This window comes from Tubulanus polymorphus, chromosome 1, assembly GCF_964204645.1.
Source record: "Tubulanus polymorphus chromosome 1, tnTubPoly1.2, whole genome shotgun sequence".
Lineage (NCBI taxonomy): Eukaryota > Metazoa > Nemertea > Palaeonemertea > Tubulaniformes > Tubulanidae > Tubulanus > Tubulanus polymorphus.
This window is the reverse complement of record NC_134025.1, coordinates 20787729-20848676: the sequence shown is the minus strand read 5'-3', so window position 1 is coordinate 20848676 and position 60948 is coordinate 20787729. Positions and strand designations below refer to the sequence as shown.

The following is a 60948-nucleotide window of genomic DNA, read 5'->3' as shown; positions in this document are numbered from 1 at the left end:
GCGAGTCTGCGATTTGTTCGGATCGGGAACCGTTTCGACATGAGTTTAATAACGAACGCGATGGATTGATCGCAGACCGATCGTAAGCCGAATCGCAAGGATGGAACGGCTTCTATTTTCTACGACCCGATCAAATCGCGGTAGCCAATCAGCGACGAGGTTTTTTTATCACATGACTTTTAGACTCGGCGTTGATCGAATCCGGTAGTCGACCTGAGGTATTTTAATATTGTCTGTGTTTCACATTTGTCTGAAGTATCAGAAATGTTTTTTTATAGGCTATAGTATGTGTTTTATGGATTTTGACGGTACCGTTTTTATATCTACCCGTATTCGGACTATTCAGTCAATTTCAACCGCTCTATCGTTTGAATCCGATGCCGCTCAGTCTGGGCAATGCGTACTATACGTTTGGTGGCGCCACCTGGTGTCTGGGTTTGAGTTGGCTAACGATCGCCTGTGAAACTGGTTACGGGGGTCAGTATACATTTTACAATTCATTGCCATATTCAAGTATGAATATTAGGCATTATAGGCCTACCGTTTTAATTGTCACTATCTCAAATATCCGTTAACTAAGACAAATTTTGAGTAACTGCATCCCCTGGCCCTGATTGACTCCCATCGATAATAACATATAGTTACATTTTTTGAAGGTATGATCCAGTCGTTTTTGAGTTGGCGCGGGTTCCATGTTTTCAGTAAACTGACGTATAGTGCTTATCTACTGCACCCTATTATCATTTTGATAAACTACAATTCCCAACGCGCACCTGTTTATGCCTCGCATACATATATCGTAAGTATAGTTAAAAATCAGTAAAATCAATGTATGGATAGACTAGGGAGGCAATTGAATTCACCCCTGGGCCCAGTTTTATATGGTTATCAAACCAGCAAATTTACCCTTCGGAATATGCCCTCGATCCTTCCCTCGGATAAGTAGTAACCACCATTATCAAATATAAATCATGGTAGCCTAACCGTTAACCATGGACACTAAAACGATAAGGGATGTGAAACGTGGCGTATCAATGGGTTCAGATGTCTTGATGCGATTTCGTACGCAGCTACAGAACGTTTTAGTCTTAGTGGCCTAAACTGACGAATTCGTAATTCCCGGGATCTTTCTATATGAAACTGGAGCCCTGTTGACGCTTTGTTGGGGTAACTTACCTGATTCAATTTCGTTTGTTTTTTTTAATGTTTTTCCTCCAGGCGATTGCGTTTATGGGTCACTTGTTGATCGCGTATCTGTTATCAGTGCTGTTCTCTTTGACGTTCGAATCACCGTCACAAGGTCTCGAGTCTGGTCTTAGGCGTCTTTTAGGAACTCGTTGTACTTGTCAACGAAACACTCCAGATATACAAGCCGAACATAAGGAAAAAGGCACCATTATTATATCAGAATAATCCGCTCGGAAATGATTGATCGAAGGTTGAAGCAAATGTTCAAATCACAAAATGTAAATCTATAAAGTTTTAAGTTTTGATTATTTTCCAGAAAATAAAAACAATCATCTTTGTGAGACCTAGGCCTATCGATCACTATCATTTTCTGTCAAATTTTGTCGAAAATAAATTATTTTATTTGGTCAAGTTGAAATTTTGTTACATTTCAATTTCTATCGTTTTTTACATTAATCATTCGTCGATTGGGACTCCTGTAAATAATCTTTCAAAGAAATCTAATTTTAATCACTTAGAAATTTTCTCGCCAATATCAGCAATAATATATTCATGTACACAGTAACGATTGATGATGATTGCTGTGATGATTGATTCCACACAAACACAGCAAAAAGTAAGCACGTAAACCGAAGAGAATGACGGAAACTCTTTTCCGAGAACGTTTACTACGGTAGGCCTAGATCATGCACAAGTCGAACATTTTGGGACCGACACAATTTTGCCGACTTAAAAATTTCGAGCTATAGAAAGTCGAATTTTTACTATTTCCCGCCAAAAGTCCGACATAGAGATTTATCCTTCCATTTTAGATCTACAATACCTTTATAAAACAATAAACTATAAGTGCTGCAAGAGACAGAAAGATCCCGTGATGACGGAAGTTCGTCTGCAAACGGGAGACGATGGTCAAAATTGATGCATGCGAAAATGCTAGCAAATTTAAGTTTTCATTGAAAAATATACACATTACAATGTGTATCTCTTCTCGCAGATGTTCGGCCCAAAGAGATTCAAAGAGGTCAATGTTTTTCTGCTTTAAAACCGCGCGGATCTGTTTTTCAATGCCAGCCATTGCCGGACAATCCCGGTACTGACAGAAGGCATTTCATTTCGTGGATAATACAAATGGACAAAATCAAAAGCCAACTCAGAAACATGGCTTTCCTTTAATTTGGGAATTAGACCGGGGCACTCAGGCTACACACTGACCGGGCGCTAGGGCTTCGGTTTAAAAAATTCGACTCACAGAAATTACCGGTAATTAGTACAATTAATAGAAAAAACCGCACATCATAATTCTGACCGACTTTCGCATTTTTCGACATTCACATGTCCGACTTACCTTAGAAGTTTAAACTTCAGTGACACTTGTGCATGGGTCGGGCCTGTCAGTCGGTCCGGTTTTACAGCCGTTACAGTGAACCCACTTTTAGCTATCAAACCGTCAGCTGCTGCCACCTATTATACAACGAATTGACAGCACGCGCGTGCGCACTAATGACCAGGAAGTAGAGATTAATCGAAATTTGCCGAGAATTTTTTAGTTAAAATGTTAAATTCGTAATTTTTTCGTCAGAAGGCCCCCCGATAAAACAGTTGCAGGTTAAGATGGGGACACGATAGACGTCGTCTACCAGACAGGGAACGGACTATAGAATATATTCTCATAACAACAGGAGTCGATGCGTGTCAATTGAGAGAGCCGACAACTTCTTCAAAAATCAACGAACGTCAGTCAACGAAATTCGATTTTTGATTCTTTCTTCTGCTGAAATTGACGAGGAAGATTAAGAATATGTGAATTTTCTTAGAATTCTTTCGCGCAGTGCGGTGATATTTCGTCCTTGCTGTCTTCCATTTTGTTATCCGGCCGTTCCAATTCAACGCTGTCAGTCAGTGTCACCGTCGCTGAATTTGTAGATTAAACGACGCATCAATTTTACGTCAGTTGTCAACAACGATAGAATAATCATTATAGGATAATTACTCGCCTATACTATTACGAACACCCGCTATTAGTAAAAAGTAAATTAATGTTCGAGCGAGGAGTGTCGAAAAGAAACCTATAATTAATAAGAATTGTCGCTTAAAGACGAGTCGAATGTATCATCCATGAAAGATTCACCGGTATACACTCCCGTTTTGACTGAATCACCGACTAAAATCACCGCTGCCGACGACGACCAAGAGGACGATTTCGACAAAATGGCGAAAGCGATGAAAAAATGGCAGGTTTTCCCCGGGCGCAATAAGTTCTGTTGCGACGGACGCGTTATGATGGCACGCCAGACCGGCATATTTTATCTAACGTGCGTGCTGATTGTCGTTACCTCCGGATTGTTCTTTGGATTTGAGTAAGGATCTATTATCTTTATTATTATTAATAATATCAAGGTCTCTCGGCTTCTGTGAGACCCTCATTTTGTCTTTCGGCTACTTAGCTTTGTTAATAGTGGGTCGATCGCGATGAAGCTTTGGTACAATGTTAGTGTAGGGGTCTCATTATTATACGGTGTAGATTTGGCCCTGTGCGCCACGGCCCACCTCGTTGCGGAACTTGGCACGAGAATTGCTTTTCAGCGACATGACCTTAAAGGTGACCTCAACTGGGGAACTGGGTCGAAAATCAAGTAGACTGAATTTCTAGGATATCATTTAATAAGCAGAAAGTTTTTGGCAACTGGATTCCTTATCCGTGAAAAGCCTAAAAAGTTGTCTTGACAAAATTTAGCTATTGGCCCAAGATACAACATATCCAAATGCAATGTGAGCTATTGCATGGGAATTTTGGAATACAGATTAGAGCCTGGGCCCGAAGACCATTGTCACTTCTGGCTTGTTATTATTATTTTGGAATGGATATTTTGTCAAATAGGGAAAGATTAACATTGTTTTGCCCATAGGCCCTAGCTTATTCTGATTGGTTACTGGCATTGCACATTATGCATGTGAAAAAATCAGGGGTTGACCCCAAAACCTTGGCTTGAATTGTGTGGCTTTCTCATGTTCTAATCATTTCTGCCTGCTGGAACTCGAATCGACACTTTCTAGGCCTAACCCTAATTATTGAATTAATTCTTTTGGTTTCATGTTTTGGAAATGAAACATTTACTGAAGCAAAGCCGTGATATATATATATATATATATATATATATATATATATATATATATATATATATATATATATATTTTCTAATCTCATACAGTTTTGCACGATTGGGCAAAGACTTGATTGTATCGAAGGCTCAATTACCTAATGTTCAGTTGCTTTTAAAACACAGATCAGGACTCAAGTTTTATGGTCTTGTACATCAAGCACGCTTAATCCATTGTAATCATTATGATCAGGATTTTTATATAATCAAGAGATATTATTTACAATCCACCTGTACTTATAACATTTAATTAGAGGCAGGATTGGGTCTTTTATTTTCAGTATAAATTTTTTTGATTCTTTTACTTTGAAATTGCATTGATAGCGCGTCTAATCTTGATGTAATTGAAGACACGTGTAATCTCTGATATGACGGGAACAATGGTTTTTTTTTTGTGGAATAAGTGAAAAATCCGAGTGAAGTGTCGCTTTATTCATCGCCACTGGGATATTGCTATTAAAAGGAATTTGGCGTGCCTGGAAAATCCTGAAAGATCAATAACAAACTGATAGTAGAAAATTTGACCTAAAACTAGGCCTATTAGCAGCTGGAAATGTCTGTCAAATCAAATCATCCATACTTGAAATTATTGAATACAACTTAATCTCAAACGAATGACTGGATGACTGATGGACATTCGAACCACGTTATTAACAACAACTTATCCAAAAATCCAACTTATTTAACTTGACTAAAATGTAAATGTTTATTGGCTTTATTAAATGAAATAACTGGTCGAAATCAGACAGCAGGCTTGACCCTTTCAGTGCTGAGCAGACTATTAATACCCTTAAGTGCGGGAGCTAATTTGAAAATGTTTGAAAAATTCCAGCCCAGTGCATAAAATAACAGGCAGCAGCTGTAATGTGTAGTATACACGGCGGTGCTGTGTATCATTCGTTACTTATATCTAACTGGGTTTGACGTGTGCTGCCCTCTTTCATTAGAGATAAAAACATTTACGAATTACGTCAATACAAATTGCGAATGACATCTTTGCCTATACACCGCAGTGCAGTGTACTAGCAAAGTCCCATCGCCGATTTATACAAGTCATGAAAAATCTTGATTGCAGATTAAAGATTTCTCTTCAATTTCAGTTGTCCGTATTTGGCAGTTGAGTTAACTCCGGCGATTCCAGTCATCGCCGGGTTGTTGTTTATATTTGTGATGTCGACACTGCTTAGAACAAGTTTCAGCGATCCGGGAGTGATTCCCCGTGCCACGCCTGACGAGGCAGCTGACATTGAGCGTCAAATAGGTAATTCAATAGAGTCCATCGATAACTTACATTAGGGTTCGATACGACGAGCATTGGCTTCTCCACAGGGGCTCGTATTTGACGTTTTTGGGGGTGAACTATAGCTGCTTAGATCATCCAGTATCTCTGATTGAAAGTACCAGAGATACTGGATGATCCAAGCTACAATTCACCCCCAAACTTCAAATACAAGCCCCTGTGGCTTCTTCAAGGCTGAATGGTCGTGGTGGGTTTCGAATAAATGGTTCCATTCAAAAGGGACCCTCTGGAATGTTTTTAACCAGATTTCAGCTAGCATTTGTTCAAGGTTTTCTCTGGACGAGATCCCCTAAACCTCTCCCTGTCAAGTAATGTTAGCGGTATCTGGACCAATTGGTAGTGAATTACTACACCTTTTTAGAATTCACACAAGAGGCTAATATGGACTCCTCGATTCCTTGAAACTCCTTTACTTTGAACAAAATGCCCAAAACTCCAACCTACAATATTCTCATAAAACCGTTGAATTAATGGTTTACCGAGATAAACAGTACCGATTTAGGAGGAGTCTGCAGTAGCCTAATTTGGACATGAAAGTGATGCAGACACTCCTTGAAAACTCCTTATATCCAGGAATGACTGTTGACCCTGAATATGCATGTATAGTGATTTTCTGAGTTTTCCCGATGTTTCGGGTTGTGCGTTAAAAACTCAGGCACGATTCAATGACGTTGGTTGTCTTATCTTCATTTCAGAGGTTCCAACTGCCGGAACGCCGGGAACGTATCGCCCGCCTCCGCGAACAAAAGAAGTTGTTATCAACGGTCAAGTTGTTAAGTTAAAATACTGCTTTACGTGCAAAATATTTCGGCCGCCTCGAGCATCTCATTGTAGTATCTGTGATAATTGTGTAGGTAAGCGATTAATGGGCGTGAATTACAAGGGTTGATGTAAGTGATACATGATATACGTGTACAGGTGTTTAGGTTACTCCTGTTGATACCCACGGGAACACCTGCCACAATGATATAAGGTTCAACCTTCATTTATTCTGCTTGTCAAAATGCAGGTTAGGCTGAAAAACGAGCAAATGTGAAATGGAAATGATATTTTTTATTTGACATGATAATTGTAACACTAAACTGCACTTACAACTATTACCGCATGGTACCGAAAGCATAGGGCCTTTTTGCATGGTGGTAAAGTGTCGTACAATGATAGGCCGTCATAACCCTTCTCATGGTTTGTAGCAAGTCTACTTTACTGAGCACATCTTTTTTTAAAAGATTTACGATTTCATCTGAAAATGTTTTCTCACAGCATTCAAATAATCAAAAGCTAAGTAAACTGTACACCACTGGGAAATTAACATCATAGTGCATGAATGACATGAGTGATTTGTCTATAGGTTATTGTTATGGTTTGACAAATTATGATGAGCATTGACAATGTCTACCATGGGTGCAATTCGAATGTAGGTAGAAATCCCCCCAGTTAAAAATTTCCCCAATTTCAGTTTTCTATCAAATTTAAGTAAAAACCTTAATGAGAACAGATAATACTTTTTACAATAATACTTATTACTTAGATAGGTACACAGATATTTTGCTATTACTTTAAAACTAGATTTCTTCATAGAAATTTTCAGAAATAGGATAATATCATTTTTATGCATGTTACTAGCTAAAAGTCACAGAATAATGTCATTTTTATGCACATAGCTTGGTCAAAGTCATTTATTATCCAAGGTGAATATTGTGAAAAACATCGTGGAAAATCTGAAATTTTTGAAAACTATGTTAAGTTTTTCAACATAAGAATATTGAAGTATTTTGTTGAATATTGCTGTGAAATCAAATTTGGGGGGATTTTTACCTGTTACCGTGTAATTCACCAGGCTACTTTTTCCGTACAAAAGTGCTGAAAAATTCTTTGGTTCAGTCTTACTGCTACAAACAGTGCCTCAATCTGCGAGGAAACACTGCTGGGATAGTATTACTAGGAATGATCGATGAAGCATACCGATAGAGATATTCCATCTTCACTGATCAAATTGAAAAAATGTCTTGTTGACACTAGGATTTCTAATGGAAAGAATCGGTGCAGAACGATTTTGGCGGTATAGAGAGTATGGCGGTATATCCGGGGTGTTTTACTATTTATTTGAATAGGGATGTATGTTGAGAAAACCTGGCGGTAGGCGGGGGTGGCGGTATATGGGAGGGCAGTATTTCGGGGGTTCACTGTATATGTTCAACTTATAATCAGCATGAATTGTTGTTCTCTTGAATATTTCAGATCGTTTTGACCATCACTGTCCATGGGTTGGTAACTGCGTTGGAAAGAGGAACTACAGATACTTCTATCTGTTTATATTATCATTATCGTTATTATGTGTTTTCATATTTGCCTGTGTCATCACTCATCTTATACTCAGTAAGTATTGGCGTACTATATTCATAACTGACACTAGCTGCATTCACACATTCCCTATTACAAAGTGTAGGGAGTACAATAGCCAATTCTTTCAATATTAAGATAGAAGGTTGCAGGGCCAATTAGTGATTTTGATCAATATTTGTATACTTTTTGCACAAGCTTAGACCAGCCGTTAAAGTGTAAGATTGGTTATTCAGTGATTGTGTTCTGCGTCCAATGAACCCTTATTTATGGTGGCTGATAAGGGCCATGCGTAAAAAAAACACGAATATGCAAATGAGGGCAACATTACGACAAAACGATAAAACTTGAATAGCGCGACAAAACAATAATTTTGGTTTTGTCGCCCGCGACAATTCAATATTTTGGTTTTGTCGCATGCCGCAAAATGATTAATTAATTAATTAATTTGACAATTTATGATTTCAATTTTACGAAGTGCTATATTCGGGACAGCATTTTCTCTTGTACAAGTTTCACAAGGGAACAATTCGAATCAAATTTTCTTTTCCTTTTCAGGAGCCCAAAAAAATAATTTTCTTTCTGCAATGCGCGAATCACCTGCCAGATATCCTTTTATGAAAACAAGTTTTTTTTTATGTCGTACGGTCTGACGAAAGGTTGTTAAGTAGAGCGTGATTCGTTAGTTTTCTCCTCTACTCGACGTGGATTGCTTGACGCCACTTTTCACTTTCTCCCTCTGTATTTCAAAACACTTCAACGACCACACTCCTGTTAGCTTACGACACCGATATATATCTTTGTTTCGTTCATTCTTATTAACGACGTGCAAGATAAACAACGGCGACTCCTCTTAACTCGAAATCATTTCAAAATCGAATTATCGCTTGAAACTCTTTCATTGCCGGTTACAGAAGTTTCCCATCCTGAATATTATTACTAACTATATTCAGAAATTGTTGAGTATTTCATCTTGATCTTCCATCTACCACACCGTGTGGGGTATTTCACAATCTTTGACGGAGATTTGATTAGCGAATTAACAATTACCATGTATGGAAACACTGCACCGACGGGTTAAATGCCGTATGGGGTTGCTCACTTGCATAGCCGGATAGATGCAGTGAAAGGGTGGATTAACTAAGGGTGGATGAACTACTGCAAAAAATGTCTACTGAATTATCACGTACGTTACTTGAAACTATCGCTAATGCCACACGTGATTCAAGTTAGGACAAGTCTACCCGAGATATTTTGCATGTGTCGGTGAATGATAGCTTTTGTGGCTATTTTTATAAGTGTCTTTCTTCTTAAAACTGTTCCTCGAAGAGTAGCTGAGAATGTGGAGTTACTGAATGATGGAGAAATGAAAAAGTACCCGGTATACTAATAGCCTAATATGAAATGTGCTGTGCTGCAATAGTCACTGGTTCACTAACTAAATGTGTGAATTCGTCATCATTACTTAACTGACACCTTGCGAATGAATTTCGTTAACCTTTTTCAAACTAGAAAACAAAAATGCTTCGTCGCGTATTTCCACGGTTGTTTGCAGAAGATAATGACTTTCGCTAAGCCTCAGTTTACTTATCCTTACTCGGTAGCATACTTGCACCATACACCAAAGTTGAGAATTGAGTTTTGAAATTGTAAACGTTGTGACAAGATCATCTTCAAGTTCACTTCAGTACCGAGTAAGGAGACGTTGACTATTTCCAACTTATCTGACTCGGGACGGCGCGCATATGGGAACATTCATGAATTACGTACCATGTCATATATGCTGTCAATTTAAACCGTTTCTCCACTATGGCAATTTTATGCTGTCCTGCGTTTTAGTGAAATTTCGCTCAGAACGGCGATTTCGAATCCCGATAGTTGTGTATGTACTTGGTGAATGGTCCACATGCCTGTTATTAGGGATAACGGCTTAACTATAGCTTACTACGTCCTTAATTCCGTTTCACTATACTCGAAGCGATAGTCTGCTTCTTTTCTGTTTGGTCAATAATCGGCCTGGCCGGTTTCCATACATACTTGACAACGTCTAATCAGACAACTAATGAAGATGTGAGTAATTCTGTATCTACCCGGTATTCGGTGTTCGTCTGTGATGTACATCTCTTTTTTCTCTGTCTCTCTCTCTCTATTACTCTCTCTTTCTCTCTCTCTCTCTTTCTCTCTCCTCTCTCTCTCTCTCTCTCTCTCTCTCTCTCTCTCTCTCTCTCTCTCTCTCTCTCTCGCTCTGGTGGCTTCTTCGCGATCCGAGGTGGAAGAAGATGATGCGCTATACGGTAGAATCTGCTTGCTTCGGATTTTGCGGGATCAATATATTGTTTCCCGAGGTATCGTACGCGAAATCGAAGAAGGGATTGGTGGTTGTCGCGATGAATTGGGAACTTAGAAAATGTATAATATATCGTCCATATGCAATAATCCGAGGCAGTGGGATACAGTTTACTGTATAATGAAGTTGATAACATTTACAGATAAGAGTACAGTTTACTACCGGCCTAGATGAACCACTGCAAAAAAAAACTTTTTTAAAATCTTGAAACACTTCTGGAGACTATTGCACAGTCACGGCTTAGACCGAAGATCGGTCTAGGCCAATTTTAGTTTTCAAGTCAATGCAGATTAATACTGTTTTTTTTTACTAATCACAACTTGACAACTCGACCCTAATTATCACATGCTTTTGAACTACATGTATTGTGAAATCTTCTTCCCCTCGGTTTGTGTGCGTTTATGCAGACTACACTGGTGTTGCTGGTTTCATTATATTGCTTTGCATGGGCATGGTAGCGTTTATTGTTCTGATAAATGTGTTTCATCTTATTTATATATATATATGTATATGCTTTTATGTATATGCTTTTAAAGGGGAACTGCACCAAAACTAAAATTTACTGTTGTTTGGCATTATGCTAATCAAAATTTCCTATTTTCCTAAATAGGTTCATATAAAACATTTTTTAGGCACTGAAGCCGCCATATTGTTAACTCCAAAGGGAGACATGACGTAGTTTTAGCCAATCATATGCGTGAGTGTTGTACACAAATAGATGCACGCGCTGAAAATCCCAACAACCAAACTCCTGCTGGGCAGTGAGTGTCATCTCTGATTTTATTTATCTGCCATCTTTGAAGTATTTAACGTGACAATAATTGAAGGAATACCTATCACATAGGGTTGCATGTCACACTCATCTCACTGATAGCAAAGCGATTGAAGATAATGGCGGTGGCCAGTGGCTCTAGAAAACTCTCTTTTTGGAGTTTTGCTTTCACGAAAATGTGTTCATAAATGCATGGATATTCAGATGAGAAATTTCACTGCAGTTCTCCTTTAAATATTAGCAACCTTTTCAATTAGCCAGGAACTGCAATATTGATAAAGAAACTAAGTAAATGTATGAAAAGCTTCAGGACTTAGTTCCATAGGTCCAAGTTAAGTCAGACTTGGAGTTAAGATTGGTGCAGATCCAAATGTTTGACCCCTGGGATCTCAAACTATGCATGGAACTGGAACTGGCTCTGGCTCTTACTCTGATTCTGCTATAGTGAGTAAAGATGATTCTAATGAACTCTGGTCTAATATATAAATACTGATGACCTGAGTGAGTACCATCAGCCTCTCTGAATCCAAATTGACTATTATATGATGTGCATTATGTTATCGAGATTTTTCCCTTGTTAACTAGATCATTTTTTCAATCCTGGAATTAAGCAGGCTTAACTGTTCATAGTTTAACGGTTTGAATATGACTTGTTGAAATGTCAGAAACGTTTGTTTCAATTGTTCCACCGCCTACTTCATCCTTTCTTTATTTAACCATTTGTTAAATGCGTTATAAGATGTGTTATCATTGCCTATCAACAGAATTTGAATAGTATATATTTGCATCAAGTACATGCATGTACATCATGAATTGCCATCTTACATTGTTGTTTGAAGGTTGGTTGTGATTGATATGCTAGTAGGCTGGACCTTCGTAATATACTAAATGAGCCAGTACCTTGTTCTGGAATACTTAATCAATTAGTAATGTGCCATTAAGCCTGGCTATACTTGGGTGATAATGTTACCAATGTGGTTATATCCTCTTAGGACTTAGTTATATCAATTTGCCATTTACATTATATGTATTCTAAAGAATTAAGTACCATTTCCCTTAATGTTGATGATATCCTGAAAGTATTGTTGCAACTTCAGTGCGAGTACAATAATAGCAGAACTAATGAATTGAAGTGATAAGTCCTTGGGGAGCAACTCAGTTGGGTGGATCTCATATATATATATATATATATATATATATATATATATATGTATATGTGTATGTGTATGTGTATGTGTATGTGTATGTGTATGTGTATGTGTATGTGTATGTGTATGTGTATGTGTATATGTATATGTATATGTATCGAGAAGCCTAATGAAATTAATTTGAAATAATGAGCATGGGTCTAATGAGTATACTTTTTTGACTATCGTCAACTTTCTTATCTGTCATATATGCGCCTGATGAAATCACCGTCTTCTCTATTAACTCAATGCACTGTCAGTGCCACCACTGTATCGACCTTAACCTTCGTTTGCACCTGCGTGGAAGCATTCATCTGCTTCTGCACCATATTTCAACTAGTCGGCCTGGCGGGCTTTCACACCTACCTAATCGGCTGCGAAGCCTCCACCACCAGCGAAAACGTAAGTGAAAACGTGGCCGGCATGTCTCCACTCTTCTGAAGTTATCGATTTTCTATACATACGTATCTGCACATTGGGCATGGAATTGAATTATAGTTAAATAGGCTAGTTTATTCGCTATTACATACAGTTAGAAAATATCACTATATCACTAATCAGTAGATTATGCGAAGAATTAAGAAAAGCCAACTATCAGTACTGATCCGATGGTATCCACATATTGTCCCTTGCTCATTTTCATATTTTGCATGTTGTATGGTGTAATATGGTGAAGTACATCGATATTATATTTAGACTTTCGCATACCAGTTCTTCAACGACTTCTCATTCTATAACACTTTCCTCTACTTGTGAATTCGCTTCCTTAACTTCATTTCTACTTTACTCGTCGTCGCGATAACATTTTTCTCTACGATTTCCACGAGTGGCTTATGTGGTTATCATACACAGCTGTCACTTTCAGCTATGTCAACTAACGAACAAGTAAGTGCTTAGCATCGGCATCGGTTTTTGAAAAGTTTTGCGCCTTCGGTTCAAATGCTCCTACGCGAGTTGCGTTGATTTACATATCGTATTTGTTTTCGAATTCTTATGAATGTTTAATTGATTGACTGTTCTGAATACTGTTTAAATGCAGAGACCCGGTTTGGAAGAGTATCTCGGTCAATTTAACGATATCATTCTGCAATAATGTGCAACAAGTATTATGTGAAGAAGGTCAATACTTTTCGAAACTATGTCTCTATGTTTTGCACTATACGACTGTCTCACTACTAACCACAACAAACCTGTAGAGGTAGTTTTTGGCCGATTGACTCATGTCTGTAAAAACAAAGTTTCGCTTGGAAAATATACTTCTTAAAAGTACGGGTATAAAGTATAGATTTAGTTAGGCCTTACCTTCACAGAACTATTTGTCTTCACGTTCACCAGTTTTTTAAACATGGACCCGGGAGTTGAGTTAACGTTTCATCCTAATTCGCTGCACCATTTCAACATTCAGTTCGTTTATTTGTACTTAGTTTTACGCTAACATGCGTACGACTAACATTTTATAGCTAAATAACATTTTTGAAACGTAGTACGGAAATCAGACACGTGCGTTTAAAATTCGAAACGATTTTCTACCCGAAGAAGTACATACTTTTCACGTTTTCGGACTCGTCTGGTTTATCCTTAACAGCTTTTTACCATTATCGTTGCACTGGTCTGTTTCGTTTCGTGGTGGACAGTCATCGGTTTGACCGGGTATCACACGACACTCGTAGTGCGTAATATGGCCACAAATGAAGATGTAAGATTTGCTTTGTTTTTTTTTGTTTTTTTTTTTCCTGTAAGATTACAGCCTGAAAAGAACTGCTCTATGCGTGTTCCGATGAACTATGTAATTGTCATATTTGACACGAGGGCTTGTCACATTTGACAGTGTGAATGGATAAAACAATGACCGACCCTGGTATCGGTTATTTTATAGTCCCCAAAAGAAAACCCCTATTGAAGCCAATTTTTTGGTAGAGAACGAGTATGTATAATATTGAAGCTTGCTTGAAGAGAGTCAGTTGGGGAATGAAGAAGCCTTAATCAGGTGGAACTCCAGTGGTCATTTTCGATAATGATGATATGTTTTCCTTTTATTTTCATTATACATTGATACTGGGGTTGGTCATTGATATCGGCTTATATTCATTCGCTATCGAATGCAAATCGCCCCCATAAATGTGTAACAATTGTTTTTGAATGCAGTATTTCGCATGTTAAATGTGTTTTCACTTTCTATGTCAGATGTTTCATTGCATGGTAAACTAGCTAAGTACTCGCTGAAAAAAGTTCTTCAAATTTTTAAGGAATTTCCAATTGATGTATAATGTTATTCTTTTGAGTACTCCTCTTGCAAATGAATGAAATTGATAATTCGTAGCGCGTTGATTAATGTTTGCGATGTGTTTCGTTTATTTCGCAGATCAAAGGCACTTTTTCGTCGAGAAGAGGCCAAAACAATTTCAATCCTTACAGCAAAGGGTCTGTATTCACGAATTGTGCGTATGTGCTGTGCGGACCCACACCTCCGAGGTAAATACATACCGAAATATGATAAATAAAATATTGTGTACGAAGTATGACATATGAAATATTTAAATTTTTAGACCAATATCTCGTTATGTCCATAGTTAATTTATCCCTATGTTTAACATATCACGTTTCTATCATTTTGTAATGATGAGTCAAATGGGTGGGAAATTAACGCACATGGGCCGGCGTTCGAGGTGTTAAGCTATGGAATATTTATTGAACAATTGATTCGAGATATTTTTTTGTATACTCTATTCTTATACATTCATTCTTATAGCTTAGTCGACCGCCGGGGCTATGTCGTACCGGACCAACCGGGCACCACATCCGTTATCGACGGTAAATCGACGTTGCACAAAGAGAGTAACTCTGTTAACGTTCGGCACGAAAATTACGGCGCGACCACCGTTACAGCATCCCCGACGGTAAGTATAAATGGTCACAACGGAGACGGTAATTTGACAGATGTGGACGCGATGAGAATTTCGAATTTTTTTTTTTGTTTACTCGTATTTGCAGAGTATAACCTCTCAGAACGAAGTGGATACTGCCGATAAACCGGATGCCGGCTACCAGGATCCGAATAGGATCCCTCCTATTAATGGTAAGCATTTAGTATGAAATTGCATCGGTTGAGAAAAATGCGTGTATATTTACTAATATTTTACCATTACATTTATGTATGCGCGCTCCTTACAACAGCATTAATACAATATCACTTCTTAACTACGTTTATTCCCGCTGTGAAGCATGCACCAGTGTCACATACCGACGTTCAATCCTGTCGATATAGGCAGAATAGTTTCCAATCAGATTTTTTGTTGCAATATTTTCTTTCCGAGAAAGAACTTGCAAGGGGATTTTACTATTTGACATTATTACCAATTATGGCCATCGATTACTGATTTCATCAATCATGAGTTTGATTTCTTCGGGCTCAAATTTCCTGGGTCGAAAGTTTTTCTCAGACCGTTCCCCTTATTCAGGAAGAAGCCTCAATCTTGTACGTGTACTTTATTAAGTGTCACTCAGTGGGTTTGAGGGATGAAAGATGAACACGTCCATAGTTATCGTTGAAATTGGATATTTCTCATTTATCAGTACGTGATATAGTCAAATTGTCTGACTAGCTTTAATAGATACATAAAAATGGATGCGTCAGTATGTGAAACCGGCTTTAGATCAATTATCAAGCCAGACATAGGTTGGCATTGGCAAGTCGGTATTTGACGTACAATGCCCATTTGCTGACCTGACTACCACATCACTAATTGGGAGTATTTACTACACTTTCAAGAGCTCAATTACTACCTTATCATCAAAATACTCTTAAAATCAGAATAATTTCTAGTTTTCAATTAGATTAATGTTTTAGATGTCAAATTGTAGTGAAATGCTACAAAGGTAGATACTGAAGTAGTCGGATCTGGATTTGCGACCGGTTGCAACCGATTGCATTATCGTTGATCTATGGCCTACTTCAGTGATTTAATGGTATCACACAACAAATGATTGTTGATTTATATGTTTTATTACTCCCAAGGTTCAATGTTGTGCATGTTTGTATATGATAGATTATAGATCTGTATTGATTTCTGCCGAAATGCCTTTTACTGTCAAGTAACAACAGCCTGATTGTAAAATCACAATCTTAATATATAACTTGAACGTTGACAGCGTGTGGTCAGTTGTTCACAAGTTGGTAAAGATAGCCATTGGGATAGATGCCAGGGTAAAAGTGAAGTTTTACTCTCATCTATCCTTCACTGGTTAACTCGTACTGACTTTTGAGCAACAGGCCCCCTGGTTTATATGTACGTACTGTAGATCAGGACCCCAGTTCAGTTCAGTTGTGCTGTATACCCTCTATCTCAGAATGAGTGGAAATCTACAAAATTTGACTCTTTCAACCTTAACTGTGGAACTGGGTCCAGTATTGATTAACTTATCAAACCCTTGGGGTCACCTAGATTGCTTTACATCCGGTAGTTGAATTAACTCGATGGTTCAGGCTCATTTGATTTCCGGATGAATACTTGTGATCTTGGGCCAGTTGCTCATAAATTGGTTAATTGAGTTAACCAGTGGATAGTTGACATAGTGACAATTGATAGTTCATTGCTACTATGGTATTTATCCACCGGTTATCTTCGATCAACTTATGGGAGAAACTGGTACCTGGGCTCTTGATTTGTTATGTACAAAAGACTGTTAAAAGCGTTTGTTGTTATATTTGCGGAAAAGAATTCTTCATCGATATGAAGCACCCTTACAGTAAGTTGAACTTTTTTAGGAATATAGGGTGCCTGTTTTCCATTGGCAGTTGAGTACGGTGAAAGCTGTCCATTATTATCTTAAAGCGTTATTTCAATACAGTGAAGGGTCATAGAAAATCACAGCACCGATTCCTTTCCAACAAATGACACTTGCACTGCAATATTGCATGCATTCGATGATCACAATCTGCAATATTTATAGATGTTTATTTCGTAGAAGTATTAATTATCACCGATATGCCTAAGCTCTTTACAAACTGGCCTTCAGCCGAAATCGTAACGCCATGAAAATATGTCTTTTTAGTGCACTTTGGACTTTTTTTCCCAGCGGGCTATGGGTTCACTTCTCATCCGTCATATGTCCGTATGTCTGTAGTAGATGGAATCCAGTTAATTTGGAAAGTTTTGAAGAGGCTTTTATGGATAGATTTGATATTTGGTTTATGCATGTATCTACACTAGACAGATCTACAGCCTAAAATCTAGCCGGATAAGAATCAAGATGGCTGACTGGCAGACATTCTTGTTCGTTGAAATTTTGAATATTTCTATGGACTCGCTTTTATAAATTCACATCGTAGCTTGGAGAATTATAAGCATTTGGATGTCAGCCAACTTAAGATTATCAATTAAACAGGTGCACACGTGCTGTTTCCGCAAATTTTGAAACTTGCAGTTATGGGATACCTATCATCTGGGCAAAGAGGCATCCAAGAGGCGGGATTGGGTATCGCGAAACCTTCACAGGTACTTACAAAATGTTCTCGATTGACATCCACCAGACATGCTGTACTATGTACAGGCAATATGATCGATTCGGCGATACTTCAAAGAATTTAACGTAATTCTTTTTTCATCAAATCATTAAAAATAAAGTACTTAGAATTTATACTTCAAAAGGTTTTAGTTAGATTAGTTAAGCCATCTCTCCTGACTTTTTCAGCGAAGGAAGTTGTGAAGAATTGATAAAATTGCTACATTTGGACTTTTTATTTTACTTCCGGGTTCACAAAAGCATTTGCTTACCATGTGAAAATGACTCTTTCTTGTTTCTGCTATGGTTTTAAGTTGTTTTATGTCATTTTCTCTCGGGTTCTATCAGAATTACAAACGTTATTTTTTTATATGTTCTATGATTGCGATGAGTTTCAGGATCATTGGTTTCGGTATTTGTTCACCAGGGTGCATTGAATGTTAAGATTGTCGAGCATTACACCGAATGGGCATGGTGTCCCTGGGACAGTAGCTCTTACTCGTGCAGTACCTAGTTGCTCGGAATTTTAAAGTGACCAACTGCAGCAACTTTGCTCAATCGCCTGGTTCACTGCTTTTGGACTAACTGACTTCGGTCTCCAACATGAGTCATTTTGAATCGGTGAAATCTCGAATATATCAAAATTTCAACATACAACAGTTTTTTTTTGGGGTCAAAATTTATTGATTTCGTTTTACCAGACCTCCCCAGAACTAGAATTTTTTGGGAGGTATGAATATATGTGAATGTGAAAGTGCCACGAGCCCTATCCCGTAATTTTTTTGGATCGACCGCAATAGCAACTGGTGGAGTAAATCAACATTGAAGGTTCCATTTTCTCTTTTCATACAGTGCGTCAGATTCCGTCACCTGTCTATCCCAATGTTCAGCAATGTTAGTGTAAAGTATACACATTTGTTCACTGTCTTTCTTAGAAACTACTTCAGGTTACTATAGTAAATTTAATTTCGTTCAGTTTTTTTAAGTTAAATAATGATGAGTTCACTTTTTTTTATAACTCGAAAAACCCAATCATCTGTTGAACGTGTTATTTTTTCATCTATATATATATATATATATATATATATATATATATACTAATTTACGATATTTTATGCACTGTAATGATTCGATTAACCCGTATTAAAGTTTTTACGTTCACTTAATCTAGATAACAAAGACGTGCTTGTTCTGACTCTGGGAAGTTAGGACCAAACGTCGCTGCGTGGTGCTTCATTTTCTCCAGCTGTATGTTTTTCTAGATCTCGAATGTAGATGAGCTTGCTTTTGTCGTGGTTTTCTTCGACTTGCTTATTTTTCAATTTTCTGTTAATGATTTCATTGTTACCGTACATGTTTGCATATTTACGTATTTTGTTTAGGGAGAATATATATATATATATATATATATATATATATATATATCGTCGCTCTGCTTAGAATGTCATAAAACTAAGCGTAATTTATCGACAGGTGTTAACGAAAGTATTTTCGGACCTTTGATGATACACGCCAAAATATCTTTAGATTTCACGCCCAGGGGTCTGTTGCCCAATTTTTTGTTAGAGTTGACCGCTAGCTAAATACATCCATGGTAACAATGAAGCTTAAGTTGTCACTGTCAACTATCTGCTGGTTACCTGCGACCAACTTTTGAGCAACCGACCCCTGTTTGGTTTCAGAAACTTGGCTTTCACACTAGGAGGCAAAAGATTTTGGCTATTCAACATGTTAGATAATTTTGTCCGCGTGTCGCCTGTTTGTGTTGCAGCGAGTTAGCCCGAATTCTTCGAACCAATCTAGATATTGTGTTTAATCACATGACATCAATGAAATAAAAGGAAAAGCGCTCTAATCTGGTGAACTGCATTAAATTGTGGAATGGCATGGGCTCCTAAATTTTAGTAATTATTCAATCTTTTGAGTTTATTTTTCAAGGTATTTGCTTCCGGAGTAAACAATCAGGTTATTAAAGGAAATTGACAAGACTTCGAATCGTATATTCGGGTCAAGCCCAATGGAAAATTGAAATTACATGAAGTCAATGACCATACTTAATCGCCATAGTAAATCACTTTAAGCTAACAAGACTCAAGTATACATTTTCAAGAAATGTCCATGTGTTTTATCAATAGAGTAACAAATTTTAAATGAGTCATCGACAGGATTGCAGCACCTCAGCACTTGCCCTAGAATGCGGGTAGCTTAACCCATCCAATAATGCAAAATGGCTTTACCTATCCAATGCAAAATATTTGGGGCAGTTTTATAAACCAGTTTCATGTCGTGGATCTGAATTAAGCTCGTCTAGTATACACAGACGCATATTCTGTAAAATCAGCGATGTCTACACTTCAGCTGGATCCCTTGACTTGTTGTTGATAAATAAAAGAAAATCGCTCGAATTTGTTGGGAATATCTTAAATGATGCAATATTAATCTGACTCATGTACAAGTCGTTGCCCACCTAAGTCATTTAAATTGTTAGGTCCCTTGAGCTACAACTTACGCGAGTTAGACAATACCAGTAAACATTTGACTACATGTTAAAACCATTTTACCAATCAAACGGGGCCCCATATTTTGTATGTTTGGTTTCAATTGCCTGCAACGATAATTCAGTAAACCTGGCCTTACTCGGATATGCCTTACTGGTACAAAAACAAAATCATTTTTCTATTTCCTTATTTCTTGATCCTCAACTCAGTCTTGCTTCCCAAAGGCCTCAATTTTGTCCGAGTTAGGTGAGATTTGCTGTAGCTATATTGTCAGGCTGCGCTTCCATCGGTATGCACTCCCTTCGCGGTTGTTGCGGTGAAAGTATTGTTTTCTTACCACTGCAAAAGGAGTCGTTTTCCTTGCATTTTCCCATAATATTTTCCTTTTTTCCCCTGTGCATGATGTGGCATTGGGTTTTGTTTATTTTCGTTATTTCATTCATTCTTTTCTCCTTAATTTTCGTTTCGAACGGAGTGCTTTTCATCGTGTTCATATGTAGACTTATCATAACCAGAAATGTTATCTTACGCAGGCACGGTTTTGTGAATAATTTCGAATAGTTTCGACCTTCAGAAAATATCCTCATTGACTTCTTTTTTTGGTTGTTTTTTTGAAATATTCTAAAGTCGCATGGAAATTGCCATCATTATAATATAATATATATATATATATATATATGTACATGCATTGTATAGAACCAGTATATATGTATGGCTATATGAAACAAGTGTACTAATTGCTATAGCTTGTATATCGCTCTTAGCTTAACACATTTATCAACTTATTCGTTCCTTAATTGGTCGTTGAAGATATTTGTCAATGACCATTTCACTTTAAGAAAACCTTAGGTATTTTTGAAACCGCATAGCTGGTATTAACAACCCATATGTATTCCGTAACTATTGGGCATGGTTTTTGGTTATCTACTAGGTTAGTTTACCATTTCATCTTTTATCCATCATGAGTATGGCCTTTGGAATAAAACCATTTGTGGTAGATCAATTTTCTGTTGGGCGTCCTCGGATATTTGATACCTTATCCCCCTTCTTCCAATTTTTGATCACCTTTTTAGACATTTCATCACTTTTTGCACTTTCAAGATACGATTGTCGTGACTTCACCAAATTTAACAATGATAGATAACGAGAGATTGGTTCCATGCACTTGATAAGAAGAGGTGAACTCTATTAAACAATTAGCGACAAATTGAGACATCCTATTTTTCAAATCCTGTGATAAGAACCTATTTTATCCATATTCATCAATTTGGTCTGATTATGTCCAGGTTACCATAAGTATCTGTAATAGAATTCACCCTAGCAGGGGGTCTATGGTAAAGAGAAAGATTATGTTTTGACCACTATGAATGAGTATCATCAAATATCATCTCTTCATTCATCGTCAATCATATCACGTCATAAGACTATGCAAAGGAACATCCTTGTTTCCTATTGGAGCCAAATCTAGCAAGCATACTACATCACCTTCGATGTGTTAAGTAATAAAAATAATGAGCCCCAGTACCTCAAACAATATTCCAAGATCATGTTTTTGAAATGAAAATTCAAATCCACTCCCCCGCCACACTAACTCATATCATCCAGTTGTTTTTCTTTTGTTGTCTCTGCTGCTTATCGCCCGGATGTAGTGTTACAGGTGACGGCAACCTGCTTGATTTTTAACTTGGAATGAATTTCCTCAGTTGTTGTTCTCAACGTGATTTGTACCTTCATTGTTGGATGCTGGTTTCTAAAACCTAGAATATGTAAATGCCTCTGCCCTCATCGTTGATAAAACTAGACCAGAAATGCTTTTTACTTAAGATTTTTCAATAATGCGCTGAAAACGCTATTATCATTTCTAACAATATAGTAATAGTCGTAATGATAACATCAATATGAGATATGTACTTCAATGTGAAAACGAATATAAGCACTCCGTTTGAAATAAGAGTAAACAGTTTTTTCGACCTGTGAATGGTAGAATGTAGCTGTACTTTTTATATTTCACCGATTTTCCAGGGGAATCTCTGACCCAACCAACTCCCGCATCTTCTACTACCCAACTCTATCCATAAGGACGAAGCCAGGTAGGTAGCGGTGCTTTCACCTTTCCTTCCCTTTGTTTATTTATCCTCGTCGCTTCTTAAACCTTACGATTATGTTCTTTCGAAATCTGAGCTTATTAAGCTTGTTTTTGTGTATATGTGTATTTGTCTATTAACGTGTGGCACTAACGTGTGTCAGGTAGCTTCCTCTTAAATTTTACCCGTGAAATCTAAATGATTCATCGTCATTTTACTGGTAAGTTATATAGAATTCCAATCATTAACGATTTTACTTAGTGTAATGATCAATCTTCGACGTGGATATACCCCGGGAGAAAATGAATTATCACTCGATAATGAAGTAAATAGCCGAATGGCCGCATTTATTCCTATGATTCAAAACAAGTGACTTACTGAATATTCTAACAATCTTACATCTATTCCTGTATCCTTTAACATCCTAAATAGTATTCGTATCATATATTTATACATATATTTTCCAATATATTTCTATATATACAGTAGACTCCCGTAGTTCAGTATTCTATGTAATGAAGACGAGGTCAGAAATAGTTCAGTGTACTTTTTCTTATGTATTGCGTTTGCGTTATTTTGACACACCTCCCTAATGTCATCCCTGTGCGCCAATGCATTTAATTTCTTTTGAACGACGAGTAGTTTTCTGATGTAGTACATTAAGGCTTTTTGTTTCGTATGATTCGGTTTGATTGAAATGCCCAGATATGTCATAGATTTGTCATATAGGAGGCATTATCTCTGAATTTCCAACATACGCCATATTAGGACCATATACACCAAACTTATGTTGTCGGTGGAACTCAAATTTCAGAGTTTTGAAAATTGGCCTGATGGTGACTCTAGATCGTACATGCAACTAGGATGAGCGTGAAGGACTTAGAAATGAAAGTTTTCAATATAATGAAACGAAAAATTTATGAATTAACTGAAATAAGAATTGCGTGATTTATGAAAAGAGAACGAAACACTTATTTCAAAATTAAACTATATCGGTCTAAGGTTAGGACTACAAAAATGATTTACCAGAAACAGTCATATCGCCTGTGCTGAAAGAACTATCAGAATTGTAAGATCTTTCAGGGCACGCGCATTGGGTGAAAAATGATTTCTATGTCGCTAGTTGCCGCACATGGAGCGATAGATGAGTGATTCTTCTGCAACACACTATTTTCGCAATTGTGCAATTCGTCGCTTGCGACTTATGTAAGCCGAGATCAGTTGCGTTTACATGAACCTGCAGACGAGCGATTAGTCTTTAGTGATTACAGTCGCACTAAAATCATACGAAATATATTGCGCCAATTGATTTTTAAACATTTTCTGACTTATATTGCAAGGCGATGTTCCGAGGTACGCCGAGTCTACTGTAGATAATGATTTTGGGGCTGTTTTGATATATGAAATGATGAATGTGAGCCCTTATATTCTTGGCTTCACCTTGGGGTTTTCCATCTGCGGGCTTCACCTTGGGTTATTTTATCTCCGGTTCCTGCCTGCAGAACCAGTTTCATCCAGATTTGTTAAATCTGGATTTTGATTTAGTTGTCTAGTTGGAGAAAGATGATTGAAATATTTAATTCAGATTTCTTGAACACTGGATTAATATCATCTGGTGCTATTCAATTCTATATCTCTATGCTCAGACTTGACCTGGACACGCGTAAGCAAGCCCACTCCTAGTGCTGATCAGATAGCAAGTCAAAGAGGTTCTTTCCCACATCCATCCTGGAAAATATTCCCCCTTCCCCCACCAGGGTATGTCTGCATAAACCGTCATTTTTAAGCTGGTTGAACGAAGAATTTTTTCAACCTTCCTGTTTCTCATTGCATGCGATGTATAAACATTTCATAACATTACTTACATTTTTTTGGATTAAACTGTCTTATGCTGTTGTTAACTGAAGAAATTCATTTACATCTCTATGCATTCATTTTGATGACATAATGATTCACGTTTACCGGTAACGATCAATGATGGGATCATTCATAAAGTGTGAACCGTGTACCCAAAAATTATCAAAATTTTTAATCCACCTCTTTATGTATTTGAGTATCTGAGTATTACATCTGTAGTATATAGCAGCGATCACACAAGCATTTTTGACCGGGGTTTCACACAGGTGCCAAATGGGCATTGTTTAGTATCGAGTGAGTGGGTTGCGTGTGAGCACGCTCTCTAATTCGGCTTGGGCCAAATTTGACTCGGGCCTTATCCATGCCAATTTGGTCCGGGCCAAATCGTCTCCCTGTGATCGCGGCTTAATCAAATCATTTCTGTTTCAAATGCAGAATCGCAAATGTGCAACAGGGATTCGTACCTGATGTTATTGCGACACTAACTCCTGTCTTATTTGCCTTGGTGTGCAGCTAATTGCGCACTTAGGCCAGGCTTTGTGCCGCGGTTGTCATCTGGTGCCATCCGGTTCAAATTTGTACTGAGAGAGGTTGGGACTATTGAATTCAATTAAAAGGGTGGAAAACTTGCTTCCTCAAAATGATTGTTGTTTATATGCTAATTGTTAACATCGTTAGCTGCTCTTAACTATCTCTGCTTCTGTCACCATTTTGTCACTACGAGTTATCAGGTACGTAACTGCTGCTCATTCTGGCAGCATCGGAATATACGGTTCATGCTGGCAGTGTAAACCAACTTCATCTTATAATTCGTAGTCGCAACTGGGAAGATTTGCAGCGGGAGCAAACATGTAAAATGGCTACAAAAGCATATAAATCTTTGACTAGGTCAAAAAAATCTCTGATTCTGATATCTGGTTAGATGCATGATATTCTGACATGGGAATAACTTGTTCTACTATCGGCCAAATCACACGTAGATGATCTTGACCGGGTCCAACTGGCTCGGATGAGATCCTGAGTCAAATTTGGCCTATGCTTTATTAGTGAGTGCATTCACACATAAATCACTGCCTCGTTGATTAAAATGCGATCAAAACGATGATGTGGCATGCCAAATTTTTAACCCTTTCGGTGTATCTGCATTGCAGTGCGGTGTATAAAGCTGTGATGGACTTTGCGATTACACTACATTGCGATGTATTGATGTTTCTTAGTAATTAGTCTTTATCTCTATTGAAAGATGGCAGCACCTGTCAAACAAAGAAAAATAGAGAGGTAACTACTGATACATCGTGCTGCAGTGTAGAGGCACTAAAGTGGTGTGTCTGTCATTCACAACACTGGGGTGAAATTTTTGGAAATGTTCAAATTATTTCCGGCACTCTCGGGTATTAATTAATCAGCACTGAAAGGGTTTTAAGCATCCCTCACCAGTATATGCAGTAGCCTCCGCTGAAGTTGGATCTGATCAGCTAGGGTACCTTTAACCTCAGATTTTTGTTCAAATGTTTTATAAACACTATGTATATGAAATTATAACATCTAAATCAATTATCACTCAAGTGGGACAAATTTTCACGGTCCAGAAAGGTCCAGCTTCAGCGAAGTCTACTACTGTAGTTGCACGTACATATTCTCAACAAATGATCCTTAACGACATTTACTTCTGGCGAAGTAAACAAACGTTACGCGGGTGAGTAAGGAATAACCCATTTTTTCATCTTGTTACAGGAAAAGCCGAATTGTTCGCTGAACAGCACGTCATTCTACCTCGGGTGCCGTCGCCAGCCGTTGAGGAGAGAAATCCGCTGTCCACCAGTCAAAGCGAAGCGACTCTCATTCAACAATCAGACTCTGCTGTACGGTTCCATAAACAAAGTTCTGTATGACATGAGATGATTGGGGTCAGTTGAACTCTCGATTAAACCCGACGCACCGGGTTGTACTGGCCTCAAGTCGACAAGTATTCGCCGACGACACTTAAACAACCACAAAAAGTGCCACCGCCAATTATTTTCTACGCTTGTTGGAAACAACGTATGTAGATTGCGAAAGTCGTTCTATTTTTGATCGGGAATGCATTTAACCCCTCGAGGTCCACCATTCTTAAATTTCGTGAGGTGCCGAGCGTCCCCAAAAATGCATCGTCACAACCGCACACTTAAGCCCATTGTAGATAATTTGGCACTCGAAGGGTTAATACGAAAACGCATCATGAAGGATACAGTTACTAATTTGTAGAAAGTTTTACAGTGAATCATTCTATACATACTCAATAACTATCAAAAAGAATGTATCTACGTATATTTTTGGTTGGCATGGGTCAGTGGTTCTAACCGATATTGTTTTAGAAACCTAGTTATTATATTTAGCGCATGGAATTTGCCCTTGCGCTTTGTTGTGTACGGTATAACTACGAGCAATCAAATTGAGATGATTGCTCGTTGTTTTCGGATTTTCTTGTACCATGCAAAACTTAGTCCGACTGGACGGATATCCAAGGATCATGAAAATATTTCCAATGATAATGCAGATGAAAGGTGGTACTGTAAGGGGTTATTCATAAAGTACATGTGTATTTATGGGTTTCGGGGGGGGGGGGGGTATAATTGGCCACTTCTCCCCATGCACATAATGCTTATAATTGCAAATCACCAAAATTTTGTGCACATACTTTATGAATAGCCACCTAATATGATATTAAGAAGATTTTCTTGACATACGGTAGCTCACAAATGATCTTCGAATGAATGGTTGCTATCCTGCTTGCTTGTAATGTTTTTCCTTTTTTAACTGCAAGAATATTTTGAACTAGAATTTTCCGCTTAGAAACTGATATGTACTATACCGTAATGAGTTGTGTTACTTGCTATATCGTGAGGACGATGACCTTGATGATGTTGATGATGATATATTTTATGAAAACTGTCAAATTATTTTTGTACACACACGAAGTTGTCTCAAAGACTACGCAAACTGTAAAAAAAAAGTAGTGGCGGGAGAATTGCTGAGATTTTCGGAAATTTTTACAAGTTTGAAAGAAAAAGGCTTAGTTTAGCCTCAATAATGGTCACGGGTATTGAGTGAAACATGATGTTTTGGTATTAAAAGGGGTCGTCCTGTGGAACTTAATATAGAATTTAAGACAGTATGAAAGCGGCGCGATGAAATGTTGATCATCTCCCATTGTTTATAATATGCAAAGAGCTTGGACATATTTAGTACATGTGTATTTTTATAATTCGTTGCATGTTTTGACGCGTATTATCGTAGCTTCCACCATAGGGCTTGCCTTTATTTATATAGCGGAATCACCTGTGCCCGAATCAACTACTGATTATGACATGAGGTTTGCTCATTGAGTTGGTACGAGCGTATTTATTAGATAACGTTGCGGTTTAGCTTTAATGATGCATGTACGCTAACTGGTGATAATATTCTTACTCGAGCTCTGATTTTGTGTCGATGAAATGAAAAATTTTGGTCGACGACCTGAGAAACAGTAGAATTCGCTTTATCCAGATCAACGGGACGGATGAAATCTCGTCTAAACTACGCTGTGAAAACCGGATTAGAGTAACTTTCAAAGTACAACTGTGAACTGTAAATATGATATCGGCATTGAATAGATTGGTGTGTTTGATTTCGAAATCATGGTACAGAAGGCCCGCTTATCCTGATCATTTAGACCAATGAAATGCGTATCATTATCCAGTTATGAATTTTGTTGGGATGAGATTAGAATCTGGATTTAACTGGGTTCGGGCCCTAAATTTGTGATCCAACTATATCCTGCTGTACCTGTTGTCTCAATCGTTATATCTGAGTATTATTCGATGTTTTAGTATACCTCTTTTTTGTGTTATCCGAGTAGAGTGTATATGTATATGTACCGTTATCTTTGATCCGGTCGACAGACAGTGGAAGCTCGTTAGAATGAGCCCAGTTGGACCCAGTTTCACATTTTGTCATTGGCAACTAATGCTAAGTCCAGTCATCTATCTGGGGAATAGATATCATAAAACAGTAAAACGTTGCTTTAGTTGTCGTAGTTTGGACCACTATGTCATTATGTTGACAATTTACGCTTAGCAAATTGAATTGGAAATACAAGAGACATCAAAATAGAGATGATTCATATCATTTAATGACGTGATGATGCTCCCATCTTTAATATGGGAGTTTCACTACTACAGGCCAAAATAGAATTATTTTACCCGAGTTGACACTAAAGTACTATATGATCCTCGAACCTGGCATAAAAAACACTTGCACCCATATGCAATAACTATGTTATATTTATAGCCAAACTCGCTTTAAGTGGTCACTTGTCATCACGCTGCTTAAGGCGTCTCTATTTTTAGTTCCAACGTGCATTTCCAATTCAATGTAATAAGTGTCCTTCCTGATGAGGATGATTCGTCGCCATAATGATGAACTGAACTACCGCCGGTAAAACAACTACATGTACGTCAAGAGAGTTGACAAAGTCTATCCAAAGCTAGCAGAATGTTGGTAATAATTCAACAAGGTAAAAGTCCCCCCCCCCCCTCTCCAGTAAACATCCTTCCTGGTGAAATTCTCCTGAAATTCAGTTATTTTTAACTATATCTGTTCATAGAAATCTTCTAAACTAGGATAATGTCATTTTTAGGCTTGCTCAAAGTCACAGATTTATCCAATGTGAATATTGTGACCAACACAACGGAGAATTTGAAATTTTTAAAATCTGTCATAAGTTAGAATATTCAAACCTCTTGTGTTAATTAAAATTTTTTGTGAAATTAAATTTGGGGGGATTTTTACCAGGGGGAATTTTTTACCTAGGGGGATTTTTTCCAGGGAGATAACCTGTTTCCACGCTAACTTATCTTGTTGAAAGGAATTTTTTGTTGAATTTCCTTGGTTTTTCAGAGAATGAGCTTCCATTGTGATGATTTTTCATTATTGGTTCTGTAGGCTGATCACGATATACGTGCATGTACCTGTGTGACTGGTCACCGTGAATTGGTGCATACTATCACTAGAGTGATCGCTTCAGGGTGTATAAAAATGATAATTCGAACCGGTCACAAATAATCCCTACCAGAAGATACCCATTTTATGTCCATATATTTATAGGAAGTCAAAAACGATGGCATAAATCCCACGTATTATCAGAGTGGAACTTCAATAAAACGAACAATTAAAGGGACCAGAAAAAAAGCTCGTAAACGATATTTCAATAAATACCAGTGCAAAATTGCGTATGTAATCTAATTTACTTATTTAGCTGAAAACTATCTAGTACCCAGAGCTGCCAACTGTTCCTGATTTTCAGTATTTGTTACTCTTTTCTGATGAGAAATACTGATTTGATTTGATTTGATACATACCAGAAATATGAAAGATATTACTGGGGGTCTTACTGTTGATTACTGATTAATTTGAACATTTTCTTACACATTTCAATAAAATGGTACTGAAAAAAATTCAATTTGTTACTGATAGTACATTTCAGAGGTTGGCAGCCCTGAGTACCGGTATTCGGTATGGATTTTCAATCAATTTAAGATCCAGGTTCGTGTAGTTATATTCCGCAGTTAAGATTCATCTTATGCAGGATTTTTGTGTTTTAAGTAATTTTTAAATTATGCGCATATGAGACTCCACCTACTCTGTTCACCCCATTCGAAAAGAACGCGTATGTTCGCTGTAAATTCCAAGAAGATATTATTAGAAAGACTTTCAATTTCTCTGCTTTGCAATTGGATTACTGAAATTGTTCTCTATATTGTATTACACTAGAATTCGCTTAATTTGGATGACTAGGAACTGCCAAGATTTTTCTGAATTTAGTAAACTCTGAATAATGAATAATAGTTTACATGATTCCAGGTTAAATGGACCAATTATTTCATCCAAATTAAGTGAAAATCCGAGTTCTACTGTACATGTGAATATATATTTTTCCATGAGTCTAGGGTATTGAACTTGTTTCTGTGTAGTAGAGTCATTGGTTTGATTTTTGAAAATGAGCACGACCATAAATATGTAGTAATAATCGTTTCAGCTTAGAATTTTTGAACCTGAGCCCTGAAGTGTTCGATCAGAGAAATAAAACGCTTTATCTTAGAACAGTCAACTCCCTATATACGGTACCACCCACATTGGTGCAGAACCATTTTGGCGGTATGGAGAGTATGGCGGTATATTGGGGGTGTTTTACTATGTACAAATGTATTTGTATAGAGATGTACATTGAGAAAAAATGACGGTAGGCGGTTGTGGCGGTATAAGGGAGGGCGGTATATCAGAGGTTGACTGTATGCACATTGCGTGCGTTATATGGCTGAATGTGTGAAGATTGATTTTATTAATAGATCCATTCCAATAGATCCAATCTAATTTGGTTTTCTTTACTTTTCTATCAATGATAATAACGTACAGAAGACTCCTAAATCGAGTCAATTGGGACCAGTGATTTTCGTTTGAGTTCAATGATAATTCGAGTTAGACCTTTTTAATGTACGAACAACCAGAAAATATCCGCTACGAAATATCTTCAACTTTTCTCGTTTGTTTAGAATTTTTCAGCGCCATTTTAGCCGGATTTGTTTTTCAGAGGTTCCACTAGTGGGATTTATGCGAATCGTTTTTGTAGCTGGTGCACGGTAGAATTATTTGTGATAGAACTTTATAAAGACAAATGATATTGGGCGAAAATTAGGTAGTTCTGGCTGCTATCATGAGATGTTCATAATGTACATAAGATGTATATTGATAATAATTTTTTGTACATATCCTGAGCACAGGTGCTTCATTATTTGTGGCCTTCATGATAACTAAGAGCCCTGATTTATTATTATTATCATTATTATTATCATTATTATTATTATTGAAAATGCATTATGATGATTATTATTAATGTTATTACTATTATGTATGAAAATGGGAAGTTATCTATTCTATTTTTTCCAATGGTTGTAGAAGAGAATAGAAATGTGACATCACCATGCACACTGTCCTACTAGAGTTGTTTTATATAATAAATTAAATGTACGGAATTAATTGATGATTTCGTTGTTAAGTTTTGTATTTTAAAATGGTTATGTCGATTAGCAGTCAGTAACTGCATAGTTAATGTAGATGTGGATCGTATCAACTGCTCTGGCAACTGTTGTGCCTACCCCAGGAGGACTGACCATGTTGTATATGACATAATTTATACATAAACTGGAATCCATTTAAAAGTATTAAGATTGACACGAATTAATTGGCAATCGAAACACCTAGGTGGGGAATGATGACTGGCGACTGGCACCCCTTGCCATAAATGAAATATCCACACTCGGTGAGTTTCCACTCTCTCCAGGATTACTACTGTTATGTGTTCTCTGAGCAACACATTTGGCTAGACATTTGTTTTTAATCAGTGATCTGAAAAAATTCTATCATATTTGTGGGAAAATGATTATCGTAAAATTCTGATTTCCACGTAGTTCCACGAACTTGAGTTTCATCGCGTCCTGCCACAGGGGCTCGTATTTGAAGTTTGGGGGTGAACTGTAGCTTAGATCATCCAGTATCCCTGGAACTTTCTTTTTATGCATATAGTACCAGGGATACCGGATGATCTAAGCTACAGTTCACCCCTCAAATGAGCCCCTGTGGTCTCTGCCCGCGGATCGGCCGGTGACAGATTACAAAATTCCAATCCCATTCGACTGAAAGCTCAAGTAGCCTTCAAAATCTGTATGAGCCCTATACAAAATTTTCTATTTTGTTTAAGTGCACTTTTGACCGATTTTCAATGTCGATAATTTTGTTTCCAAATAATTTTCCTCAATAAAATTTAGTTGAATTGATATTGAACTGTAGCGGCAAGCGAGGGTCTCGTACCATCTCGCGAGATTACGCCACGTAAGTGAGAGTGGCAATTCTGTCAATTTATTATTCGATTTATTCGCTTTCAACACGGTAAATTGAGGTAAGTGACGCGAGTTTTCTTGCTGAAAAGTTGCTTGTCGGGTGAGGCCATCTACCAGTCGATGGTTTGATGAAGATAAGTGATGTTTCCCTTCCCCGAATGTCTATGAATATCCCTCATATGAAATTTTTCCGAACCCGGAAATGAATGGATTTATTAGATTCTCAACAAACCGGCCGGTACCGCCAAATCCACCCGTGCATGGTCTTGTCACGATAGCTGGGTGTTAAAATATCGAAGATTCAATACATTATCCTAGGCATCTCCTGGTAAAAGTATTTTATAGGTCGAATCTAGGAAGGATACTGTAGATTGAATCTTGAATTGAGTTGCCCACACGATTTAAGCTGCTGACGTCATGATGAGGAGTAGTTAGTTACCTAATCGTTGGTGGTAAGCTTTTATAATCGGATGGGCTTATACCAACGTTAGGGATGACAAGGGCCAAAACACGGTTGAAAAAAGTAACACTTCAAAAATATACTTTCTATCCACTTCAGTCCACAATTAATGGCTTATTTCACAAACTTACACAGGTACCTTTCGAAATAATCCAATTTTATGCATGTTTCGAGTGATTAATCAACATTATTTTGAGAAATTAATTAATTTCTCCACAAATTTCGCCATTGGCCGCCATTTCTCTGTATTGCACATGTGGCATGATAAGACAAGGGGACCTACAAGGATTTATATAAAACTTCCAAGACGAAACGACAATTTTTATTTTTGATGGTTTTCCAACCTATATTTCAAATCTTCGTGTTTTCCTTAATTAATATTTAAATAATAAATTCTGGTAAAAGAAAAATGTGAATAAGTGTTGATTTCTTAATATTTTTCAATTTCGTCGTTTCGCTTTGTTAGTTTGTGCTGTTGTCCTGGCCTCAGTCCACAGGTGCCAGCACCTCCAGTAATTTTCAAAATGGCAGCTGTTGACTCTACGGAAATTTACTCTCACTTTACGGCCGATTTGCACATGGATTAAGATCGTCAGGTGAGGTGTTATAGGTATCAGACAAACTACGAATCTGTTGTGCGTCGATTACAACAAAAATTAGACGGATATCTTAAGAGACAATGAAATGCCAGGCAAATTACTCGTCAGTCAAATTGGCTGACGAAGATTTCATACAAAAATGACCTTCCCATTCCTGACTGTGGTTTGTGAAAATATCCGATCGTGAAACTAAACCACAGACAGGTTACTGACTAGATGAGGAGGAGACTCCAAATGCCATCGACTTGTCATTCAGCACTGATAACGAATACCCCTATAGTAGTATCATACCTTTTCCCACTGAGCTACTGGACTGTGGTTTATTTTGAATTTTTTGATGAATTTTAACGTTTGAGTGTTTTTTTATTCGAAGTGGTGAGTGGATATTTAACCGTATACGGCAAATTATTTACTTCCACTATTTTACCGTACATTATTACTATATATACAGTATTAACTAATAAAAGTAACAATAAAATCATTATATTGGGTTTAGGGTTTCGATAGGGTTAATGTGGAGAGGGTGAGAAGAGGGTTCCGTTTTACCCCTAGGGATAGGATTAGGGTAAGGTGAGGTACTATAGATAGTTAAAACATTCGGGTGGTTTTCAGCGAGCTCGGTGGCCTAGTTGTTAGACGCTACGCTAGTAATTTACTGGCCCAGGTTCGCTCTGTCCGTTCTAACTCTGTTCTCCACACTTTCCTTGAATTTTCTAAGTCGTGCACCACCGTGCGCATGCACGGTGTAAATCAGCCAATCAGCGACGATGAACGGTAAAATAGTGGAAATAAATACTCAGCCGTATACGGTAAAATATCCACTGCCTTTTTTATTTTTCGGCTTTGTGATTGTGGAATTGATAAATCAATTATTAATTTGTTTTTCACTATGCTGATGGATCGTTGAAAGTCGAAGATACTCGTCAAAATATAGCATAAGTGTATAGGCCTTCCAGTTAGGCCTACAATTATGCCGTTTTGGCGAAATATCCATTTTGATATCGCATAATTCCTCTTTATATCCTAGCAATTATTACTTGACCTTTTAACTTGAATTTCATTCAAGCTGATGGAATCCGAATTTTTTCAAACCATTTTACGATATGTTATTTTTCTAGAATGTCCAATAACGAGCAAGGGTGTTACACCCTTATCAACGTGCCAACCGATGTTGAGCCTCCAAATGAGATGCAGCTTCGACAAGATTTAGGTAGGTTCCAGTTTCTCATACCTTATCAGAGGCAAAATGTTTGGATTTTGAAGCAAAATTAATCGGAAATGAACCAATTATAACTTACTAACTTTATGACCAACCGGTCATCGTGACATTTGTATCGGAATAGCTGGAATTTTATTGTTTCATATTTGTGCATTCTGATTAAAACTGTTTTCTAACCTGTATGTACAGAAAAAGGTGACAACAAAATGAAAGTGGAAGCCTTGAAGAAAACGATACAGTTGATTCTGAACGGCGAGAAATTGCCCTCCATTCTGATGACGATCATACGTTTCGTGATGCCTGTCCAAGATCACACAATCAAAAAGCTGCTACTGATATTCTGGGAAGTTGTTCCTAAATACACCGGCGACGGAAAACTGATGCAGGAAATGATTCTTGTCTGCGACGCGTATAGGAAGGTTTGTATTTTCACCTACAATTCTTAGCCCATCTGGGAATTAAGTCCCTCTTGGCTGTCCACTTTTCATTCATCCGTCTGTCTGTCCTCCGTAGACAAAATCCAGTTATTTTGGGAAGTTTTAAAAACACTTCAAATGGATTGTCTTGATGTATGTTTAGAAATCAATACTAAGTTTTGAACATTGTACATGTGCAATCAATTAATTGTTTTGATTTTGTATCCCAAACTATTTTAACAACAAATTTAATGATGGAAAAACACTAATGTTGTAATCTTGTATGCTGAACTAACTCCCCTCCCCTTTATAGCCACAAGAATAAGCAATGAAGTCCATTTGATAAGAGTATAGCCACACTGACATGGAGAATAGATAATAAGTTTAAAGCCTACTTAGGCCTATACGAAATTTGAAAGGTTAAAAGAAAATTCATTACTCAAGAATAAAAAAGAAAAAATGTCGTTGACAATGGGCTCTAGAGATAGTCCAAAACGTTGTATCTTTTATTTCTAATTCATTAGTAATAAATCTCGCTTTTAATCTTTTGAATTGTGTATGATAGTGGGTTTTAAACTGATTATCTATTATGTACATCATTGGGTTTTACGTCCATTTGAATTATCGAGTTTTTGCTTTGCAGCTGCTTGTCCAATGATGATTGATATTTGTGATTGTAGGATTTACAACATCCGAATGAATTCATTCGTGGATCGACTTTGAGGTTCTTGTGTAAGCTGAAGGAGCCTGAATTATTGGAGCCATTGATGCCAGCAATCAGACAGTGTTTAGAGCATCGACACGCTTACGTCAGGAGAAATACTGTGCTTGCTATTTTTACTATTTACAGGTACGTAGTTGTTCCAGAGAGATAATGCCACCATTTAGATGAACGCTCGAACCCTCCCTGTGGGGATTTGAACTAAATCGGCCGTGCTTCTGTACTGCGGTTGAGTTTCGATGCCATCAGCAGGATTCTTCAGAAAGTTGATGAGATATTTGACTTGAAGCCTGACTTCTTGACCAGAATAGGTTCTACCTATTCGAGATTAGTATTATCTGTAGAAGGGTGATAGAGAGTTAGTAATCCTGAATTACTATTCAAACTGGAATCCTGCCTAAGTTTGTTGGCTTAGTCCAACTTTGGTTCCAGGCCCAGGTCCAACTGACTACGATGACTAGAATTTGATTACAAAAAAGTATCTACAATACTCAAGATATCAAAATGAAGGTTTTTCAATGAAACCATTATTTCTATATCAAACTCTTCCCATTTATGTTAAGAACTCCAACCAAAACATCTGGTAGTCCCGTATGACCTGTATATTCTACTGTGATTGTAGTATTTCAAGACTTTATTTTGACATTACAAAATTACATGTGTTTATTTTAGAAATCACGATTTCCTGATTCCCGATGCTCCCGAATTGATCGCCAACTTTCTCGAACAAGAGCAGGATGCATCCTGTAAGAGAAACGCTTTCATGATGTTAATCCACGCCGACCAGGTTTGTACCGTTCGAATCTTTTCTCAATAATCTAAGTTCATAAAATGTAATTTTATCGTTAATAAGTATGTGAATTATTGCGTTACAGGATCGAGCTTTGTCTTACTTGAGTAGCTGTATCGATCAAGTTCATTCTTTCAACGACATTTTACAATTGGTGATCGTAGAACTGATTTATAAGGTGCGTTTGCTATTGAAATATTTTGGTGGGGAGTCTAAATTTGTTTCTGTCGCTTTTCAAAGGACATTTATATTGGGTTTTAAACATAAATCACAGTCCTTTCATTTGCTTGATCGAAAACTCTACGTATCTCTACGTATTTTGCGGGTTTTTCAACTTTGTGATTGTTGGATTAAGATTTCACTCATCTTCGCGATTCATAGCGAAGTTTTACCTCGTCAACCCCCTTAATTATTTGGTATCCTTAGTTTTCTGTCAATGCTTTGTATTCTCAATTACAAATGCTCATTGTCAATTGAAAAGTGATCGGTTATTATCCCCAACCCTTGATTATTCGATAAAAAGCCATTGACCACCCCTCCGCCCCTGTGCGAAGTTGCCGCCAAATGATCGAGGATTGACTATGTCATGTTTTTGTTTAATCGATATATGTACTCATACATTCCGTAAATGCCGTAAATAAAAATCTCTTTTACATATTAGGTCTGCCACGCAAATCCTTCTGAGAGGGCGCGATTTATCCGTTGCATCTACAACTTACTGAATTCATCGAGCCCTGCGGTCAGATACGAAGCAGCTGGTACACTGGTTACGCTGTCGAATGCTCCGACCGCTGTCAAGGTTTGTTTCAATGTCTCATTCGATCCCCTAGGTCATAATGGTTCCTATTGAAATATTTTGCCAATGAATTTCAGTGAATTTCATTTTAGTCGTGGGCTTTTATAAGCAAAATTGTTTATGTTTTTACTGTATTATTTCAGGCTGCTGCCAGTAGTTACATTGAGCTGATCGTGAAAGAAAGCGATAACAACGTCAAGTTGATCGTCTTGGATCGCCTGATTTCGCTCAAGGATAACCCGGGTCATGAAAAAGTGATGCAGGTACGATAACTCTTTTGAAAATAAAATGAAAGCTTGTGTAATACATATCTCTATTTATCAGTATGTTGTATTCCCGTCAAAAAACGTTCCCTGTACTGACATAATAGCCAATGAAATTTTTGGAGACTGTGATATTCATCTTGATGTATGATTAAAAAAATTGAAATGAAATTTAGATTGGTTGTGTAGGCTTTGAAGCTTATAATAACAGTTGTATGATACTGTGAATCCTTGATTTCTAAGTATCTACCACACTGATTATTCGGCCAAAAAGCCATTGGTCTCAAAATCGGAAGATGACTGTGTTCCACATTTCGTAAATTCACCAACTCATTTCATTAGGAATTGGTTATGGACATTTTGCGAGTTTTGTCAGCTCCAGATCTAGAAGTTCGCAGGAAAACTCTTGACCTGGCTTTTGATCTTGTCACATCTAGGAACATCGAAGAGGTAAGCCTTCTATAACTTCTGGACTCAGAAAATGAATCCAGATACAAAGAAAAGAAAACTACTCATTTCAGTCTAAGAGTGTATAGAATGATTTGTTTTCCAATGATATGCAAAATAAGTTTAACGTAATGCAAGCACAGGCTCAGAAGGATCACAGGACGCTGTGCCAAAAAAGCCTAAATAGAAAACACCCAAGAGCATTAGATAGTAATGATAAATGGAAGGAAAATGAGGGAATTTGTGCACGGTCCTCAACAATCCCAATACGTCTTCAATACGAAGATTAGTTTTGATAAGTTCGGCTCTATTCACTGATGAATGTTCATAATTTCAAAATGCATTTCGTTCTGTAGATGGTGTTAGTATTGAAGAAGGAGATCATGAAAACTAATGATTCAGTCGAACAGGACGATACTGGCAAGTACAGACAGTTGTTAGTCAGAACGCTTCATCAGTGCAGCGTGAAGTTCCCCGACGTGGCTTCTACTATTATACCTTTGGTATGTCTAAATAGATTAGATATTCTTTATAGTTTTTCGAATGCTTATGAGTTGGAGATGAATTTCAGTGGACCAAGGATTATCACTATCCTAGAGCAAATTTGTAAATTTGATGTCAAATTGGAAATCTGAAAATGTAGGTCTGCTACACCACGAAGTCAATGCTACACCAAATGTTGCACATCTCTAGGCCACTGGGTCCAGTTCCACAGTTTGGAGTTAAAATTTGACCCTGAGTTAACTCATTGAAAATGAACTAATTTTAACTCAGAGTTAACTCCAACTCACAACTGTGGAACTGGGTTCAGGGGTTTGGATCATGTAAAGTTTGAGATACATTGGAAGGATATGAATGGTCCAGAGGACTCAAATGTCTTATACAGGGTGTCCCATTAATTACTATACATAAAGAACTGCCTCTCATTTCCAAACCGCTTGAGATAAATCAGCCAAATCTTCAGGAAAGATGGACTACAATAATACTTTTCGTAATATTAAATCAGTTTATTAAAATCCCATTAGTTTACAAAATATGCTCAATGTGAGAGCCTTTTGATTTTATCACATGATTCAGTCTATTATTGAAATTTCTCAGTACGTTGCCCAGTACATCGCTGTTGATAGTGCGGATCTCTTTGCGGATGTTTCTCTTTAAATCATCGATAGTTACTGGTTTGTTTCGGTACACGGTTTCCTTCAGATAGCCCCACAAGTAAAAATCCAGTGGATTTAGGTCAGGTGAGTATGGGGGCCAGCTGTTTGTAGTCTTCAACGATATGATTCTGTCACCAAAATGCTTGCGTAGAACATCAATCGTTTTGCGTGCCGTGTGACATGTCGCCCCATCTTGCTGGAACCACACTTGATTGAGACTCCCTCCTTGATGTCTGCGAAGTTTTTGAATGAAGTAATGTGTCAACATGTTACGATAGCGGGCTCCATTCACAGTGACTACGCTGCCTTCTTCCTCAAAAAAGTATGGCCCAATAATGTTGGATGACCCAAGAGCACACCAGACAGTACACTTGGTGACGTGAAGCGGCTTCTCAGCAATCAAATGGGGATTCTCAGAACCCCAATATCTATAGTTCTGACTGTTGACTTGACCAGTGAGATAGAAATGGGCTTCATCACTAAACCAAATCTTCTGAAGCAATTCCGGTGATGCCTGCAGTTCTTGTGACATCCATCGCGCAAACTGACGACTTAACACCTTGTCCTTATCTCTCACTCGCTGTCTGATTTGAATTTTGTATGGATAGAGAACCAGTTCATTGACCATAATTCTGTGGATTGATGATCTGCTTATTCCTGTTTCTGATGAAATTCTTCTAACAGATTTATAGGGGTTATCGTCCACTGCAACTCTAACTTTCTCAATAGATTCGCCTGAGGTGGAGTGTTTAGGTTTCCCATTCTTCTTTCTTTGGTCTTCAACTGAGCCATTCTCTTCGAATTTCTTTATCAGGTCATACACTGCTTTTCTGGTCGGAGCTGTTTTAGTGTTAAACTTGACTTTGAATCTTCTTAACAACTTTGAGACAGATTTATTCTCATACCACCAGCATACTATGTAGGTTTTTTCTTCCAGAGACATAGACATGGTTTAGTAGTGTTTTATTCTAATTCAGAAATACCAAAAATCACTACAACAATGTAATCAGTTGCTACGAAATCACTAAGCAAATTACCATAGCAACCACGGTAATAATCCAAAAGTACCCTTACCTTCTATCATTTGGTGGAAAATCAAAACATTTCATTGAGAAATGTGAAGGATACAGGCAGTTCTTTATGTATAGTAATTAATGGGACACCCTGTATATTAAGACATTCGATAAGAATATTTTGCTGTTTTGTATTCATCGCTGTCATCTAATTAGAATTACAGTTGTTGACTCTTACGCGGTTACTTTTATCCTTTCAGACTCCGGGTTCAAATAATTGTCGCTAAGTTTGAACACAATTTTAAGAGTGAAATATCAATTCAATTTCAATTGTCTGACATGAATTTTCGCCTAACTCGAAACAATAATCACTGAACCGAAGCGATTATCCATTTAGGAGTTTACAGTACAAAAATATGCGTTCTCTCATTACAGTTGACTGAGTTCTTGAGTGACACTAATGAACTGGCTGCTGCAGATGTGCTTGTGTTCATACGAGAAGCGATACAACGATTCGAGAACCTTCGACCTCTGATAATCAGCAAACTGTTGGACGTTTTCCCGACCATAAAAGCAATCAAGTACGTTTCTTAGATTTCATAAGGCGCATCGTAAGTCACGACTGACCTAAGGAGTTACTTTGAATATGAAGTAAATCCGTTATTCTTCAGAACTGGGTTTCAAAGATGTGGAAGCAAAATAGTCCCTGGGAACATTTTGAAATTTGTCAGTTATAACCATGGACATGGTTTCTCATTGTTACTATGGTGGTTGTTACCCTGATTTAGGAGTTATCCGTAGGGATAACTTTGATACCGGTCTATGAAACCGGGCCCAGGAATTAAGTTAATTTAATTGTGACTTACTTGATTTTCATTAACCTGTCATTTTCATGTCTCATTTCACGACAGAATTTTCCGCGCTGGATTGTGGATCCTCGGTGAATATTGTTCGTCGTCGGAAAATATCCAGAATGTGATGTTATTGATCCGACAGTCTCTTGGGGAGGTGTGTACATGTCGAAAGTCTAAGCTGCAGCCTTCTATTTCTTGTAGTACGCGATAATGATTCAATAATTTTTCGGTTTCAGATACCAATTGTTGATGACGAAATGAAGAAAGCAGCGGGAGAAACTGTTGAAGGTAAGTGTACTTTTATACATTAGATCCCTACAGATCCGACTCACTATTACTCAGTGTGGTCAGAGCTGGTGTAATTGCCAAATGTTAAGCAAGACTATGCTCCTAGTTGCGCTGGGTTTACCTCTGCTCTGTTCAGGAACTCTAAATAGAATAATTCAATCGAATTGGCCAAAATTAATTTCCTGTAAAACTTTCAGCACTCAATAGGAAGCAATAGATTTCTAATGTGATACAAGCGGTTTATTCTGCTGGAGACTCTATTGGAGACTGTGCTGTATTTCGTATTTTCACCAACCACCTTTTAATTACGATATTTGCATTGATTTTACAGAGGATCCCTTGATGAGTGAAACCTCAGGTGTAAAGAAACTTGTCACTGCTGATGGTACATATGCTACACAAAGTGTCTTCAGTACAGTTACACCTGCCAAAAAATCCGAGGAAAGGTGAGAGCTATCTTACTTTAAAGGCATCTATGAAACTGATAAAATTTTTCGAAGGTGGCTTAGACCGCATTTAATCTATAAGTTACTTTATTTGCTCAGCACTTGTCTGTGTTCCCAAATTGTAGGTCTGTCGATTGGAATTGGGGAATACAGTTACTAAATGATTGCACTGTGGCATAAACTAGCACATCAAGAATGATGATGATTATGTATTATGGGTCCTACCTTTGAAGGGTACTTAACTTTTGAAAAAGAACTGTCGGGGCAAGCTAACATGTAACTGGTATTGCTAGAATATTGGGCAAATTATGTATGTTGTTTTTATACAACACAACATATTTGTTCGTTGTTTAGTCAAAATCGGTCGATATGAAGGTTTTAGCTTTGGTAGAATGTACATATGGCACGTCCGAGTTTCCCCATTTGTTTACTATTCACAATTTGAGATTTGATCGATGGATTCATTTCAGACCAACCCTGCGACAGCACTTGATGGATGGAGACTTCTTTGTTGGTGCATCACTGGCCACCACGTTGACAAAGTTAGCATTCAAATACATATCCATCACTGACAATCCAAAAAGACAAAATGTGAGTATAAAATTTCTAATTCTCCGGATTTTCCGGATCTACGATCCAGTTGCATGTTAGAAAATGTGGCTCACTACGTCGCTACTCAACGCAGGTTAACATGAAACAACCTCGGTCTGACTAGCCCTCAGACTAATTAATCCTTTGACAGTAGTTGAATTTTCAACGTCTGACAATGAAAGTTGAATTTAGAACACCTGTCCGTTAGCCAATATTTGATCCCAATAGAAGATGTTTATGGAGCCAAAAATAACGAGAATCCCACAATGACGATGAAAGACAAAGTCCGAAAATTAGTTTATTCGAAGTTTCGACTATATTCTATTTGTCATCTTCAGGAATATAGTCGAAACGTCGAATAAACTACTAGCTAGTTAATTTATCGTCACAACACGGATATAGTGTTTTTATCAATGGTGGTTTGTAAAATGTAATTGAATTTACCGTCACGAATAAGTAGTACCTACTTCATGCTACCTTCTTCATTACGGCATATAACCCTAACCTGTTGAATACCAATAACAACTGAAGTTTCGGTCACTAATTTTGCCTATTGTATACCATTGCGACCGATATTTCGGTTGGCTGTATACGACCTGTAAAAGTGGGCTAGTACACCACAGCATGCTAGTACGCAGTACATAGGTGTTAAATGATTAGCAGAAGACTGCTTGCATTATAGTTCATATACAGCTGTACAGGTGTCACCACATTCATGCATCATCAAAATATATATATATATATATATATATGTATATGTATATGTATATGTATATGTATATTTTGTTATGTTTTCATTCTCTAAATTTTAATCACTTCAGTGTTGTTTTAAAATAAGCTAACGTCATCTGGTACGGGGCGTACACAATTATCGAGGAGCAAACAGGTTGATTATGTCGTATAAATCCTACGTATGTATGTTTTCAGGCATTCGCCGCCGAAGCGATGTTGATCATGTCAACGATACTTCACCTCGGCAAATCCGGTTTGCCCGAAAAACCGATCACCGATGACGACGTCGATCGCATATCGTTATGTCTGCGCGTTTTGTCGGAACGAAGCGAAATGATGAACCACGTGTTCAACGATTTCTGTCGACAAGCGCTGTCGAACATGATCACAGCGAAGGCTAAAGAGGACAGCGAAACTGCAAAGGTAAGCCGATGTTCAAAGGCGTGGTGGTAACTGCAGCTGCAACGATATTTTAGCGAAAATTGTTTCTCTATTTTTTTTGCGAAAATGGATTTTTGGGCGAAAAATTGTCAAATAATCTGAAAAATCTGTGAAAAATTTGAAAAGTGTCCATCGTAATATTTGGATCCCCTTTTTATGATGCCCTATACTGTGGAGCTCATAATCTACGCATTAGCTTGTGTTAAAGTTAATGAAATTTGATTTTGATGAGGCCAGATTGTGATCAGTAATTGCTTACGTTGTTATCACTTCACATGATTAAATGCGGAAAATCCTGGTAACATTTCACACAGCCCTAGGCCCTAGGATTCATCTGAAATATGTAGAAATCTCGGACTCTTGATTCTAAGTGTGGGGTTTTATATCACATTTTACAACGTCTTACTGGATTTAGAGTTTGATTCGTAATAACGTGTTCTGCCCTTTTCAAGTTAGAGGATTACATTGAAAGATAATGATCACGTTTATATTTTCAGCAAACCAGTGAGAAACGTCAAATCCGTATCCAACCCGACGACCCGATTAGCTTCTTGCAATTGGCCAACAAAAACGACATGGGTCTTACAGAAAACATGTTCGAGCTGACGCTGTCCCAAGCCCTCGGCACGTCGGCGAAGAAAGACGCTGATTTCACTACGTCGTCGAAACTGAACAAGGTTACGCAATTGACTGGATTTTCCGATCCGGTTTACGCCGAAGCGTACGTGCATGTCAACCAATACGATATCGTACTCGATGTGCTAATCGTCAATCAAACATCGGACACTTTACAGAATCTGACGTTAGAATTAGCTACTTTAGGTATGTGAGTTGCTGCGTAACGCAGATTATGGTCCCGTGTGGTTAGTTAAATTTACCGCAGAGATGTTGCTACCAGTAAACCAGTAACGTCAATGATTCTTATGTCTTAACTATTCCTGATCGTATTTGGGGATTGCCCCTGGAAACAATGTGCAGTGTCCCTGTTTCAACTGTTTCTGGCCCATTGGCAGCAAGGTTTTCAAAACGCTCTTTGGTGTATCATCTTAATATTTGGTTTATGTATGTCAACCATAGACACATCTATAGCAAACAAATTCTTGGCACTGTCACCTACAGTCAATGTCATTGGTTTCCGTTTATGTTGACCAGGGGCCAGTTGCTCAAAAGTTGGTTACAGTTAATCAGTGGATAGTTGACATAGTGACAATTGAAATATCATTGTTGCTATGGTATATATCCGCCAGTTGTCTTTAACCATTTTTTGAGCAACTGGCCCCAGGTTTGTTAACTATTGAATTTATGGAATTGTTTGGCATTTCACAATTAATATGGTGTCCTAGGACCCCTATGTATTACCACTATCTAAATCAATAGAGTCTACAGATGTTTCCCAAAAAAGCTTAATCTTCCCTGATTCTCAACTCGATGAAATATTTACTGCGCTTAGTACGGAAAAGTTTACTTTACATAGTTTTATAACCCTGCTCTACCGAGTCTGATTATAGGAAAACTTTCAAATTTTCAATTTTTGCAGGTGATTTGAAACTCGTTGAGAAACCGCAGCCTGTAGTGATGGCACCTCATGATTTCTGTAACATTAAAGCTAGTGTAAAGGTGGCCTCAACAGAAAATGGCATCATCTTTGGTAATATCGGTAAGTGGAAATACATGTGCAGCCTAGAAACTGTCCTGATCAGAATCAAAATCAGGGATGAGAATTCCCCGCGGATCCGCGGTTTCCCGCGGATTTCAGTATTGAAAAATATCAATTTTCCAAATAGTCCAAAAATGATGTAAAAGTATGGGGGGTGATGATCTCACTCAATTGGTCCGGCGCAATCGGTAATCAGGTGAACCGTAAAAGCCTGTTCAGTGCCTGTTTTACTTATCGTCACATAAAAGTATCGCATTTCAATGCATATTCATTGCAACACAGTGATTTTGTATGTACATTTGTACTACGATGAGTGTGTATGTATTTTATCGATCGGTTGCAGACACGCACGCACAGCAACAGTAGTAACGTATATAGGTCTACTTACTGTTGCTGCGTGTGTGTGGAGAACGCCTTCGGATAATATACACTACTTGGTGATGATTTTTAGTGAGCATTCATCGGCGCATTTTTACTGCAATAATTCAGGGCTCGACCCGTAATGCATGAGATGCTGAATGTCATCAAATGAGGATGTACCACATTGGAACTAGCCATTACCTTCCAAAATAAAATAGTCGTTCATGGGTTCAAGATCACTCTAAGTGCTCGGAAAACTTATTTTATTTCAAAACCCCCCCAAATAGCTTCGCCGTCAGCTGGTTCGCGTATGTCACTCAAGAAAAATAACCCGCGGATTTTACAGGTCGGCGTTCTCATCCCTGCAAAATGACCGACTAGCGACCATTGTTGTTCGCGGAAATCAACTCTTTTTCTCATATTTTTTGGTTTACCTATGCCGTCACTGTCGAGCGAGTGCGTCCGATTTCGATAGCCCTGAAATATGTTGTTGTTAACGAAAGTTAATTCATGATATTTTCGCAGTATACGACGTAAGCGGATCAGCTAGTGACAGAAACTGCGTCGTGCTCAATGATATACACATAGATATAATGGATTACATCGTTCCCGCGTCGTGTACGGACGTCGAGTTCAGACAGATGTGGGCGGAGTTCGAATGGGAGAACAAAGTGTCCGTAAACACTAACGTTAGCGATCTCGCCGAATATCTGCAACACCTTATCAGATCGACCAACATGAAATGTCTGACTCCGGAGAAGGTACGAAGAGACCGTTTTCCATTTCTGCCTACTTTATTTTTGTTTCAGTTTGCTTTTTTCGTGATCATTTTTTCCATCCAAAAAATTCCATCATCGGGTCACTATTATTAGTATACTGCTATTTGGCTTTTGTGGCGAAATATTTTGCAAGTCATAAAAATTCATTTTTCATCTGGTAATCAGAACTTTCAAAATCTAAAGGCATCATTTTAAATTCTAAAGGGAGTTCTGCAGTAAAGGGATTTTCTATTATTTTTACATCATTGTCTATGTTGATAGATGGATTTTGTGCGTGTTCAGCGTCGTGAGGCTCGTGCTTTGGATACATATTTGGATATATAGATATTTGGGATTTGTGAGCCTAGAGAAAAAATAGATTGAAAATGAACTAATTACAAATTTAAAATGAATTTGGAATTTAAACCGACTGTAGTCAAGTCTGGTGTGCTGGTTCCCCACTAGACATTGCCATATTAAACTGTTGTTTTGGGTCACCTGCAGTTGGCAGTGAATTTGGCGTGACATAGGCGGTGAATGGCAGTTAATTTCTATCAGCAGTGGCACGATGAACCCCGTTATGGCAAACTTTTCAGATGAGTTATTTCTATTGGATGTTTCTATTTCTAGGCGATATCAGGAGATTGTGGGTTCATGGCTGCCAACCTGTATGCCAAGAGTATATTCGGAGAGGATGCCTTAGCTAATGTGAGCATTGAGAAGCCGATACATTTGGGACCTGATGCACCAGTTACCGGACACATCAGAATTAGAGCAAAAAGTCAGGTAAATATCAGTATTACATCACATTTTGCTTGCAGTCAATCCTGTTATAGTCGTAGACTTATTCCGGCTTACTTAGAACCAGTCATCTCAGTAAACATTCCTCGAGTTGGTGAATTTCGCTAAAATTCATTTTGAAAATCCTTCTACTTGGATTCTCAAACTGGTCAACTCGCTGAAATATTGATAGACCAGACATTACAGAGTTAACTACCTTTATTAAACAATAATTTGACTTGGGTTTTAGAATTGCCATTGACTGCTGTCTGACATGGTTTCTATTATATATAGTTTTAGTTCATTGAGAATGAACAAAACGTGGCATTTATCAAATTTGGCGAGAAAATGGCTTTTTCATTGAATTTGAAATTAGATTTGGCTTATTAGTTCTCAGAATATTTTGGTATCGAGCACTGGTATAACACTATTATACTTTACTATATACTATTAACTTTATACTGTATAGTACATTACAACATTGAAATTAAATATTCTAATTCTAAGTATTCTATTAAAAAGGCTATTCATTATAACTGGATTAAATCAATGGTTGTATAAAAAAGAAAAATCCATTTGGTGTGCCATGTATTGATGTATTTGTGTGTGTTCTTTTTTTCAGGGAATGGCTCTCAGTCTCGGAGATAAGATCAACATGTCGCAAAAGAAAGCCATAAAATCACCGGGAGTTGTGTGAATAGCGGAATGCCTCTAAATTATGACAATAGACAATTTCGAAGCCGTGCCGCATTCTCGGAATGGAGTTCAACTTAAAAAAATTACATTGCGATAATGTGAAACGCGTGTATGGGCCAAATGAGTGTGGACGAAAAGGATAAATATTCTTTAATCATCTGGGCTAGCGTACAAATTGGAGTTTTCTGGGTTCATACACCGGATCATCGTCGTTTCCGCATTTTTCTACGGATCAACTAAGCGCGATACAACGTTTTTTCGACGAAAGCGTTGAAACAACTGCTACAATTGCGGCGTGTATCCTGGCAGAAACGGTCGATTGTTACATGAATCGGGTGATGTCGGGTCTCGCCGTGCTCGCGAAATTTCTCGTTCAAATATCCGCGTGTCAAGCGGACGGATGATGGTAGTTTTCGTTGATGACGTTGATAATTTCTAGATGGTTTTCTTGGTGGTTAGTTCTCGATATGTTTCTGTAAATAAACGGTTAAAAAACATGAAAGAAGGATTATGAAAGTATGTCATGCGTTAATTCAGCTGTGTTGAGTGTTTAAAGTGATTGTCAAGTTTATCTCTGGAATTTTTTTTGCTCTGTATGATAATTTGGGGTTGTAAATGTATATTCTTCATTCCAAGGTGCTTGCTAGGAGCGCTACTGCAATTTCCCTGATGAATTTACCTAGACTAATGTTGTAGAATTAAGTAAGCAAATCTGTTCTTTTTTATGATGCCGAAATATTTCAGAAGAAAGCTTTCTAATCGGGATCCAGTACTACGTGCAGCTGGTAGTCTAACCCTTTCTGTGCCGACTAATTGATACCCGAAAGAACTGGAGATGATTTGAAAAAATTTTTGGTGTGTTGAATAGTGGGCATACCACTACAGTGAATCTACACTGCAGTGCGGTGTATTGTCAGTTACTGACACTATGTTTGACAGGTGCTGCCATCTTTCAATAGAGATAAGTACTAATTACTAATAACATCAATACACAGCTTTTCGTTGTACTAGCAAAATCCATCACCGATTTATACGCCGCACTGCGGTGTGGACGCACTGAAAGGGTTAAGCCACGTATGAAAGAATAATTAGTTGTTTTATTTTTTTCAATAAATGAACCCAATTCGAGTCGAATTCACGACTGCGGAACTGGATCCTGACCACATGAATAAATGAGTTGTTGAATATGTGAAATATTTCAGTTTAGTCGAATTGAGAATGTTACAATACCTATCAATGTTCGGCTATTTCGCAAAAGAGTTGTGTCATATTTCCCATATCATTGTGTATGGCCCGTTTGTGTCACTCCGGCAACAGGCCGCCGAGGGAAAAACAAAAAACGATACATTTCATTTAGGGAAATGTTATCTGGAGATATAAAGAATATTATATATATATATATTATTATATTTATGATATATATGCATGAATAAAAATGCAGTCATTAATTAAATCGTTTAGTTGATACGTTGTTTAAGATTGCTGTAGACGACTGCTAACCTCAATCAGTGGAGAACTTGTACAGTGGATGATAGCAAATCTTTTTCAAGATTTCGACAAAAGTGTGAGTACCATAACTCGAAAAACTGCTTTGGGTAAAACAAAGCTATTGCACAATTTCTGGCTGAACTATTGCAGGGGAAATAGCCCCTGCAAGAGAATTGCTGCTGAAAATGCCTGTTACGCTTTAATTTTCAACTATAGCACGAAAAAGCCGCAGGCAATGCTGGCTGGAAACGGATCTTAAAATTAAGGCTGTATTTCCATTCCAAGACCATTAAAAGTGCACTTTTGGAAAAGAAAATGGATTGGAAATCCAACGTTCAAAGAGTAAACAGCCAGGATGTACTTCAGTTTTTGTATGTAGTTAGTCGACTATTTGCGAATTTTGTAATGTCAGTCAGCAGGACTAGTCCGAAAATAGTGAACCATGCGATTGAGGACAGCCGCTGTACTTCGGACCAAGTTCCAAGACACTGTGAAATACAAGTAATTACAAGAGTTCAATTATTAGTTCAGACTAATGTAGAAAACTGCAGTTCTCTCGTAGGGACTTCGACCAATTTGCCCTCTACCCAGTGTCATGCCGTGTACAATACGAAATTATTCTTCTGTTTCTTAATGCAAATTAGTATAAGACCAAAATTATTGCTTGTTATTAGTTCAAATATTAACCAAACATATATCATGAACATTTACTCTATTTATTTACCCGACGGACAATTTTTGCATTACGAATCCCTTGAAAGAAATCACAGTTTGGAAAATAAATACATGGGAAATTTTCGAGAGGACCATCGATCAAATATAAACTTAAACATAAAGTGTCGAGGCAATCAACTTCAAGCTTAAGTGTTGGAACGAGTGGAATACCCTGAGAACGTTTGGAAAACGAGAGGTCACTCCTTGAGTGACGATTATCTTTGAGGTAAGATATAATATTGTCGAAGATCGGAAAGATGCCCGGGTGGCTTTCGTTGATTCGAATCAAGAACTAGCGTATCGACGCTGCATGAATTAATATCTCAGAATGCCAACAAATATACGTGCATATTGACATTAACCGTGATTCTCTCATTTCTTTTGACTTAAAATTCAGTAGGCCTTTATCATTAGATTTATGTTTATTTATTCCCTTGCCCTGATCAGGGCATATGCGTTTTTCTGACCATTAGAACATTAGGCTTATTTGTTTTCCCACCCAAGCAAATATTATGTGACACTTGCGATCGTCGAAGGGATTAAATATTTCCTAAACGATTTCAAAATCATTCATCTTTAATTCGGAATGTACGTATAATATGTCAAAGATATATATATATATATATATATATATATATATATATATATATATATATATATATATATATATATATATATATATATATATATATATATATATATATATATATATATATATATATATATATATATATATATATATATATATATATATATATATATATATATATATATATATACGTGCAAATTCTTCAGTTGTTCAAAAATTCTTCATTATGAACGTACGCGGATATGTTAATCGTTCTAAAACGATATGCACAAATGTAGTGATCCCTTCGGACCCTAAAAATGTTCCAAGTTCAGAATTAGGTTAGTATACAACATGTAGTTGAAAATATTATATATTCTAACTGAGATTAATATGCGTGAAAAATCTGCTACCAAATGTCATCATTATTTGGTTGGGACATACTTCCGCGTAGCGCTTCATATAGATTCATGGAAATTAAGGGACGTCAAAATACGAATCTTTACCAGGAATGATTGAACCGTATCTCCATTTTAACTTTTTGGTGTATTGAAACTATAAGCATTCTAAACCCTCGATCGATCGACAAAGGGTAGCAGTTACTTGCCACCTGCTACTGTGAAGCTGGATCCTGATATCACCCGTTGGTAGTTAATCCACGATCACACGAGCGTTTTGGCCCGGGCCAAATTTGGCCCGACCATAGCAAGACAACAAGAACCCTTTTCATTAACTGTATAGTCCTGATCAGGAATTGTAGCTTATTTTTAGATCTGTAAAGATCTGATCATTAAGGATTTAGTTGGACTATTCACTTTCCTACCAAAGCAAATATATAAATATCACGGCTGAAAGAAGACTGCGAAAAACAATTCTTGCAAACAAAAACCTTTTTGCATTTTAAGGGATCTGTCAAGACGGGTACATTCCAATAATGACTAACACCAACGCAAACAGCCGAATGAACCTCAAAGGAAAGAAAGAACTGGACTCCGATCTCGACAAATTGAATCGTCAGAGGATACGCGCAATGCAGAACCTTCACCAAGGAAGAGCGGACTTAAAGAAGGACCAAAAGCGGTTCGCGTTGCAGGCTAAAGGCCTGGATTATTACAACCCGACTCTAACCGGACGCAAATTGAGCAATTATGTCGACAAGGCTCACTTGAATTTGCGAGAAAGTTCCAGAACTCAACGAGATATGGAAAAGTTTGCATTCGAGAAGATGACGACACCCGTCCTGCCACAAGAGCGAAGGAAATCATCGACAGAATCGATTAGTACTATCAACAAAACGGATATAGATGTAGCCAAAAGGCAGGCTATCGCATCGAGTAGACGCCCGTCGGTTAAATACGGTGGTAAGAAATCAGACGACCCGGCGTTATCTCGTCTGGACGCCAATGGCAGACGGCGGCCTGCGCGCAAGATGCCCGAACCCGGTGCACCACCATACGCTACACCAACTAGGTACATGTGAAATATAAAAATACGCCCATTATTTCGAATCATTATGTATATACATATAGACTAGTTTATTTATTGTTCATTACTCCGCTCGTCGGATCCGATCAACTCGGATGTTTGTTGAAATGTCTTTGTGACACTGTACAGTTAAAGTCCATTATAATTGAACTGTTGGGACTAATGAAAGACATGGCGGTAGAAATTATTTGGCGTCATAAAGATACTGATATTACCATCGAATTTGTGTCAGATTGAGAAAATTTTGTTCGCTAAAAATTTGGCCGTTTTAGTGAGCAGTGGCATTAAAAAACTACGGCGTTATAACGGACATTGAATGCATATGAATGGCATTATAACTCGGAATACGAAGTCTTAGTTCAAATGCTACCATATCCAAATTCAGCATCCGATCCAACGATCGAACTAGTATAACGCCAGCGCGGGTCGTTACAAACAATCAAAATAACTGCACAACACCTGGTCGAACGTAATTAGCCAAAAAGAAGGAATTGTTTTAATGAAAGCAAGTTGGAATCGAGTCACATCTGCAGTAGAATTGTTTTGAACATTGTTCGGGTTACTTCAGATTAATTGAAGGGCCTCGAACCACTATCAATTAACCAAGTATCGCGTGTCCTTTTGTAACGCTAATTTAGTTGTAATTCAAGACGAATATGGAATTCAAATCGTTTTTGTCTAGTCGCCAACTTTGATTCATAACCGCTGTGAATGTATCTTATGTAAACGCCGTATTGCGGAACATTTTCGAGAAAGTTATCAATTGCAATGAATTCAAAATTATTATTGTATATAATCAATTGTAATTTCTATCTATTCCATTATAGATAGCTTTTTAAAAATTAACCAAAAATGAAAAAAATCATACGTAAATAAAATGAAAATGAAAATTTGATGGAAAACAAAATCGCTGGTTATTTTGATTCAAAAAGGTATCATCTGTTAATTGCGGAAAGCCGATGGGCGAAGCTATCGTCGATTTTATCGAATGAAATAGCACCTGTGATCTGCATGCAGTGTGTTTAACCTGCTTTCTTCTCATTGGCTGATCAAAAGAGACTATAGAACTTCTATCAAACGTGGGTTATTGTCAGAGCTCGAACAAAATTCGTATAACTCGTACAAAACGTATAACGGTTATGGTTTATGGATTTGTGTTTCTTTTCGGTAAGTTCGGCATCAGTCTCTATAATCAATTCTATCCCCAAAACTCAATGCATTAATGCGAGATTGAAGAACACATTCGGTGCCGGTTCGTCTATTAATCTTTTATAGATGACGTGGAGTGTAAGCAAATTACTCAAATTTACTTCTGAAATATTTTGATTGTCATTTAGAATTTGCACTTTTCAAATTAACTACTTCCAAAGCAAACATGTCTTAACTTTACCTTTCTATTTGACAACGACATCTTTTCGACGAGGTGAGCTTGCGCACTTACAGCTATGTAATATCAAGGATGTCTACCTTAGAATTTCCTTTTTTGTCGTAAATTTACGATATATGTGCGATAGATGTGAATATATTTCATCAAATCGCTGCTAAGATTTTCGGCGCTAGTCCAGTATACGGCATTATAGTCCGTGTGTAGATTAAGACTGCGTTCGTCGATCATTGCTAACAGCAAATGGAGTTGACAGTCGACAGCTAGAGAAAACGGCGAAAAGAGGTGGCAACCTGTCAACCATTACTGAAATTAGGCAATTATTTCATCTGCCTTTTACTGACATTTTTTATTTTTGTTCATGATGTTAATATTTCGAAATGCCAAAACGGCACTTATGTATAACATTTGAAATCTACTCGAGCATTTTTCCTCTGCGTGATGATTTTACTGTTTTCAACGCCTGGCAAGCAGTTCATGAATAAGCGTTCCTATAAAAAGAATTTCGTAAAAAGATGGCTCGTAACAGAGATGTCCTCGTTCATGTAATTTATAGAAATATACTCAATTCACTAGATTTAATCATGCTTTGATTATCGTTATCCTCTTATTTCTTGGTAACAGCGATTTTGGTTGGATTGTACGTACTATGTGGGGTGTCGTTTGGCATCAGTTGAACGTCACTTATCGAGGATCTTTTTTCATGAAACTTCTTTTAGTTCCATACAACTGCACTCTCTTTCTGCTTGCGTATTAATACCTAAACATTCCAATTAAACCCACTCTACACATTGCGCTATAATACCGTATGTCAGATTATGGCGCTATGATAAGTACTAAACTAATGAGAAAGTGGCACCAGTCTTCATGTTGAAGGATAATCAAATTTTACCAGTGTCTCAGCGTTCTCCGTTCGTGGCGCTGATACAATAAACTTACGTGCACTGTCTCAAATGTGTTGCAGTTGTGGCGATTTCTTCCGGAAATTTCCAAGTGGCAGAGGTAAGGCTTTATATTTCGACGGACTTATTACCGAACGAACATAAGAACAAATAGATCATAAACAAAAACTGAATTGATTTCTAGACAAGATGCAAAGAGAAATTCAGAGGATTCAGCCAGAGTCACACTATGTGTCTTGATAATAGCGAGGACCTTATTGAAGGTAAATGCAATGGATTGTTCAGTTTTTTTCTGCTTTTTCATCTTATGGTCAAACATATTGTTCAGTCACGTGAAGGTGAATTTGTTTTTCGCATATCAGTCAAACATAAAATCATGTTCGATGGTTGTCTTCTTTATCTAGAACTTCCGACAACTGTCGATGACATTCAGACTATAATAAAGATACACAACCAACACCGAAGAAATGTGACCCCTCCCGCAGCTGATATGCAACTTATGGTAATGTAACTAGTAACTTTTTTCGACAAAAAGTTATTCTAATGTCATATAAAAAGCATCTATTTCATTCGGATAATCTTGCAACATGGAAAGATCTATATTATATGAAGGATATACAGAAAATGTTTTAAAAAGAGCCAGTTAATTAATGATAGCTGTGATTCCCACTAGAATGACAACACCGGGGTTTATCTGCTCGCATGAAAAACGTCACAGTGAATAGTAGCAATAACTATTGGTCAAACCATGAAGTTCTAGAATCCACGGTCAAACACAGCGAATATCTCCCTCATCAGTGGAGCCAAAGATCCACGTGAAATGATATCATTTCTGTAAAGTATGATTATGAGTCGGTTTCATTTTGTTTTGCCAGCCTGGTTTGTCAGTCGGTAGCGACTTGCCGAAAGGAATGCAGCTTCCTACCGACTAAACTGGGCTAAACCCAATCCATCTCATTCAATTGATGTAGCTTTTGTAGCTTTTAGACCGGCGAAGCAATCATGTCGGTAATTCCACCGTCTCGTGGCTTAACGTATATACAAATTCTGACACAGATATGTACATATTCGTTTATCATTTGTTTGTGTAATTTCATAGATTATTCGTGTAAGAAAAAAATTAGCCTTTACTAAAAATACTAAAGCTCTACCGAATGTCCACATGTTTACAAAGCTGCTTCCCAAAACAGGTTTGGAATGACGAACTGGCATTGATTGCCCAACATTGGGCGAATAACTGTTATTTCGAACACGAAAAAATATCCTCGCTTCGAGCTGTCCCTGGTGCGTATTATGACCAGCATGAAATAACAACGGTACTACTAATATGCTATTAATCTTAACTCTGCAGAATGATTTCACGTATTTGCATACATCTATCTCTGACGCAGGGAAATACCCAGTCGGTCAGAATCTAGGCTGGTGCATTGACGAAGATTGGGATTACATGCTCGAAAGTTGGGCAAGAGAAAAGACAAACTTCGAATTTGGAAAAGGGAGGATAGATCCATATGCAATGATCGGACACTACACTCAAGTAAGCGAATTCTGTATAAAGAAAAACTAACACTAACACTCGGGAATACTGACCCTTTATAATCCGTTTACTGAAACTGATATCCGTTCATTTCTTATCCTAAAGTAGGGATTGACCCTGTTATTTATTTACGAAATTGGTAGATTTCGTTTGATTTGATTATTGTCCCTTACAAACCCACCTAACTGCCGGGAACGAATTTCCGTCCTCACCGCTATGCCTGGCTCCAATTTCTTAGAAGTTGGATTATGAACTTAACCACTGTACATATGTACTTTGGTTTCTTCCATTTCCTAGCGCGGCGTTTTCCTGCCGCGGGGGTCTTAACATTTTTTTGCATAGTCCAGTCGTTTCCACGATTTCAAATGATTTTTTTCCGATGAGTATTTCAATCTTTTTCAACGGATTTAGATGATTTGGGCTGAATCGGCGAAAGTTGGTTGTGGTCGAGCCCGTTGTAGGAATTCAGGGCGCAATGACGTAGATTCGAATGTCGAAACATTTGATCTTTACGTATGTAACTATGCTACTGCGTAAGTAAGATAATGAATGCTCTAAATGTCTTATTATTTGATTGGTAACAAGGTAAATTTGCATTGAGTTGTTTTCATTTGATTTGGTATCCCTTACAAACCAACAACACCTGTCGGGAACGATATTGTTTCGTGAAATCCGAAATCGAAGTTACAAAATGCAGTTGAGTTGTCGGTCCAGGCTACATGATTGTTTTTCTAAATCACAGTGCATAGTTGGTTCCAGTTCATTCAAACGATCTTCCTGCCAGCCCGATGGGGTTTATGTTATTATGCTTACGACTTAAATTGATACATCTAGATCTGGAAATGACTAAGAAGCTAATGTTGCATAATGTTCTTTTTTATTTTTGGTCGTTATCCGCGTGTAAATAATGCAAGAATTGCTCTTCACCCGATGATATTATAAATCCAAAATGGGGCAGTAGAAAATAACCATAATGAAACAGCAGTTAGAGACTTCGGGATAACAAATCGTCTTATCATAATGTTCAAAATTACGTAATTTTTCGGCCTCCTCTCTCTCTTTACACTCAAAGCATAGACTATCGTTTTATAGTTCATTCTCAAAAAAACAAATTACACATTGGAAAATAGGAAATATGAAACGAATTTTATCTATCGATTATAAATGCATTTTCTTAAGTTGTGAATGTTGTGTTTCTAAACTCGAAATTCTAATCAATGCCATCTACGTATATTGATAGCGGTAATGGAGGAAAAGGAGGTATGGCGTATCCCTACGAGGAATCTACGAATATGGGTAGCGCGTGTACGAATCATCACAATGACGGCCTATGCGGTATGTAAATTCTAAGCATGGCGTTGCAGGGGTGGATCCAGAGGCCAATTTTGAAGAACTTGTCACATCCAAAAATGGCTCTCGAGCTGAGCTAATTTTGGAGAACTCATCATACCCCAAAATTCACTTTGATGCCAAAAAAGGCAAAATTAGGCATACTTCCGCCAATTTTCTTTGTTGACAAAATGAAAAAGTTGCGTTGCAACAGGGTCTACTAATTCTTCTACTTACTCCACTAAGTCCATTATTTTAAGATTGCGGTGGAAAGGTTTGCGGTCCGGGGAAACCCGATGGCGTACTGAATCTACAAACCTGCAAATGTAGCTGCAGCCCAACAAAACCGTGGGTAACAGGCCCGGCTTGCTACGGTAGGTGAATAATGATAATGGATTACGTGCTGTGTAGGTTCTCAGTTTGTATGAATGCCAATGATTTGATCGGCCAAACCAACGACTTCAATAAAACTGAATCCTGACATTTCTCTCTGAAAATTTGATTCATTTGATGGAATGAATCTGTATTTTGAAATGCATTATTTTTCAGTGGATTGTAACAAAGCTTACGACAGCACTACAAATTGTGATATACTTTCCGATTGCTCGTGGTATAGCAACTGGCCAACGGTTTGTCCGTATCTGTGTCGAGTATGCAAAGGTATCTACTTTTATTTGAGGTTTGAAATTTGTTCGTTTACAATTTTCAAATAAAAGGGGCTACTTTGAATTTCGTTTTTGAAAATAGCATATATTTGTTTGCTAGAAATACTTATGAATTGTCTTCCTTATTCTTTTTTCTCGTTTATATCATAGTTAATGGTATTGAGTATTTGGATCCGTCTAATCCAACTCAGGTACAGGCGGTTCCCAGAAAACAGGACGAAACGAAAGTCATCGGTACGTGAAAAAAAAACACTTCAGAGAGGTTCAAAAATTAAACATTACAAAACACAGAGTTGAAATCAATATTCATGTGAAATGTCCCAGATTATGGGATAGTGTATTTCACTTTTTTCTACGCTACAGTACCAAACTGCATATACGGCAAGGGATTTGGATATGTAGGCGAAACTAGCGTAACCAGAACGGGCAAGACATGTCAGCGATGGGATAAAGATTGGCCCAGTGTCATAAATTATGACATAGCAAAGTTCCCACTTGCGAATGCTGAAAATTATTGCAGGTAGGATGGATACAGAAGAGCATTGCAGCCATGTGATTTTTTTTCAAAATTTCGACTTTAAAACTCGGATGTGCAATTCAATTCAATTCAATTCAATTCAATTCAAAAGCTTATTGCTCAACAAAAGACATTTTGCACAACGCAGATTAATACGAAAAAAAAGAATTCAATACAGTACAGGAAAATGACAGGCTTAGGTGTACATAAATCGACAGTGAGAAAACATCATGATTATGTTACTATATGTTATTTAATAAAAGGCTATGACTTTTCTTATGTAGTTAAGAGACAAACGCGTCTTACCAGTGGAATTCAACAGTTTTTGAAATTTTACCACACTAGGGTTACTCCTATAGTATTCTTTGATGTAGATCTGCCTAATATTTTCCAAAAAGGGCATACCAAGATGAAGTGCACACGCTATAGTGTAAAATCCACACTACGGCACAACGAGATCAGTTTTACCATAATAATGATAGTATCAATAATGTTTATTTTCGTAAACCATAACACAGTAGATGACATATAATGAATACACTTTTTAATTACATCATATGGTATGGATACAAACGATGCCGTGCTAGCCAATAGGCGGTACTTAGTTAAGGTACTAAAATCCTGAGCATCACAAGGTGCAGCGATAGATTTAGAAATAGTAATACTAATAAAGCTAACAATAACTATGATACTAATAATCATAAAAATAATGAAAATAATAATAAAAATGATATATAACATATATAAAGATAATAATAATAATGATAATAATAATAATGATATAATTCTCTCTTCAAACTGGATTTGAACATTGCCAAAATACGATACTGCCCTAGCAAGGACGATAACGAAATTTTGAGTAATAAAGTGGAAATATCGACGAAGAAAAAAAAATCATTTGACCGCAAAGCTCTTTAAGATTGCAACGTTGCACGTTTATTTCAGAATCATCGGTACCTATGGGAACCTGTTCCACAGTCGTCGATTAAATTTGACTCTAGAGTTGAAATGAGTTCGTTTCAAATGTTATAACCGTTAAGTCAAATGTTCACTGCGAACTGTAGAAGTGGGTTCTAAAATGTAGATTTACATGTAAAGAGATATTCGTTACACACTTCGTACTGCAATGAGTAAGTAGAGTTATAGAAAAGCTATGGAACCTTCAGTGATTATTTCATTGTTCTCCTAGGAATCCTCAGCACCCGTCAGGCAAAAAACCTTGGTGTTACGTCACATCTGTTTCATCAGATGGAACAAAAGACAGTTCGAAACGTAATTGGGAATATTGCGATATCCCAAAATGCGGTATGTGATCCGGGTTATTTCACTCGTCAATCTAAACTACTGCATGTTTTTCAAATTATAATTATATCAATTTCCAGTTCGAAATGAATGTTTAGAAACTCCAAGCGGCATTACATACGTGGGAACAAATTCAGTGGGCGCGAATGGTATGAAATGTCAAGCATGGGTGAAACAATTTCCACATGAACATAAGTACAAGGCTTCATCTTTTCCTGAGAAAAGTCTAAAAGATGCCGCCAACTTTTGTCGTAACCCGGTCTATTCGAACGGACTACCATCCGGTCGTCGGCCATGGTGTTTCCTGGACGATCGTACTGTCACATGGAGCTATTGCGACATCAAAAAATGTCCGACGACATAAAATTTATGGAGAATATCCAGATTAGTTAAACAGTAGAAGAAACTATTAAACTTTCATTTTGTTCATAATATTCCGATCGATTTCGACTCACTCCCCAGAGGGTTCTTTTTCAATACCAATACCAATACCAATGTCAAAGTTTTTGTTCATTCTTGAAAAGGGCTCTAAGGGATGAGTCGAAACCGATCGAATTGTGAATAAAATCTAGTCAAAATGAAGATTTTATGAAGTTGTGTATCTTCTCTTGTTTAAGAAGTGCATAATAGCCACATATATATATTAAGCTTGAAATTGCATTTCATAGCATATTAGAAATTATACAGTTAGCAAGTACGATCATCTAAACGAAATAGAATAATCGAAATTCTGATCTCACATGTTGACTTTGAAGCCTCCGTGAAATGACTGGAAATTCACCGGTTTCGGTGTCGGATTTCAAATCTTACCGCGTGGTACCGTCTCAAGATAGATGCGACCATCCGTTATCTCGGTCTTAATGGAAATAAATGTAGCCGGTTTAATAATGAACGATGAAGTTAAGAAAAGTGGCTCATTATTTACACAGAATGTCTCGTTATTCATCGTTAAAATGCGAAATTAATTACCTCCTAGCATGAACTTATATGTCATCGATCGTAGGCAAGATTTATGAATAATAATTTTGAGCGGGCGTATTTTATCACCGTGCTAACTATGAGGCTGAAATAACGACGAAACGAAACGTGAAAGAGGACATTTTCCAGGGTGGCCATCACTTACCTGGAAATCAGGGAAAAGTTAAGGAAAATTCTTTTCTTTAAAAAAGTCAGGGAAATTTGATGAAATTTCTGAAAGGTCGCACGTAAAATCGAATAGTTATCGTTTATGTCTTATGTATTTGACTGAGTTAATTGATAGTATTCTTAGCAGATCGAGTCAGGGAAAACATTGTGCGTCAGGGAATAGTGAGGGTAAAGTCAGGGAAAATTCTTTTCTTTAAAAAAGTCAGGGAAAGCAGGTCAAATAAAAGTGGCCACCCTGAGTTTGCACAGCGTCCGATAAACGTCGATCAACGTCATAAAAA

At 37.5% G+C, this 60948-nt stretch overlaps 2 protein-coding genes across 3 annotated transcripts; both read left to right on the top strand.

Annotated features, from left to right (window-relative positions):
• Nucleotides 1-2714: 2714 nt before the first annotated feature.
• On the top strand, nt 2715-31093 carry LOC141898852 (palmitoyltransferase ZDHHC14-like). Of its 2 annotated transcripts, XM_074784996.1 has the most exons (11): nt 2715-3545; nt 5447-5607; nt 6342-6500; nt 7885-8022; nt 8545-8593; nt 13886-13988; nt 14655-14764; nt 15042-15189; nt 15284-15368; nt 22315-22382; nt 25968-26105. In XM_074784996.1, the coding sequence occupies exons 1-10, from the start codon at nt 3304-3306 to the stop codon at nt 22368-22370; spliced, it is 1251 nt and encodes a 416-aa protein (XP_074641097.1). In that variant the 5' UTR covers nt 2715-3303; the 3' UTR covers nt 22371-22382; nt 25968-26105. The 2 variants fall into 2 exon arrangements, with proteins under 2 accessions (XP_074641097.1, XP_074641088.1); XM_074784987.1 differs by lacking the exon at nt 22315-22382 and having other exon boundaries at nt 25968-31093.
• A 1021-nt stretch (nt 31094-32114) lies between these two features.
• On the top strand, nt 32115-49065 carry LOC141901371 (coatomer subunit beta-like). Its single transcript, XM_074788571.1, has 21 exons — nt 32115-32205; nt 34324-34415; nt 34614-34843; nt 35521-35690; nt 36234-36348; nt 36437-36529; nt 37013-37150; nt 37291-37410; nt 37753-37860; nt 38214-38360; nt 40463-40608; nt 40939-41035; nt 41118-41169; nt 41501-41615; nt 42086-42206; nt 43134-43361; nt 43877-44201; nt 44917-45036; nt 45922-46157; nt 46785-46940; nt 47557-49065. Exons 2-21 carry the CDS (start codon nt 34325-34327, stop codon nt 47629-47631), a joined length of 2883 nt encoding a protein of 960 aa, XP_074644672.1. The 5' UTR covers nt 32115-32205; nt 34324; the 3' UTR covers nt 47632-49065.
• The last annotated feature ends 11883 nt before the right edge of the window (nt 49066-60948 follow it).

What these genes read in the sequence shown, in the direction of transcription:
- LOC141901371 (XM_074788571.1), top strand. Translation starts at nt 34,325, where the DNA reads ATGTCCAATAACGAGCAAGGGTGTTACACCCTTATCAACGTGCCAACC. An exon ending in GTCATGAAAAAGTGATGCAG is followed by an intron (nt 37,411 to 37,752) that starts GTACGATAACTC and finishes TCATTTCATTAG; the next exon opens with GAATTGGTTATGGACATTTT. An exon ending in CATCATCTTTGGTAATATCG is followed by an intron (nt 45,037 to 45,921) that starts GTAAGTGGAAAT and finishes ATATTTTCGCAG; the next exon opens with TATACGACGTAAGCGGATCA.
- LOC141898852 (XM_074784987.1), top strand. Translation starts at nt 3,304, where the DNA reads ATGAAAGATTCACCGGTATACACTCCCGTTTTGACTGAATCACCGACT. An exon ending in CATCACTCATCTTATACTCA is followed by an intron (nt 8,023 to 8,544) that starts GTAAGTATTGGC and finishes TTTCCTTTTCAG; the next exon opens with GAGCCCAAAAAAATAATTTT. An exon ending in CCGTTACAGCATCCCCGACG is followed by an intron (nt 15,190 to 15,283) that starts GTAAGTATAAAT and finishes TCGTATTTGCAG; the next exon opens with AGTATAACCTCTCAGAACGA.